Consider the following 55906-nt stretch of genomic DNA (forward strand, 5'->3'; position numbering starts at 1 on the left):
CATTTATATAAATCGATCTGGTGTCATCTTATCTAAATTTATATTTATATAAATTTTTTTCTCTATTATATATCCGTTTATTCTTCTTCTTCTGTTCATGACTATGGCTCCCAAAAGAAAGAGAACTATACGGAATGATGTAAAAGTTTTTTTTGATAAAATTGTTGTTTTTTCCTCTTAATGATATTTTGAGAGAGATCTTAATTTTATTCTCAACAACATACTACAGATCAATAATTGGAAGGAAGTTTTAAAAAAGATGAGGCATCAAAAGAGATGCGGTAAGAATTGTATTATATTATTTTCTTCTTCATTTTGTTCTGAATATATATTTGATATATTATTGATGATTCTGCTGAGTTTTGAGATATTAATTTTCTTAAGTTTTATTTGAATTCAGTTAGTTGATGTTGAATTAATTCTGCTGAAATGGAGTTATAAAATGAATTTTTTTAAGTTAATTTATTAATTATGCTGAAAATGATTTTTGTATGAGAACTTTTAGGGGAAGTTTATCAAAGGATAAGGCTTATGTTAGTTTATTATCTATTTTTTTATGTATAAATTTTAGACAAAGTTTTGTATAATTAATTTAGCTGGGAGTACTTAATAATAATATGAACCTTTAACCTCCTTTATTTTTATGTTTTGGGTTGCCTTTCATGCTGTCCTTTGTCTATGATAGGTAGGTAGGAACCAACTGAATCATAATTGTTGACTTATAATTAAAACTTATAATCTTAATGTTGGTGTTGTCATGCTACGAAGAGTTTAGGAAAGAAATGAAAAATTATTTAGAAGAGTATTATTTTTATTATTCATATTTTTTCTATGATTACAAGGTTCTTACCAATATATAGACAAGAGTACGCTAAGAGTACGCTTGTTGTAGAATAATATCCTAATAAATTACATTTATATAAATCGATCTGGTGTCATCTCATCTAAATTTACATTTATATAAATTTTTTTCTCTATTATATATCCGTTTATTCTTCTTCTTCTGTTCATGACTATGGCTCCCAAAAGAAAGAGAACTATACGGAATGATGTAAAAGTTTTTTTTGATAAAATTGTTATTTTTTCCTCTTAATGATATTTTGAGAGAGATATTAATTTTATTCTCAGCAACATACTACAGATCAGTAATTGGAAGGAAGTTTTAAAAAAGATGAGGTATCAAAAGAGATGCGGTAAGAATTGTATTATATTATTTTCTTCTTCATTTTGTTCTGAATATACATTTGATATATTATTGATGATTCTGCTGAGTTTTGAGATATTAATTTTCTTAAGTTTTATTTGAATTCATTTAGTTGATGTTGAATTAATTCTGCTGAAATGGAGTTATAAAATGAATTTTTTTAAGTTAATTTATTAATTATGCTGAAAATGATTTTTGTATGAGAACTTTTAGGGGAAGTTTATCAAAGGAAAAGGCTTATGTTAGTTTATTATCTATTTTTTTATGTATAAATTTTAGAAAAAAATTTGTATAACTAATTTAGCTGGGAGTACTTAATAATAATATGAACCTTTAACCTCCTTTATTTTTATGTTTTGGGTTGCCTTTCATGCTGTTCTTTGTCTATGATAGGTAGGTAGGAACCAACTGAATCATAATTGTTGACTTATAATTAAAACTTATAATCTTAATGTTGGTGTTGCCATGCTACGAAGAGTTTAGGAAAGAAATGAAAAATTATTTAGAAGAGTATTATTTTTATTATTCATATTTTTTCTATGATTACAAGGTTCTTACCAATATATAGACAAAAGTACGCTAAGAGTACGCTTGTTATAGAATAATATCCTAATAAATTACAATGATTTTTTTGAGAAACTGCCGTAGAAACTGATTTTTTAAATTTAAATTGCTGTTGGGCTATAACAGTGGTAACTGCCATAGAAACTAAGTATAATATAATTGACAAATTTAATGGTGGTAAAAATATTATTTCATCATAAGATTTGTTAGACAACTATTTGAGGAATGACTAAATAGAGAAATTAAAGAAGGACAAAAAATGCCTGCAAAGAATAGGAGTTGGTCGACTGGATGACCAGGATTGTTATACACCAATACCTTCTAATGTTTTAAGATGGTTGATTACAAATGGGTGTGTAGAAGAGAGCATGTGCAAGTTTATAGCACAAAAACAATGTAACACAATCAACAGAAAGGTATCAATTTAATTAAATATTGTTAGAAGTTTAATAATTTTTATTTATTACAATAAAATAAATGTTTTTTTACATATAAAATAATATGTTATAACATAAATTAACTTATATGTCCTTATATATATTAATGCAGGTTGAGTTTAAGGTGGAAAATTGTGAAGGGGTATTTGATATATGACCCGTGATTGCAAATATTTTATTAACGGGTGCATTTAAGAAGCTACAACGTGTGAGTATCATCTCAACTTATGTTTTCTAGCTTGATTCCTCCTCGAAGTAGTCTCTCCGGTGGTCGAAAGTCCCCATGGTTGGCCAACAAGTGGTATAGAGCCGATGGTTAATCGGTCTGGTGGTTTTAAGAGGAATTCAAGGTCGAAAGTTTCCCACGGGTGGCCCAACAAGTGGTATCAGAGTCGATGGTTAATCGGTTTCGCTTGATTCCTCAAGCTCCCCACGGTTGGCCCAACAAGTGGTATCAGAGCCGATGGTTAATCGGTCTGGTGGTTTTAAGCGGTATTCAATGTCGAAAGCTCCCCACGGGTGGTCCAACAAGTGGTATCAGAGTCGATAGTTGATCGGTCTGGTGTCTTCTCATCTAAATTTACATTTATATAATTTTTTTTCTCTATTTTTACAATGCTAATTTTATTCTATAAAAATTTCAGTATTTTTATAATGTCTATAGATAAGGGTTCCATTGCAGAAGAATAGATAAAAGAAGATCGTTATCACACAGTTTTAATAGTGGGACGTGTTACTAAAAAAATTGGAAGAAAAGTGAGGGAATACTGTATAATTAAAAGCTCCTGGAGAACAAAGTGGGGAAAGAATGGCTCTGTAAAAATCAATCGTAAAACATTTACATGTCAATGTTGCAAGTGTGAGGTGTATGAAAATTAGTTCCACATTGAAGAAAGCAAGGAAGAGTGAAAAGTTTATAAGATGAGAGACTCATTAACTTACTACCTTATGGTTTTGAGTTGGATGTGGTGTCATCTCATCTTATATTTGTAATTTAAGTTGGAGATGAGAAAAATTTGTGCCAATAATTTTTTAATCAATATATTCTGTGATACATTGTCAATTATTTTTATTACAATTGAGGATGTTTATTTTGTTTGTTCTTCGTGTTCTTGACAAGATTTTTTTTATTCAAAAGTCACAATTCTATTCTATAAGTGAGAGTGATTTTATTATAATTTTATCATAAATATAGTTTATTACCTCAAGAATTTTAAATGTTATAAAATCTAAATACTTATAAGAATACTTTATTTTAAATTAAAACAAAATATTTATAAAAATTACTTAGATTTTGCTGAAATTTTTAGAAGACCATTTTTAGTTTGAGGATTTAAAATAATCTTAAAAAGTAAAATTTTCTCCTTAAATATTCATCTAATAATGATTTAGTATTTGCTAATTTTGTGAAGTATTTTAAATTTAGATCAATAAATATTTTCACTCTATCACAATTTACATCCAAAAACATTAAATTGTTGTACCGGTCCTACAATAGTTTAACATGAGAAAGGATATTAATAAACGTATTTGTTATGTTTAATCAATTTTTTTGCTTGAGAGATTAGCTGTCTGGCAACAACAAATTTTTTTGGTGATGAAAGTCTGAAAAGTGACCATGTGAGAAGATATTTGATTTGTTCAATCAAAATTTTGAAGTTTCAACTAACTCAAATTGAACTAGCCAATAATATTGAGCTAATTCATACGTATTAATTTCATCCATTTTAAAGAAGTGTATATGAAAAAATAATTCATGAACATACATAATAATTGGACTCGAATATAAATATTAAATATTATAAAAAAGGTTAATGCAGTTAATTTTTTATCTAGAAAATTCAATAGATTAACTAATTTACTAATATAACTTATTGAACGCTTGAAAATAAATTATATAACTCAATGGATATTTAAATTTGGGTTGAATTAAACTGGTTAAGCAAAATTTACAAAATTATAAAATTGATAATTTGAAATAATGGATCGAACAAGTTTAGGAATCTCACAAAATATGCATTATCAATTCGTGCATATGTATACAATTTCTTCGATCTAAAAGAAAATTAATTTATGAGTAAAAAAATGAGTTTGTCTATTTTATGTTCTAACTTCTAAGAACACATATTAGAATTTATTAAAGAACGATCATAAATGTACATAACCATTAGACTCCTATATAAATATTTAATATATTCATCTTTGTAATTTTTCTTCTTTTTTTCCCTACTTTTATATTTTTTCTTCTATATTCATGTTTGTATTAGAGCCCAATTTAAAATTGAGAACGTTGTTTTTTTGAAATATAGAAAGATTAAAAAAATGCAACAGGTCCAAAATTATCACAGCAAAAACGAGTAGCAAAAAACTACGTATTTTTTATTTGATTCCCTTTATTATGGAACAAGATTCTAAAAATATAAGTTAACGATTAATAAATGCAACCCATACTGTTCAAAAGATTGTTGTAAAAAAAATTTTTGTAAAATAAATAAATATTTTTTCTGTAAAAAAAATTATATGAAGCAATTATTAAACACAACTTACACGGCTCATATGGCTCATAGGCATTAAATATGGAACAAATAATTTTAAATTGAGGTTCACAAGAATACCCATAGAAGCAAAAGATAAGAAAATATAAAAAAGATAGCACATTATACAGCAGTACAATTAACTAAGATATTAAGAAAAAGTGTAGATTGAAATTATGAATATCCCTTCTAGTTTTGCCACTTGTGTAAAATAGTGACCAAATGATATATAGCAGTTACCACACAGAACAGGTGCTAGATATACTTTCAACTTGTCCTGCAGAAATTTCAGTCAATATGGTTAACATAGCTAAATCCGATAATATTCAGTACAATAGAGAAGTGAATATAAGTGTTTTATATATGAAAACCATATACACTAGCTTATGGCAGATAATTAAATATGTACTGAGACAATGGATGAAACATGCTAAAAGAAGTTAGAATAACATGCTATAAAATATACTAGAAGATAGAACTGAGCATTTAAACACCCAGAACACATGTCTACGAAAAATCATTTAAAAATTGTCAACTACTTTCCACTTATATATCTGGTTAAGAACATCAGGGCCAAAAACAGTTTCTGCATCACGAATGTTTCACCCATTCTCTAGCATCTTTAAAGCTGTTCGAACAGCCTGAATACACACAAGACATAACATAATCTTAAAATAAGATTCACATGACACCACATTGCACAAATTATAGATAGCTATGTATTTCAACAGAGCATTCCAACTTTCCAACTGTAGTCTTTTTTAAAAAAATTTTCAATGAGTGAGAATGAGTGCAAGCAAATTTATGTTCTTTTATAACTTCCTTAAAAGTAACTGATGATGTAGCTTCATTAAACAAATCCAACAGTCTAAATCACAAGAAAAAAATTAAAAATAACATATCATAAATAACTACATAAGATCAAGACATTGTATAAGTTTTAAAAAAATTCGGCAAAGATAATTAGTTTACAAAAAAATCAAGGCACAGGGATAAAAATTTCGGTGGCTTGTGGTGGTGTACAACAATCTGCTCATAGCCCTAAGTAACGAAAAGCAAAACTGAAAGTAAACAATTAATAAAAAAAGGAGATTTAGTACTTATAATTTTTGTGGTAAGTATAATTGAGTACAGTAGAAAACAAGAGTAAATGTAGAAATTTAAAAGAAGTTATTACTGTCCCTTCACACAACACACACCTTCAAACCACCAAATGATATCCTATATTCAAGCAATCATGGTTAAAAATGGAGATTTGGTGGTCTAACAAGTGGTATCAGAGCCGATTCGGTGGTCGAGAACTCCATAAGATATCCCAACAAGTGGTATCAGAGCCGATTCGGTGGTTAAAAACTCTCCAGGGTGACCATACAAGTGGTATCAGAGCCGCACGGTGGCTCAACAAGTGGTATCAGAGGCGATTCGATGGTCAAAAAAGCTTCCTACGGTATCCGAACAAGTTGTATTAGAGCCCAACAAGTGGTATCCGATCCAATTTGGTGGTAGAAAGCTCCCTACGGTAGCCCGATATTTGAAGATTGTAACTTTTTGGTCCATGCATAAGATTGATTATTGGTCCACTCCTCTGGAGACTAACGAAAATAAACATTTTAACTGAAAATATTAAATTCAAAATACTATTCACCAGCTGCCATCTTGATAGATATTGAACAAAAATAACTTTAAAATATTTCCACAATATACAAAGTAAAAAGAATAATTAGAGAACAAGAAAAGTTTAAGCACAACAACATTATAAATAAATGAACAAAGAAAGATACATACCGTAAAAAATTAGAAAAGAGGAAGAAGAAGGCAAAGGAAGAAATGATGTGATAGTTTGAGTGAGAGGGATATAGTTGAATACCCCTATTATATAACCGTGCTACCCGGTAAAGAAAGCAAGCTCATCACGAAAGCAACAACAGTTTGTTGGTGAGACTTGAGAGAAAAGCGTTAAATGCAAATGACCAACCCCTTTTACCTAATGTTGTAATGCCTAACCCTTATTAGATTTTAACTTTTCATAGAAATAGAAAAAAAATTGTTGAAAATTTAAAAGGACGAAATGTGGGATTTGTTGGTTTAAAATAAAGATATCCTGAGTTTAACTCGCTAGTGTAGGTAGTAAGGTGGATAAAAAGTTATGGAGCATCTTTATTAGTAGAATCCAAATTAGTTTGAACGTGAAAATGAAAAAAATAATTTCAAAAGTGAGCAAGGCTTTTTAAAATGGCTAAAGTATTTTGGAATACTTAGTAAGAATGAAGAAGACAGTAGACTTGTTTGTTTAGATGAGATTTAAAAAAATATATTTTTAGTTTTTTTTTAAATGATCTTATAAAAAAATAAAAATATTTTTTTGGATATCTGATATAAAAAAATTTATTTTATTAATTATATTTAGTTACAACAATATAAAATTACTTTTTTTTTATTTATTACACATCAAAAACATTTTTTTAAGAAAAAAATTTTAAAAATATAAATTTTAGCATTTCAAAAAGATATTTTAATTTTTTAATATTTTTATTTTTATTATCAAAATTTTGTTAAACACACTAACAAATAAAAAAAATAAAAAAATCTTTTTTTTAATGAAACCCAAATAAACATAATGTAACTTTTGTATTTAAATCTTCTAAAATAAAAAAATTAATAAAGTGATAAAATAAAGAGTTAATCACTATTAATTTTATAATTTATATATATATATATATCACTATCTTAATTAATTTAAAAATATTAACTACTTACTTTATTATTTTACTAACTTTTTTATTTTAAATGATCTTGATCTACAACCGTTGATGTGAGTAATTAGTAAAGATTAATGTTACTAATATTTTAATCAAAAATTGGTTATGTTGTGAAAGCATATGTATTTTTAGAATAATTATTACAATAATAATCTATGAAAAGTTATCTAATTTAGGGTCATTTTTGACAAAAATTTAAATAAAAAACAGCCTCAAACACATACATAAATTTATTTTTCTGTATATTATTGTCTCCGTAATATTTAAAAATAAAATTTAAACTTCTTTCTAATATTTAAAATTCAAATACAAAAATTTATCAGATTGTTTAATATTAAATTCAAAAAATCAAAATTATAATCTAAACAAATCTGAAATTATGTAAACAACATCATAATCAAATTAAAAAAAATCCAAAACTCTAAACCTTAAATTATAATTCCTAAATCATAAACAATAAAATTCTAAATTCCAAATGATAAAATCCTAAATTATAAACACTAAAATTCAAAATTCTAAGTGCGTGTTTGAACGCTATTATTTTGATAAAAAATATCTTTTCAATAAAAATTATTTTTTTTATTTTTTAGCGTGTTTGGCAAATTTCTAGTAATAAAAGTAAAAGCACTAAAAAATTTTTTTTTGAGAAATTGTAATTTATATTTTTTTAAAAGATTTTTTTTCTTAAAAAAAAGATATTTTTCATATAATAAATAAACAAAAAAGTACTTTTATATTGTTATACCCAAACATAATTGATAAATAAAAAGATCTTTTTGTATAAGATACCATCCAAACATAAAATTATTTTACTTTTCCATAAAATCTTTTAAAAAAAGATGATTCAAAAAAAGATATTTTCTTAAAAATTCACCCAAACAAACCATAAATTTTAAACAACAAAATCCTAAACCGCAAATAATAAAACTAATCTTAAATTCTAAATTTCTAAATTTTAAATCCTAAAATATAAAATTCTAAATCCTAAAATACCTATTAGTTGAGATATTTCAAGATTTAAATTTGTATGTTGAATCTAAGTGCGAGTAATTTTCTTATAAAATAGATGACTAAATTTTAAAATAAGATAGTCACCTAAAAAAATTTAATTATAAAAGTTAAATTAAATTATACTTACCTAAAAAAAAGGCGACTTAATAAAAAATTCATTTAATTATATTATTAGATTAAAAACCGAGTGATGGTTGAAGATAAATTAATTATTCGTACTATATATATGTTCTACTTGTTCAACAAGTTGGATAGATGAGAATGAAAAACTTTGATAAATTAAAAAATAATTGAGAGTCAGAATTTTAACTTATATTCCTAATTATTCTCATAACTTTTATATAAAAAAACTTTGATTTTATTTTAATTTTTTGATATTTTTAGAAGATAATATATATAATTAAATTTTTATTTTTTAAATATTAAGAAAATAATTAGAGAATAAATTTTGATTTAAGATTATTAGTGTACTCATATTATATATATGGAATTAGTTTAAGAGGCGGCATAAAGTTGTTGAGATTTATTATATATTATATATTGTATAGTTATATATTTTCTTCAGATTATTCTTTTTTTTTTATTTGGTAGATATTTTCTTTACACTATTGAGAAGGCCCAAGACGGCCGAACTATACCTCATCATCTTTTAATGTTTTTTTATTTTTTTATTTTTGGTGTTGTTTTAGTATTCATTAATATATGCATTGGATTTTACACAACATTTGATTCAATATACAGTTTCATTTTTTATTTATACATCACGAAAAATTAGCTTCGTCCCAAAAAAAAATCATAATTCTCGAATCAAATGTCAAGCAAATTGTTCCCAATGTCCCTGGGCCTGGAGAATGTTTGGACACGTTTGGGTCCTTTTATGTTAAAGTTAATTTATAAGAGCCCAATATATAAGCCCAATAAACAACACTTATCTCCATCAATTGATTCAATTCAAGGTGCCGTGTCTACTGTCTAGTCCAAGGCTAATAGCCAAGTTGTTGCTGGCCTTATGTATTACATTAATTTTACTGCACAGTCTGGGGATAATGCGTCTCAAATTTTTCGTTGCAAAGTATGAATAAGGGAACAGAAGTCAAGTTTTGTGAGATGGCAGCTGATTAAGCAAGTACCATCATGATTTATCTGATTTTCATGGTGTATCTTGGCATATTGTTTGTTTTAGTTATGATTTTATTGTTTGTGTGTGGATGTATCTTTTACTTTGATAATGTTGTTTTGCTTTATGATTATTTTATCATAAGGTTTGTGTACATTGTGACTCAAATAACTATTTGTGATTGTTAAGTTATTTGCATGAGTAATCATGGTTCGTGCCTATTATAAAATTATCAATACATAAGTGATATTGCTTCTATTTTTTACCTTATCAAGATATTTCATTTAATTTTAGCGTGATCTTTTTGTATATATTGATATTTGATGACAAATAAAAATTAAAAGATGCCATAACTTCAAGTATTTTGTAGCTTTGATTAAATATTGTATTTAAACATTTTTTCTTTATTTTTCATGTGATTAGTCTATTTTTTTGCATTGATTATTTACTTTGGAAATAATGTTAACAAACTGAGATTCTATTTTAATTTATTTATACAAGAAGTTGGTATATATCAGATGGTGCATATCAGGTGTAAGTTACAGACGAGTCTAGGTCCCTGTCCTAGTTGTATTCTATGGGTTGTTCCTAAATTATTATATAATTTTAATACTTATGAAAAACAGTCTAAGTCCATATTCTAGTTGTGTTTTATGGTCTTCTCTTTAAGAAGAAAATCTCTCTATGCTATTATATAATTTTATTACTTGTGAAATACTTCAATGTGTTTACTTATGAAATACTTCAATGTGTACTAGCTCATCGATATATATAATTGACTTTGACAGCAGGGAATTAGGGATGACAAAAGCGGATTACCAGTTTTGCCTTGCTTAGCAACAAATTTTAAGAAAATCATAGTTTCTAAATCAGAATTAAAAAAAAAAATAAATCATAAAACGACTACAAATCTTAAGGAAATTTTAAATTAGCAATAAATCTTAACAGATCTTAAATTTCTAAATCAAATTTTGAACAAAAAGTCATAAATTCAGCAACAATTCAAATTTTCAACAACTTAGAAATTTAGAAATTTTCAACAATTTTATTCAATTTATAAAATAAATAAATAAAATAAGAAATTTTAACAAAGGAAAACCACGAGCAGAGGAGCCCGCTGGAAGAAGAGGAGATATTGTTGCCTCTGCTAGAAGGAGACAGACACGAGGCGAGCAGAGACGCGAGCGAAAGAGCAACGTAAAATATGAAACTGTTATAAAATTTATATCGTAAAATCGTCAAATTTAATACAAATTTTATAAAATTTATTGGCTCATTTAAAATCGTAATATTAAAAGATTTTAAGATTTAAATTGGAATTTTAACTATTATGTCAAAGATCGAATTGAATCTAACTTTTTGACTTTTAACCGATGTTTTTGGTAATTAACTGACAAATTTAGTCTATTTTATCACTTCTAATTGACAATAAACATTGTTTGTAGAATTTACAGAGATTTTCATTTATTTTGTGTTTTGAGTTCTTCTGTTAAAATATTTGCATTACTTCCGTCAAAACATACGAAAGGATACTATTAGATTTCTTAACTATAACCACTGCTAGTAATTCGCTTTGTTAACAACTTTTTATTTGTGAGTGGTGTTTTTTAATATTTATAAAAACTTTTAAAATTTTTTGTAACGTTTAATTTGATTGAAAAAAATTTTTCAAATTTTTTCTTTTCAATTATATCCTTAATTAATCACATAATCATCATGGATTTTCTTATCTTTAATCTAAGCAATCTCTCCACTCTTAACATCCATCATCAACATCATCATCTCATGGTTGCCACTACACCTTATTATCACCTCCAATGCCACCACTTACACCATGTCCACCTGTGCCTACCTCCGCCCCTCACCATATAATTGTTACTAAGTCGAGAGGAGACTAAAGAAATGAGTTTAGTATTTTGAATTGTGCGCAATTGGATACAAAATAAAACATATATACACTACTAACATAAATGCTTACTAGCTAACAACTAACCTCTAATTCCCAACTACTTCTTCTGATGCTTTCTCAATTATTTTCATTGTGAATGGGGATAAGCATTTTGTTTGTTCTCAGGCTCCTTGATTACAAGATTTTTTTAATACGGGAGTCACAATCCTATTCTATAAGTGAGAGTGGTGAATGAAGTTTATTAGTCGGAGAATTGTAGCCGGCATGAATGTTATAAAAACTAAATACTTTTAAATAGTGCATTAGTATTTGCTAATGTTGTCAACTGTTTCAAACTTTTCCTCCCCTTCCTTCTACAAAATATTGATTCACAAATGAGCCTAAATTTTTCTAAAGCCGATTTTTATTTTTCTTTATTGAAAAAAAAAAAAACTGACGATAATCATTATGAAAACAATGTATACTATTCTTTTGTCCAACTTTTCATTATTTATTTACTTATTTAATTTTTATATATAAAGGTGTCTAACAATAATTTTCGGTCCATGCCGTTACACTGACATTAAAAAAAGTGGAGAATGTCTTTAGATAACATTGTTATATAGTTTAGAAGTCACAACTATTAGAGTATAAACACAATCATAAGCAATTACAGTTCACATTTAGGAATATGTTACAAGATCACAATTCAAATTACAAAGAAAAAACTTTAACAGATCAATTTCAGATATTTTACTTTTTCCATATCTACAACTTCTTTCAAGAGATATGACTTCCGGCTTACCTTATCAAGTTTAGAATATAAATCAATATTGAGAAGAGTTTTTAAATTTTTACAATAAATAATATACGTCAATTTTTTAAATTAATAATTAAGAACATATATGTTGTTTTAATTTAACTTTTTTTTTATAGTTAGATAAAAATTTTAATATAAATAATATTTAAATTTTATTTGATACAAGATCAAAAATATAATTTATGAATATGAAATGGAGATATAAACTAAAATTTTGAATTTTTACAAATAAATGTGCACGTACACTTATAACAAGATATTGATTTATTGCATACTACGTTTTTTTTAAAATTAATCTAATTATTTTGTGAAATTTTTTGTTATGTACTTTTATTTATTATTTGTATAAATAAAAAAATATATGAGTAGTGACCGATCTAGGAATTTGATAGAAGAGGAGTCAAAAATTAAAATATTATATAATTAAATATAATATTATATATTTATTAATATATATATAATCATAATTAATATGTTTTTTATTAAAAAAATACTAATAAGTGTTTGTTATATAAAAAATTATCTTAGTTCTTATAGTTTTTTTTATTTTAAATTCGATAAAATATAAAAATTATTTATTTATTATTAGTATACTTTGTTGAATATTATTATGACAGTAAATTATATTTTTATACTTTATATCATAAAAAATATATTATAAAATAATATAAATAAATTATTCTAATAATTTTGTTATATGTATTTAAAACATATTCATGAATAAAATATATAAAATATAATTGTTTTAATAAATTTACTTAATATGTATGTTATTAATATAATATCATGAGAAAAATAAATAAATTTTAAAATAATTTATTTTTATTATGTACTATAATATATAAAAAAATTTAGTTATTATAAATATTAAAGTATTTTTATATGATAATAAGTAAAAAATTAAGAGAAAAAATATTTAAACGTTGTGTCTATATTATATAGAGGTTATATATGCTGTCCTTTATTTTAAGCACAATACAAGTTATACAGCTGTATCTTGCATTTTGTTAAACTCATAAGCAACCAAGGGGCAATGCTATGATTAATAAATCAAGAGAAGCTAATGGTATAGATGTTAACATAACTATACTAAGATCTGCATTATACGCGGAGAGCTAAATTAATTATACAATATATTAAATTTAAAAGTATTATATTTTTTAAAAATTAATTAGATAATACATAGATTAATATTAAATTTAAAGATTTATTTTATAAAAAATATTTATAATTTGTATATAATTTAATATAGTTATTTAAAAATAAAAAATTAAAAGAAATTTACAATAACGAAAATCTTGTGAAGTTGATATCTCTTATAAATATTAACTTATGTATTTTTTTTAATATTTTATATAATAAAAAACTTTCTTATACATTTTATTATAGAATATAATAAATTCTAAAAAGTTAGATTTCTTTTTATTTATTCGTATGAATATTTTTTATAAATGAGTCATTCGAATTTTGAGAAATAAACTATATTTATTTGTTGATATTTTCGAGTAGATGGTGTTATATAGTAAAACTTTTAAAGTTTTTTTTAGTGTATTTGGAGATAATATATTAACGAAAAAAGAAAAGAAAAAATAATTTAGAATGAGAATACAAAAAATATAGTACAATATTATAAATATACTTTATTAATTATGATATATTGAAATATATGTATAATAAACAAATGTTAATGTGTCATTAGACACTTTAATATTTATAACTAAAAATTCTTATATTATAGTTTTAATATAGATATTAATTATATTTAACTGTTATTTTTTAATTTAATTAAATAATAATAAGTATTAAATTTAATTATTTTTGTATCATTATCATGTAGATATTTATTATTTTTATTTTACAAAATTATAAAATTATTATCTATCCAAAAAAATTGCTAACGTGGAACAATCACATCAACTAATATATCATAAACTCATTTTATAATAGATTTGTATCAACTTTTAAGTCTATGTTACTATTAATTATGTTAGTGCATTTGGATAATGTTGTGCTAGGATCTTTATTGTTATTCGTTTTTGGGTTTATTGTCCATTTGTATCTTCAGCAAATTAGTAATTTAGCTCCTCTATTGGATGATAAATTGTTTTTAAAATTCTTATATATTGTAATTAAATTTAACTTTTATGAAATTACATATAATAATAATAATAATAATAATAATAATAATAATAATAATAATAATAATAATAATAATAATAATAATAATAATAATAATAATAATAATAATAAAGTTTGAACTTTTTATATTGTAATTTTTTTATGAAAACATTTTAACTTTCTGGAATTGTTATGGCATAAGTAGAGAATTAGGAAGAATTTATTTTAGTTATATTTTTTTATATAGAATTGGTATAAGCATAAACATGAAAAATCTATTATATATTTTTAATTTTATAATCAAAATATACTATATATCACTTTTTTTAATTGTAATTGGAATTCAATCTTTCTTTCTAAAATTAAAGAATTCTCTTTTCATTTTTACTAATTTTACAATCAAAATATACTATATGTCACTTCCTCATTATAATTGAAATTAAATCTTTCTCTCTAAAATTAAAGAATTCTTCCCTCATCCCTACTAATTTTACAATCAAAATGTGTCACATGTCACTTTCTTGTACAATTAAAATCAAATATTTCTCTCCAAAATTAAAGAGTTCTCCCCTCCTCCTTCTTTTCTTTATCTCTCTCATTACTTCAACTACTCTATCTATTTTATATACCATTATTAATATCAATGACTAATTACTAATTTGACAATAAAAATGTACAACATGACATTCTTTAATTGTATTAAAATTAAAATTAAAATATTAAAATTAAAATTAAAATATATCTATATTATGTATCATATATTACTATCTAATTTAATAATCAAATGTGTCACATGACACTCTCTTATTAAAATTGAGAGAAAATATTTTTCACCAAAATTAATAAAATTCCTTCCTAAATTCTCTCATGACTCATCTATCTCTCTCTATTTTTCTATTTCTCTCTACCATTTTCACTCTATATATAATTTATATTTTATATTAGTAATTTGACAAATCAAAATATATCATCAGATATTTTTTTATTACAATTAAAATAAAAGTTTTTCTTCCAAAATTAACAAACTCTCACTCTCATTCTTCATCTTTATCTTTATCTTTCTCTCTCTTTTCTCTTATTCTCTATTTTTTCTACCTTTTTGTTTTACGAAAAATAAAATTAACAAAATAATATAATTCAAATAAAAATTATTATTATTATTATTATTATTATTATTATTATTATTATTATATACATATTTTTTAAATTTTTACCGTTTATCTTTTTAATCTATGTTTTAATTTTTTTTTCTTTCAAATATTTATTATATATAATTTGAAAATAATACTAATGTTATAATTAAAAGTTAGCATCAAGATTCAATTGTTTAAAAAAAGTTAATTTTATAACTATCAGTATAATTTTTTTATACTAATATCTAATTATATTTTTATATACATAGAGAAAAAAATATTATTTTTAAATAGTAAATATAAACAACAAACAACAACAACAAAGCCTTGTCCCACTAAGTGGGGTCGGCTACATGAATCAAACGACGCCATTGTGCTCTATCATGTATCATGTCTACAGAGAGACTGTTTACATGTAGATCTCGTTTGACCACCTCATGGATGGTCTTATTAGGTCTTCCTCTGCCTTTCGCCCTTTGTCCATCTTCCATCTCATCCACCCTCTTGACTGGATGTTCTATCGGTCTTCTTCTCACATGTCCAAACCACCTGAGACGCGATTCAACCATCTTTTCCACAATGGGTGCTACTCCGACTCTCTCCCTTATATCTTCATTCCTTATTTTATCCAATCGCGTATGACCACTCATCCATCTCAACATCTTCATCTCTGCCACATTCAGCTTATGTTCGTGCTCCCCTTTAGCCGCCCAACACTCCGTACCATACAGCATAGCGGTCTTATAGCGGTGCGATAGAATTTACCTTTAAGTTTTAAAGGCACTTTTTTGTCGCATATAAAACCAGATGCACTCCGCCATTTTGACCAACCTACTTGGATCCTATGATTTACCTCCTGTTCAATTTCTCCATTATCCTGTATGATGCACCCAAGATACTTAAAACTTTTAACTTTTCGTAGGATGTTTTCTCCAATCTTCACCTCTATATTAGGGTTTTCCCTTCTCAGACTGAACTTACATTCCATATATTCCGTCTTGCTACGGCTTATGCGCAGACTATACACTTCTAAAGCTTCTCTCCATAACTCCAACTTCTTATTTAGGTCTTCTCTTGACTCTCCCATAAGGACTATATCATCGGCAAAAAGCATGCACCATGGCACAGGCTCTTGGATGTGCTCTGTGAGTACTTCCAAGACTAATGTGAAAAGGTATGGACTTAAGGATGATCCCTGGTGTAATCCTATACCAATAGGAAATTCCTCTGTCGCACCACCTTGAGTCTTCACACTAGTTGTGGCCCCATCATACATGTCTTTAATTGCCCGAATATATGCGATCCTTACTCTCCTCTTTTCTAAAACCTTCCATAAGACCTCCCTTGGTACCATATCATACGCTTTTTCCAAATCAATAAACACCATATGTAGATCCTTTTTATTACTACGATACCTCTCCATCATCCTTCTTAATAGGTATATCGCTTCAGTGGTAGATCTGCCTGGCATAAATCCAAATTGGTTCTCTGTTACTTGTGTCTCTTTTCTCAACCTTCGTTCTATCACCCTTTCCCATAACTTCATAGTATGACTCATAAGCTTAATCCCTCTATGGTTTTCGCAACTTTGTATATCCCCCTTATTCTTGTAGATAGGTACCAAGGTGCTCTTTCTCCACTCATCAGGCATCTTTTTTGACCCTAAAATCTCATTAAAAAGCCTGGTTAACCAGTTGATGCCTTTTTCTCCAAGACCCTTCCAAACCTCAATCGGGATATTATCAGGTCCTACTGCCCTGCCATTTTTCATCTGCTTTAGAGCTTCTTTTACCTCGAAGTCTCGAATCCTTCGATAGTAGTCAAAGTTTTGATCTTCTTCCCTTGTACATAATCGACCAAGGCTCGGAAGAGTCTTCTGTCCCTCATTAAATAACTCGTAGAAGTAGCTCTTCCACCTTTCATTAATCTTCTCCTCTTGAGCCAACAAACTTAATTATTTCTATTTGTGAAACAAACTTAATACCTAATTAAATGTAAAGTATACATGTTAAATTGTTTCAAATTTTAGATAACGAATGTTAAAATTAATTATTAATAAAAAATTAAATTTTTTTATAAAAAATAATAATTAAAAATCTTATCATTTAATTTTTTATCCACAGAAACTTTGGTCTTCTTAGCCACAGACTTTTGTCAACTTACTATTTTTTTTATAAAAGTAGTTTGATTTTATAAATATTTTGTATCATGTATAATTTATACTGTCAGAACAAAATAGACCATAATTTTAAAAAAATTTATATTCACGTAATGTTATTACGGATAAAAATATTAGTTAGAATCAATTTCAATATCAGATTCTAATTTATGCACAATTTCGAACCTCAAACAGAACGTAATAAACATTTTTTTTGTTGGTACCATTAAAAAATACAACGTGAAAAGAAATGTATCACAATATATAATTAATAACATGTTCTGTTATGAACACAAACTAGCATGAGTAAAGAGTAATACAATTACAACGGATAGTGCTTTTATTTTATTATAAGACAATTTTTACAATTCCTCCTGTGACCTTAATCCTTATTATTAACTTGGAGAATTTCAAATTATTCATAGCTTGCTGCTTACACATATATCCTCAAACTTAAAAGTTAAAAACACTAAATGATGGAAATTTCACACTTAAAACACCACTTCTTCGCATCATTGCTTCACACATTTCCTGCATACCTGGCAAAAGAAAATTAAGAATCATCAATCATATGTAAAGCAATTATACATTTTTTTTCCAATTCTCTTTTATCTCATAAGTTCAATTTATATAAATGTACTGATACATTTACCTTTATCTTAAAACATGTCAAAAGGTAAATAATGTTAAAAAAAATAGATAGAATAATAATAGTATTGTAAATTTAATTACACCATTTTTTGGATTCACGTGCAGAGTTATTTGGTGGGAATTCACTTGCAGATGTCTTCATATAAAGTTGATATTTAAGAACTGTTAGATACTTTGACAACTTTAACTAAATAATTATCTAACGATTTTTAACTATCAACTTCACGTGATGACAACTCCAGTGAGTTATAAATTATTACCAAGTTTTAGTATAAATCAAGCATCAGTCCAAAAAACTTGCATTCCACCCCAATCCTTCTTTGGAACACCCAAGGCCTTCCAAACAGCTCTGGAGGCATCAACAACATTGTTAGGGCAAGGAGGCTGGAAATCATGCTCAGAATCACACCCCATTGTAGAGTCACACTCATCAACCACCATTGCATTAACCTTTCTTCCATTCCCAAATATGCTAATCTTGTTCATGCACCTCTTCTTTTTGTTGAACCACCCCGACGACAGTGCCACGATTGGAACGTCGTCTGAGTGGTACTTGTTGTCGCACTCAGACGGCGCTCCTCCGTCCTTACCCTTCTCAAATCCGTTCAGTGTTAAGATCGCCTTCGTTCGGTTCGTGATCTTGGGCGAACACTCATACGTTGTATAAACCTTGCCATGTTTGCAACACTCGGATAAATTGTCTTTCTTGCATTTCCCTTTTGGTGGTTTTTTGCCCCTTAACTTGCCACTAGGCTTACATGTGTGATCATCATAATCATGTTTATGAGCTAAGGCTAGTGCACTTAAAAAGCTTATTATGAGAAGAACCAAGATTACACAAGATTTTGAGATCTTCATGTTTTCTTTCTTCCCCTCAATACTACTTTCCAATCATATATAGATAGATGCTTTCTAATCCAAGTATGATGGGAGGTATTTATACTTTATATTCGGGTTATACATGCAATGCATATTTCCTTGATTACATAAAACAAGGAATCTTTTTATTTTTAATATTTATAGCCAATTCTAGTCTCAAATAACATTTACCTTCCATAGATATATAAAGAAAAATAAGTACAAGTAAATATTTTTGGAATATCAATTTAATTATTTTAACGTTTTAAGATTGTTAAGAGAGAGAGAGTTTGAGTAGCATTTATTGTGGAAAAGATGGTAGAATCGCGTCTCAAGTGGTTCAGACATATGAGAAGAAGACCGTCAGAACACCCAGTCAAGAGGGTGGATGAGATGGAAGATGGATAAAGGGTGAAAGACAGAGGAAGACCTAAAAAGACCATTCATGAGGTGGTCAAACGAGATCTACATGTAAATGATTTTTCTATAGACATGTACATGATAGAGTTCAATGGTGTCGTTTGATTCATGTAACTGGCTCCACCTAATGGCACAAGACTTTGTTGTTATTATAAACGTTTTAAGATTGTACAAACATTTCTTTCTTTATTATTTTTTTAAATCATTGTTCTGGAAGAGTATGATTAAGAAATCAAGAAGAAAAAATTCACATTTAAAAAAGGGGGGGTTCAACTTTTTAATAGAATGAATGTCATAAAAATTAACCACTTTTCTTGTTTTAGCTCCTTAGTTAGAGTGAAACTAATGCTTGCTTATTATAGACTACTAATAATAATATACTGATGATTAACAAAACCTTTTGTTTATTTAGTTTTCATGGTGTGGAATGTGGACGAAAGGAACCAAATATGAATTAATTAAACTCCCCAAGCATAAATAGGAATGTTGATTGTATCACCACGGATGAGTAATGCAACAAGTTAAAAAACCGCTTAGTAATTTGAATAATAACTTGCTCATTAAACATCTCAACCGGCCAATGAGACTATCCCAAAGTTGATGATTCTGTGGGCAAGTTGTTGTCCTTGGAATCTTATTCTGCTTTGTTGGCAGAATTTGTCCATATAGTAGAATCTTACCCACATTTGATGTATATTGAGATTCAAAAGTTGCTAGAATAAGATCAATTAGAGTTTAATAACCTCCATATATAAATGGTATAGACAAAGAAAGAAGGAGAAATTCCATTAGGCACAACATTAGCAACCAAATCTTCATACTAACATTCGCCCTCGCTTAAATCTATGCCTAAACCAACAAATAAACAAGTACAAGTATTCAATCAAGGTACATGAAATCTTCCAAATTAAATACTCCTCACAGCTAAAGCCAAAGTCAATCATGGGTTCCGGTTCCAAATTAAAAAGTCACCTAAATTCTCTACTCTCATCTCTTCTTGCTACAAGAAAATTAGATTTGTGACCAATAATCTGAATATATATACCAAGTACTAGTTTATATCTGCTAAACAAGGTGTCACCCACGCATTAAATCGATGTCAATATGCGAATGGCGCATATCCATTGGTCGCGAACTAGGCCACGGACTTAGAGACGAGGTTGGAGTAAGAGTTTGATTCGGAGAAATGTTATGAACCGTCTGATGATCCGGCTCCATAGCAACTTCTGCTCCTTCGGAGGAACCTTCTTTTTTCTGTTTCTTCGCCTTCAATCCGCCCCAAATAAAGCTCCCAACTACAACCTGCAACCATAAACTTCATCAAATCTAGCAACTACAGGTTTAAGGATGGATGCACAAGAATATAACTCTTTCAAGTTCCATAAGTTGCACATTTTGATGTGAGAACTAAGATTTTCGCGATATATAATGAAGCGACGACCAAAAAGGTGTAGTTACCTGAACTGTAGATGCTGCAACAAGTACTCCGCCAACTCCTCCACCGATAACACGGCCATCAGGACTAGCAAGGGAAACACTTAGTCCCCCAGATCTATTGCGAGATCCACCACTATCGGTAAGTAAGTAAGAGCCTGATAGGCACAATATCTCAAAACGGCCCTATTGATTAACCAATAATCATGGGTGAGTTTAACCATAGATAATATTGCCATAATAGACCATGATTAGGTAGGGTGGCAACTAGAGCTATTTATAATTCAATATTCTAGAACTTGCATTCAGCATCGGTTTGAATATTCGGAGCATCTAAGAGTGTATGAGAATATGGAAGTGTATAATTAATTATGAACATGAACGTGTCACTAAGAAAGTTCCAAACCTCATATGTTACAGTGCCGCCGGAAGTTGAAGGTTGTCGAAGTGTCACGGTAGAGACAGCACCAGTGGCTGCCATAATACAAATTGCTCTAGGCCCTTGCTGAGAAAACGCCATAACTTTGGTTGCGATGTCCTAAAAGAAGAAATAACAAAATGTTCTAAAGAGTACTTGTAAAATATTTGTCAGAAATGGCCTAACATATAGCACAAAATTGAGAGAATCATCTCTTGTAATCATCAACAGAGATGTACAAGATTTGTGGCAACATTATATATCTGATATGAAATCTACATCAAAGTAACTTACCATATGCTTTTATCTTTCCATGATAAATAATCAAGTTTGACACATTTAGTTTGATGCATTCACACACCATTATCTTCTTTATTATCATTTCATAATGCTTGCCTTTGGCTTTACTGAGTCAATAAAATAGTAAATCCAAGCATCTATCTTGAATTCAAGAAACCATTTCAACACAGATGATATAAAAACTGAAAAATATAAATAACAACTTCATCTAGAGATTATAAATACTGAAAAATATTATATAAGTTGAAATATTTAACAAAACTAAGAGAACATAAAGGTTGATACAAATTCCAAAAGAAATGTAACATACTTCTCCAACCGCAACGGTGATGATATGAGGAGTGAAACCCATCCCAGCTGTACCAGACATCAATTCACCTGGCAATAAGAACAGAGGATGGCATACAAATCAATAAAAATATTTAAACAAAATTTAATATGAAACCAAGCTGATCTTTTTGTAACAAGTTTACAAAATATTTATCCATCTTTTTCACAATTTTACCAGTCTAAATTGTTTTTTATATTTTTTCAGTGCATAGGATCAACTTAAGACTAAGAGCATAACCCCATTCGGGCTATACAGATACCCGATCATTTTATATGAAGAAAAACAACACTAAAGAAAAATACATATTGCTATGTCTACAACTTTAAGGTCTATTTGATCTCTGTTTTCATTTTCCTATTTTCACTTTTCCTTTCATTTTCTGATAGTGAAATTAATGTATGATAGAACTACTCAACCAAAATCTCAGATCAAGAATGAATCATTTCAACCTGTAAACAATTTTCATAATAAAAAGTTTGCAATAAATATTTTCACTCTCAATAGTTGTAACTTTTAACACTCAGAAAGCAAAACTTCAAACATAATATCAAATCTAGCGTTTTCACAGTAAAAATACCATTAACTTTATAGTATTGCATATGAACACTAGATTGTTTTCTAGTAAGCCTCACTATTAATTACAGGTTACATGATAAATGACAATTCACACCCCTGCTGTGAACTTGGCAGATAATTTCTTTTTACCAATATGTCTGTTTTAATAAGATTTTGCTTTTTTAAGATTCGCGTATTAAGACAAAACTGTATCTTTGGTTCAGTCTAAAGTTTATATTCATGAGATCCGTTTATAGGTATAAATTGGAATTTATTATCTAATGCACAAAATAATGGACAATGACTGAATGAGAAATTGAGGATTACTCAACACTCAAGTGCAAACACCTTATTTTTATATTTAATTACGAAAGGTAGGTTAATCAGAAGAAAAAAGCTAAATACATATATATTTGGATAAGACAAGCATTTCTATAGTTGATAGTTAAGCTGCAAAAGCTATGAACAATTTGGATTTTTACATAAATCTCAATAAGTATTTTCAAACAAGAACAATAACAATTCAACGTCAAATTATAATAACTTCAATTCATCACAAGACATAATAAAAGTTGAAACAGTTATTTACCAAGAGAAGCCAGCTGCTGTTTCTTCCCAGACCCTGGGGGGCGGCCTCTACCCCGTTTCTGGCCTTGTTGTGTCATGGTTCCCGGATGAGTAGCCGGCGCTGGAGTCAATGCCAGTGAAACGGTTCCATCCGGCCCATACTTCCTAGGCCTACCCCTCTTCCTTTTGACCGGTTCTCCGGAAGGAGCTCCAGCAGGGGCACCAACATTGACACATTGAGACGAAATCCCCGAAGATTCCAATGGCATGGTGGATCCAATGGTACTACCTCCAATGCTTGGTTGAAATGGGAGGTTAGGATTCGACAATGGACGCATACTAGGCGAATTGTGCAAGTCAGGTTGCTGTGTTCCAGAACCAGGCATTCCTCTCTGCATATAATAAGATGCAGAACCAGACAACGCCATTTGGTCCCCACGATCCATGCATTTACTCTTCAAGCTCCTCTAATCTCAAGAATATTTCACAACAAGATTCGAACCCCACAATGTTCAATACATCAATCTTTAACACCTAACTCTGTTCTCATAAGCAGTCAACAACAAATTTTAACAGGGGGGAATGCACAAAATCAGAATACTGCATACAAAAATCAATAAAATTCAATGTCCAAAGTGCTTAAATTATAAGATTAGTAACTGCAGTTTGAGAAGAACAACAGAAGTCCTTCAAATCAGAAATTAAAGCCTATAGATATATACATGTTTGAAGGCCTAAATAACTATATGTTCAAAAGGAAGAGAAAAGGACTTGAAGATTTAAAGGCACACACACACATGCAAAAGACAACCATAAAGTAGAAGATAAAAATTGAAAGCATAACTAACCCTATGAAATAAAGGCAGAAAAATTCCAATCAACCAAAACAGCAAAGACAAAAAGAGAAGCTGGTTTCACACAGCTTACCAAACTTTATAGAAAACAACTAAAAGGCTTCACATTAAAGATAAAAGACCAGCATGAACTGCAACATGTCCACTCACACACCAACCCATTATAAAACCTTAAACACCAAGCAAAATTCCAAGCCAAACACCCCAAACAACATAAATCAAGCTCACCCAAATAAAAAAGAATATTTTTTTTCAAAATAATAATTTAAAGGGCCAGTTAATTACTTCAAGTCAGTGTCATGGAATAATTGACAAACCCCAGTTCCAAAATTAAAGCAAACAGCAGAAAATGCCACTCAGAGAAAACATAACAGCTCAGGTAATCACAGAAAAAAGTTACAAACTTTGGTGAATTAACACACACCCGAGATACTGAAAACAAAATAAAACAAAGAAGCAATGCTATGAATGCATCAGGAATTACACTTGAAAAAGGAATTGAAGTGGGGAAATAAAAGAATAGGAAACATTACTGACATTTATGTAGAGATTGAGGATCAAAACTGAAAAGGGTCACACTGTATGAAGAAGAGCAAGCTTAGTGTTGCAACGGTTTCATGGAGCAAAATTAAAGAGCGGTGACAGAAGCAGCAGAGAGGAGAGAGTGTGTGAAAGTGAAGTGAGTGAGTGGAAACAGAGAAACAGAGAAACAAAGACATTAACTACATAAGAAGATGAGTGAGAGGAAATGCAAAATTCAGAAATATATTATTATTTATTATGAAGTCATGAAAGTGTTGGATGAATAGTGAGTGTGTGAGGCGCATAAGTGAAGTCCTTATCTGAATGCATATATTTCTAGGTCAGAGTGCTGAGGATCCAGATTTGATTAATGAGTATTGAGTACTCATCAACCATTAACGACCAACCTATGACTTGGATTTACCTTATGCTACTATTTACCATCATCATCATCATCATGAGATCTTCTATAACCATATAATCCTAGCTTGTAAGGTAAATAATTAAGTTAATCAAATAAACATATTAATGCTTTTTTTTTCTATTTTAATTATATCTTTATCTTGAATATTGTTTTAAAACTAACCAATTACAATCTTAGATCATATCTGATACCACCTATTAGTCTATTAACAACATAGGACAACATAAACTTATTTTAAAATAAGACAAAAATATTTTGTCAACTGGTCATTCTTTTTTCTTTATAAAATATGTTCAGAATCTTTATATAATTCATATCCATTCTAACTGACTACTTATGAAACCATTTTTTGTTACAAATTGATTTATATAAAAGTCCTATAAAACTCTTTTTATAATAATATTTCCTAATTTATGGTACATATTTAGTATTATATATGTTGATTAAGTATGAATTTAAGAAAGCGTTACAACTGTGATTATCTAAAAATTACTCTCTACTCAAACTTCGGAATTCACAAACAAAAAGGATAAACATGAAAGCACTTCTTGTTTTCGTTTTTCTTTTATTATTATTTTACTTTACTTTAATTTTCTTGTGTCTTTGCTGTTGTACAATTAGTTGGACTAACTTTTGCATATTATTATTTTTTAATAAACTTTTGTAAATTATTAATATAAAATATTTTATACTGTCACATATAAATAACTATAGTTAACATTTAGATAATTATTAAAAACTTAAGCATTTTTAAAATATGAAATAATTTAAAAGTAAATTGAAGAATTGCTTTTTACTCTTAACTTTTTCAACAAACGATTTTTTCAGTAGAAATTTAGCATCTATTGAATCCTAATTTATCTAACTGTAATGAGTGATGAGACACCTTGATGTATTGTCTTCCAAAATATTGTTATGAAATTAAAAAATTTAAATCCCAGAAAATGAAATAATTTAGAATTTAAAGATGTTTATTGCATCTCCAATGGTGGCAAACTTTTTTTTATTGAAATTCATATTATTCAAATATTGAATAATTTACATAGAAGGTATAATACAATTTCACAAATTTTCTACTTAGTAATACAAATTTTGGAAAGATAATATAATAAGAATTTAATTTAATATATTGTTACTATTAAAATTAGATGAATATCTAATTATACATTAATACATTTACACATAGAGTTTACTTAATTATTTAGTATTGAAAAATATTTAAATTAAAAATCCTATATTGTTTTATGGAAATGTAATTATATAATAAAAATAATACAAAATTACAAAAAATATAATACACTAAAATAATAATCAGAGTTGCCAAGTTTGATGAAGCGCCAGTTTGACAAAATTTTGGTCTAAATCCAGATGCAGGATTGTCTTTTACCTCAATATTATCGAAATATCTCTTGAAGAACTAAAAAGTAATTTTAAAATATTCAATTAGTTTAATAAAATAAACGTGATTTATATATCAGTATTTAAGTATTCATTTTGATCTATATTATTGCTCACTTTCTAAGAGAGTAAGAGATCCTTTATCCTGTTAATTATGTGTGATTATTAAACTTGTGATGTGATAACAATTATTTGCTGCTTCTTTTTTAATAGCTTCTCACTTTTTATAAATTGTCAAAACTTATAAATCAAAATTACTTTTGAAAACGGAATTAATAGGACAAACATATGATACAAATATTAATGCTATTGAGATTTATTCTTTTACCTTTAAATAATGGAATATAGTAAGATAAGGGAGTGAAAGTCAAAGACCATATTTTAAACTGAAATAGAGAATTAAAATACAAGACTAAAAATAATAATTTTACTAACAAGAAAGAACAAACACAAACAAAATAAATAAATAAATAAAAATGTTGAGAATGAAGCAGGTTGATAGGTATGAATGATGAAAGTTAATTTGATCGAATAGTCAGCTCACTTATTTGTTTAAATAAAAATATTTGAGATTTAAATTCTACCTTATACAGTATACACACAATAATTTATTAACTAACAATAAATTCTTAAATAAAATTAAGATTTGTGACGGATTAATTCTTAAATTTATAGAAAGATATCTGATATCGGGGACAACAAAAAAAAATGAATGATGGAAGGCATAAGCACTTACGGGGATTGCTGCAGAGAACAGTGAGACATGAACGCGCCACGTGAGCGCGTGCGTTATAAACGAGAAGGCTCGTGAGTGTGACTGAGAAACGGGTTTGCCACTTGGAACCTCACTTTCTTTGCACGTGACTTCACTTCACTTTTCTCGATTCTTTTCTCTGCTTTTTACTTTACTTTTTACTTTTTACACACCACTACAATAATTGACCCCTTCTCTTATTTATACGTGTTAACAAAAACAAAAATCTAAAGGGGTTAAGATAGCTCAGTTAAATTTATTAGTCATCTTTTATCTATAATTACTTAAATACAGTGTTCAAATGTACTAGTATATTAATATTTTAATAATTTTTAACTGGTAATTTTAATTATAAAAAAATATATTGAAATATCGATGTATTAGTATGCTTAAAACTTTCTTATATTATGTTATGGCAATGGCAGTGGCCCCATCGCCCATACTCAACAAAATATCTTTGGAAAGTTTGCATTTGGATAGCTTCAATTGGATCCTTCACTCCCTTTCCCTCTTTCTTTCTCTCTTTAAACTCTCCATTCCACAATGAAAGGGGTTTGTATAATGACGCAATAGTATTGATAAAAGTTGTAAGAGTTCAATAAATTTATAATTAATGTTAAAACTCTGTTTTCATTAATAATCTTAACATACAAGTGTGTCATTAACAAAATCAAATTTTAAGTTAGTTGTATTCTACTTGCATTTATATCCAGTGAAAAAATCCAAATCAATTTTAGTTTGTCAATGTGTTAAAAACAAATGATGATAATCTTAATTGTTAAATAATAGAGTGAAATTATGGATCAAGTTGCAAGTATTTACTATTTAGCTACAAGTATCATATTGTAATATAGTTGAAAATTTCATTAATTCTTATATTATGACAAATAATATACAACTTGTTTACAAGTTATATGATTAAATTTTTTTTTGCCTTTACAAAATTAATATAAAGAGTTTAATTTTGATGTATTGATCGTATGAAACGATTATACAGTTCATGCAATCATATCTATTTTTTTGGATAACTATTCATGCGATTAATGTGAAAGATTGTTATTTTTACTTATATGATATTATATAATTGGATGCACGTGTAAGACTACTTTACAGTCTATATCAACAATAGTGCATCAAAATTAAATTCTAATATAAATAGATAGTTTGATCTTCAAGTTTATGTATAGTATTTTTCTTAAGAATTATAAGTCATAGTTAGTGAGTACTAAAGAGAAAATTATTAACAATCTAATCCTCTCTCTTTCTCTTTCAAAATAAAGATGGGATGATTGTTTAATTTACTTGCAATAATGAACTGTTTTATTGTTGTTAGAAAAGAAATGAAGATGTGAATGGAATTCCTAACAAATAACAAGTAGGGTTTCTTAGTCAATGAAACACTCATAATTCCATAGAAGACTTTATATGTACCAAAAGACACCACTTATGTTGACTCTAATGAAATAGAGAGGTTGAGGTCTGCTTCATCCCACACATATAAATCTCTTTGCTTTTTTGAATTCCTACCTCATATTTTGCTTTCTTCATAAGTGTTGTTTCCCACTACCAAAATTGATGGAGAAGTAGGCTACTTATATATATGTAATTATTGAATTGAAATTTTTTCTTAGGGTTATAGTAATTGTATGTTAGTGTGATTAATTAGATTGTTGTTTTATTATTTCCAATACATGGTTCATATGATTTATTATTTTTACTATTTTTATAAAATTCTAAAAATAAAAATATTAAAAATAAAAATTGAAAATACTCTTTTAAACCAAACAAATCATTAATTTCTCTTAATTATACTACTTTATATAAAATATGGAGACCATTTTGATAAAGACACTAAAAATGTATTTTTTTTAAAGACATTTACATGTGTCATGATATTATTGGATATCTTTATTAAACCAGTTAATAATTTATTTTTTAATAAATCAGAATAAAATCGGTTTATTACTGCAACAATAATAAACTCAATTATTCACGCTATAATTATTAGACTCGATTTCATCCGACCGATTTACATAATCTAAATTGAATTATATTTAAATTTTTTGATAAAAAGACAAATATATCCCTGATTTTTATTTTAAAACAAAAAAAACATGATCCAGTGGATTATGTTAGTCAGTTCGACCGAATCTAATAAAAAATACATTTATTATTATTGTTATAAAAAAATCAGTTTTATTCTATTTTATTAAAAAATTAAAAAGTGACTGATTTATTAATACGTCTTATAATAATATGACACATAAGTATCTTTACAAAAAGATGATTTACGTGTCTTTATGGAACATCCTCGTATTACTACCACTCATCATTGTAAATGATTAAAACCATATGGATCGGAGTAACTACACTTCTGTTTTTAATATAAAATAAGATTTCATGATTGTCCTTCATGAATTCGGACAGAATTAGTTAGCTAACCAAACCATTATTAAACTTTAAATTTTAAATTAGGGCAATAATTAAGGAGAAAAGCTTAGTATACAAGTGATTAGGGCTTGTAACTATTACAAGTTCATTAACGCCTAATCCACTAAAACGCGCTGCAACTCCTACGTCACTTACACGCGCTATACAAAGATCTCGCGTTTGTATAACTACCAAATTTAAAAGATTTGTTTCCTTCTTTGTTTTCTTTCTTTTCAAATTTCATCGTTCTTCTTCTCGCGCGTCTTCCCCTGGTTTTTCGATCGTTCTTTTCCTCTCCTTTCTCATTGGTTTGTTCTTCGTTATTGACGTTAGTTTTTCTCTCTGTAACTCCAGCTTCGTTTTGACATGGTGTATTTATAGTTTTTGACATGGTGTATTCTGCAACCTCTCTGTTGTTGATGATCAGTTTGTTCCGAAGGTTAGAATGACCTTTACCACCCTTGAAGATGCTGAAAAATTTTACAGGAACTATACCAAGGTTGCAGATTTTTCTACAAGAGTTCGGAGCACAAATAGAAAGGAAAACGAGATTAAGAATCAATTGATTACATGTAGCAGAGAGGGAAAATGAAACTCTCATAGCAAAGACTCATTTGATAGGAATTGGAATGATTTTCTGCTAAACTTTGGTCTTGTGGACAACAAGTGGCTTTCATGTAGTGTTGGGTTAAAATCTGCAGCAGAGGTGTAAATTTAATTTTTTATCAGGTGTATTTATAGTCTGTGTTTGGGTGTATTATGCAGATCTCTATGCAGACCGTCCTATATCGGTTTCAATCTATCTGATCACCACTTCATATTATAGTACCTGTAAATCAGACATTTTGAATACACCAGAGAGAGTTTAATTAATTTTGGTCTTGTGGACAACAAGTGGCTTTCAGGTAGTGTTGGGTTAAAATCTGCAGCAGAGGTGTAAATTTAATTTTTTATCGGGTGTATTTATAGTCTGTGTTTGGGTGTATTATGCAGATCTCTATGCAGACCGTCATATATGGGTTCCAATCTATCTGGATCACCACTTCATATTATAGTACCTGTAAATCAGACATTTTGAATACACCAGAGAGAGTTTAATTAATTTTGGTCTTGTGGACAACAAGTGGCTTTCAGGTAGTGTTGGGTTAAAATCTGCAGCAGAGGTGTAAATTTAATTTTTTATCGGGTGTATTTATAGTCTGTGTTTGGGTGTATTATGCAGATCTCTATGCAGACCGTCATATATGGGTTCCAATCTATCTGGATCACCACTTCATATTATAGTACCTGTAAATCAGAAATTTTGAATACACTAGAGAGAGTTTAATTAATTTTGGTCTTGTGGACAACAAGTGGCTTTCAGGTAGTGTTGGGTTAAAATCTGCAGCAGAGGTGTAAATTTAATTTTTTATCGGGTGTATTTATAGTCTGTGTTTGGGTGTATTATGCAGATCTCTATGCAGACCGTCATATATGGGTTCCAATCTATCTGGATCACCACTTCATATTATAGTACCTGTAAATCAGACATTTTGAATACACTAGAAAGAGTTTAATTAATTTTGGACTTGTGGACAACAAGTAGCTTTCAGGTAGTGTTGGGTTAAAATCTGCAGCAGAGGTGTAAATTTAATATTTTATCGGGTGTATTTATAGTCTGTGTTTGGGTGTATTATGCAGATCTCTATGCAGACCGTCATATATAGGTTCCAATCTATCTGGATCACCACTTCATATTATAGTACCTGTAAATCAGACATTTTGAATACACTAGAAAGAGTTTAATTAATTTTAGACTTGTGGACAACAAGTAGCTTTCAGGTAGTGTTGGGTTAAAATCTGCAGCAGAGGTGTAAATTTAATTTTTTATCGGGTGTATTTATAGTCTGTGTTTGGGTGTATTATGCAGATCTCTATGCAGACCGTCATATATGGGTTCCAATCTATCTGGATCACCACTTCATATTATAGTACCTGTAAATCAGAAATTTTGAATACACCAGAGAGAGTTTAATTATGGAAAAAAAATTACTTATAATTGGATCAAATATATTTACACCATGTGTTCAATTTCTTAGAACAAGAAGATCAATAAAACCTAGAAGAACATAGAAGAACAGTAAAACATAGTTCTTCGATTTCGAAATCAGAAACAGAAATGTGGAAAATGTACAAGATGAGTAAAACAATAACGTACCTTGAATAATATTTTGTTGATGGTTTCTGCTATTATTCGCGACGAGTTCAAATGTCTCTTCAGTTTGGAATGTTACTCGAAACTTGAGGATTTGTGTTATCTTTGAAGGAGAAGAGGAAGAGTGAGTCATAACGAGCGGTTTTTTCGAAGCATAATCGTTCGAGTGACGCGCGTGAAATTGACGCTCCATTTAAAGGGAGGGAGTGCGCGTGGATTAAACCTGAGTTGGGCCAACTTATAAGGATTGTATGCGTTATTTGCTTGTATGTGTAGCGGGCCCATAATTAAGTGTGATCATTGTCATATTAAGTATGCAAAATTGTTAACTCTTTAAAATAAATTGATGTATATTTCTTCATTAAAAAAAAATGGTCGCTAAATACTAATGACCAAAAAGAGTGTTATTATATGTTTCCAAGCAATCATTAGATCCTTGCTTATTTTGATAACTTGTTACATGTATAAGATCTCATCTCACTATGGGTCACTTTCAATCTTTAGACTATTTTTTAACAGACATATGATAGGGTAAAAAACCATATTAAGCCAAATGAGTGAAAAAATAACGTAAATACGCCAAAGCAAAAATCGTTTCAGCAATAAGCCAGACGGCATTTTTATATAATTCGAACCAGCTTGGTTCGAACTCAAAATGGTAGTAATTCGAACCTGGTTAGTTCGAATTAGGTTATTTTATTTGTTAATAAATCGAACCAACCTGGTTCGAATTATGAATGAACGTAATTCGAACCAAGGTGGTTCGAATTATAGAGAGAGAGGGTTTCCGTGTAATTCGAACCGGGCTGGTTCGAATTACACCAATCATAGGTCGAACCAGACCGGTTTGAATTAGTGTGAGACTGACTGACCTGTTTATCTATGGACGAGGCAGATCCGAATCGGCCAAAGAGGTGCGGCCTATGTCGCCAACCCGGCCTATGTCACCAATCATAGCTCGAACCAGACCGGTTTGATTGTTTATGAATAATGCAACACTTTCCGTGGATGCACAATTTAATAAGAAAAAAATAATCACTAAACTGTTTCAAGATTCGTTGATCCTACGAAGTGAATGTCCCACAAGAGAAATAAAAAAAAAACATAGGTGAACAAACTATAACATAATAAAGTAAATGAACAAAATTGGTGGAGTGAAAAAATGGGTGACAAGACATAACACTGTCACCGAGTTTCAAATATGATGACGGAAAAGACTCTAACATGCCTCTTTGTTTGAAATGCTCTTCTTTGGGGTTAACTTAGCGGAGAAGTATTATTTAAAGACAATAATTAAAATAAAATATTATTCAATAATAAAAATAAAATATTACAAACTGTCCAAACTATCGAAAAAAAAGTACAAACCACTATCATACATGATTGAACTTTAAAGAAAAAAATACATGAAACATGAATCATCTAAACAGATGCGACCCAGTGCCACAGCGACGGGGTACCCGTGCCCTCTGACCTCGGCGGATAAACGGCTCCTCATCCTCGATGTCATCCCCGTCATCCGGTGGGGCAGGCTGTGCTGGTGGCGCAACATGCAGGGGTGCCGCCGAAATCCCTGCGACAGACTCTGATGCAGCGGTGAAGGCGGATGGAGGAGTACCTCCGAGACAGAACTGGTGACCAGCGGATGAGGATGGAGGCTCATTCAGATCAACATCTAACGGGGCCTGTGTGCCTGAGGTCTGACCACCACTGCGCGGAGTGGCGTCCCCCTGCATGATGGCACTGATCTCGTCAAGGAAGCGTGGACTCCCAAAGTCCCCAACAAGCGTGTCTGACCCAATGAAGTCTGACCACTGTGATCCGGAGATGCGCCAAGGTGTCCCCCCCTGCTCAGGCTGGTCATCGGCTGGCACACCAACGAAGTAATCTCCAAGAGGGCCTGATCCAAGTACAGCGTCACCTGTGTCAGGCCCGGCACCCATCCCTGTACCATACCACTCACCTGCATGACCATGATCGTGTGCGGTAGTACCAGCAGATGCAGCAGCCCCTGAACCACCCCCACCAAGGTGCCGATGCTGATCGTCGGTGTCGTCCCCATGGTCAGCACGACCCCTCGCCCTACCTCGCTGGCCTCGTCCTCCGCCTCTAGCGGGACCGGCGTCGTAATCATCGTGCAAAGCATGGTCAGGCCACCTCCACTCACGCTGGCTCCTCCGTGTTCCCACACCCATCCTCCTCTCAACCCTACGCCTGTCCGGCACGTCCTCAGGACGATCCATGTCTGGAACTCGCCCCGGACCCCGCTGTGAGGCCTCTAATGGAATAGGAACTGCTCTAGGATCCCCCAACTGCGACTCCGGAGACAAGAACCTCCTCCCATGCTGACGCCACCAGTCAAGGAACGCATGCGAAGGTCCGGGGTCGCCTACAACGTCGAACCTCAGCACAGAGTCATGACGAGAGTCCCAAAGGAGATGCCACCTCTGTAGAGTAGCCGGGAACCATCGATCGCCGCCTCTACCATCCTTGGACATCAAAAAGTCAATGTTCAGGGCGGGATGCGGAATGGGCTGAACCCCACCAAACTGCGGAAGAACACGATCTATCTGATGCCACTCTATCACAGCAAAGTAGATCAGCGCCGTCACAGAGCACCACAACGCCATATGCCGAGGCTCCAAAACCTCTGGATGCACAACCTGAAGTACGTCCGGAGTAGTATACGACATCCATAGAAACTGCAAAAGGAAGTAACCCTTGTCAGGGCAACTTTAGCACAGAACTAGAAATGCTAGATTCTAAAAGGACACTTGTTAAGTAGCATACTCACCTCCCCATCCTGTAACCGGTCTATCCTGAGCCTCCACATCTGCACTCTAGGACCCTTCTCGCTCCCGGAAGGGTTGTAACCTGACCATCTGCACCATACACATTTGTTACATCAACAAAAATATTAATGACTACGCAGTTATGTAGGACATATTTGAAATAGAGAAGGCCTACTATAGTACCTGGATGCCAATGGCCAGCTCGACTCGTCATATCCTCCAGGCCTAAACCGAGGAAAGCGCCAAAAGATCCAAGACTGGAGTAGCTGAAGCGGGCCCGCTAACTTGACAACATGTCTGTTCGCTACTCGGCACATGCACCGGTACAACCAAGCCAGTGCGGCAGAACCCCAGCTGTAGGTACCCAGCTCCTCCAGCCTAGCAACGTACGGAAGCCATCTGATATGAATCCGGTTTCCTGACTTGTCCGTAAACAGCTGCGTGCCCAACAACATCATGATGTACGCACGGGCATAACGCCGCACAGTCTCATCATCTGCATCCTCAGGGCACTCCCCAAAGGTCTCCTGAAACCAGCTGCAGTTCACTGCGTACTTCTGAACCTGGCTGGGAGGAGGTATAACTCCGAGCAACTCCTGGAACCAGTCCCAGGCTGGACGGCCACCCTCGATGTATATATGGAACTCGGACAAGCACCCGCTCACGTAACGGCCGTCCACTGGCAAACCCAGCTGGTATGCCACGTCCTGGAGTGTGATGGTGCACTCTCCGAACGGCATATGGAACGTGTGCGTCTCTGGACGCCATCGCTCTACGAAAGCACTGACAAGGGCCTCGTCTAGCCGGAACCATCGGTCGTTCAGCCTTGCAAGATGGTATAGACCTGCCATCTGCAAGTACGGAACGTATCTGTCATCAAGTCGCATGCCCTGCTGCCGCCGCATGCTCCTAATGCATCGCTGGGGCTGCTCACAAAATTAAACGCTCAGTTAGAACCGGCTAAAAATCCAACCGCAACCATAACCAGCACAATAAATCATCAACATACCGTTCTGCTAAATAATACCGCATAACATTACATGAAAGATAAGCAACTGGAAAACAAATCACCAACATAAAACCACTAACGGAAATCACCTACCATAAACCACTAACATAAACCGTTTGCATAAACCACTCGCAAAAACCGCTAACTTAAACCACTAACTTAAACCACTAACAAAAACCACTAACATAAACCGTTTGCATAAACCACTTGCAAAAACCGCTAACTTAAACCACTAACAAAAACCACTAACATAAACCATCTACATAAACCACCAACAAAAACCACTAGCATAAACCGCTAACTTAAACCACTAACAAAAACCACTAACATAAACCATCTACATAAACCACCAACAAAAACCACTAGCATAAACCGCTAACTTAAACCACTAACAAAAACCACTAACATAAACCACTAACATAAACATAAACCACCTACATAAACCACTAACATAAACCACTAACATAAACATAAACCACCTACATAAACCACTAACAGAAACAACTAACAGAAACCACTAACATAAACCACCATCTAACCCACATGCAAAACCTCTAAGCCACAAATACCGCTAGAATAAAAATTATTTCCATACTAACCTCCTCGTTGATGACCCCGGCTATATGAGCAACTCCGTCCAAGCGATATAACCGTGCCGGATCGTCCCCCATGACCAGAGTATTCCGTTCAGCTATTATTAGGAGAGAATCTCGGTCGTTTTCTCTGAGATTTTGTGGGGTAGGGGGGAGGAATAAGAGTTCGAATGTGGGTGATTCGAACTCCTTATATAGCCGAATCAATAGTAATTCGAACCACCTTGGTTCGATTTATCAAGGATCTCTCCAAGGCAATTCGAACCAACTTGGTTCGAATTATATGCAACGCACAATTGGCCGTAGTTCGAACTAGGCTAGTTCGAATTACGTGGAAGTTGAAGTTCGAACCACCTTGGTTCGAATTACATTGAAATCTGCACTCCTAAATCGAACCACCCTGGTTCGATTTACTCTAATACCTAATTCGAACCATGCTGGTTCGAATTACATAAAAATCCACTTTGGCTTATTGCTGAAACGATTTTCAGTTTGGCGTAATTGGGTTACACCATTCTTGTTGTGGCTTAATTAAGTTTTTTACCCCATATAATATGTTCTTCGCGCGCATCGATATAAAAATAAATCAATATTAGTATGTCAGCTCAAAATAATATTATTAACCCTACTAAACTCCAGAAAAGAGAGAGAAAAAAATGTAGTTGCCTTGACATGTAATATATATATATATTGACGATTAGTGCCATGTATTATCGAGTAATGTCTAAAGTACAGAAGTCGTAATTAAAAACAAAATTCCTTGATTTGGCCCACAGGGGAATCATGAATAAATAATGAATTAGATTCCTCTATTCCTACAAAATTTAATATATATTAATGTTGCATTTGACTGATTGATGTCAACATATATGCTAATACCACTATGTCCAATATATATATAATAATTTACCGGTAATATCAGAGAAAAAAAAATCAAAATTTATTTTATTTAATATTTATTAATTTTAATTTTAGTTAATTTTTTTGTTATTAAATATTTCCGTAATTTAATTTGATTGCTTAGGTGGAAAAATGGCTAAACAGAGTGGTGAGCCAACTAATATCGTGTCGCGTTGTTTTTAACATCTAATCAAAATAGATGTGACATTGTTTTTATAGTTATAAACATCATGCAGGGAGAGAATTAGATGAAATATTAGAGAAAAATAAAAAATATTTATATAATAAAATAAAATTAAAATAACATTTTAAAGAGATTAAACTAAAATTTACATGTAAAAAATTAAAATTAGAAAAGATTATTGACTCCTTTTCTACTATGTCAGTGATCAATCTTAATGTAGACACTCTAGAGTCTAGATGTTTTCTATGCGAGGAACTACAATTTGGCTATAATGAGATACAAAATTATTGGTGGCTTGAGGAATATAAATAGTGACAAGGAGATAAGAGAGATAAGTTTTTTTTTTTTTAAATAATTATTACGGGCATAATGTGTCGGGTGATAGAAGGGAATGAAGGAAATTGTGGTATACATAGATGAAGAAGGAAAATGTTTTGAGCAGATGGAGAACATGACCAAACACACCACTCAAAATCATGATCCAAAGATTATATCTTTCAAAAAACCAAATTAAAAATTGAGACAACTAAATTTTTAAACATTATATTAATATATTAAGAAATCTTTTAAGATCTTATCTTATTAACAAAATTATTTTAAATTTAACTCGTTGAAAAATGAATAAAACAATCAACACATTACTCATATTTGATTACAAGAAAGTAATGAATGTTTTGTGAAGTACTAGTAAAATAGGTAGATTACTATGATATATGATTATATGCAGTTCACAAAACTGTAAACCAAACTATTTTTTATAGTTTTTAGGACCTGAAAGTCCGAAAGACTGACACTGAAATGGACAAATGAGTTAAATTCGTAATAATAATAATAATAATAATAAACTCGGATGCAATAGTTTCAAGTCACGATAAAATAATAATAAAAAAAAAAGTCCAATCTAGACATGACAACCCTATTAGCTAGCATTTAGCAGTACAATAGAAATGCATGCACACACGACACACCGAAATTCCAAAAACAAAACTTGGTACGAATGCATGCATCATTGAGGTTGTGGCCGAGGTTTTGTTCAACGAAAGGTTGGGCCCTACTATTAACGTATGCAATCATTGGATTAACATTATGATACTACTTTTCCTTTTTCTTTTTTTAAAAAAACTCAGTGATTTTATATTTAAGCTCTATGTTTTGTTTTCAGGTTTTCTTAGGACACTTATTTATTTCTTTGTCCATTTTAAATTTAAGATGTTAACTACCAAAACGAATTTGGACTTTTGCTGACAAACGTTACAAGAATATTCTTTAAAGGATCCAAAAAAGAGTATTATTGACATGTTAAAAATTAAAATTTCAATAGCATTAGCCATTAGATACATAACTAAACTTAAAATAGTTCCAATTTTAAATTCTTAAAAATCATCTTTTTTGCCACTAGTTATAGAACTCTTGAAGCTTTTAATATAAAGATTAGGTTGAAGAAACAATTTTCAAACTAAATGTACCACTATATTTTATTTTAGACATTAAATGACAATTACTATAATCTCCTTTTCATGTTAACTAAAAGAGTGACCAAATGTTAAAAAAAGGGTTCATAGATAAATTATGGTCCCACACTATTTTCGTACTAGAGGGATTTAAAGTAATCTCGAATACTATTTCGAATATAAATATAATTTCCCATCTACTAAAGTCAAATGAATCTTTATAAAGCAAGGTACCAAAAGAAAAATTTCCACAAGAAAGGGTAATACTCTTTTTTCCTTTTCGTTTTTTGAGATCAGCAGGTAAAAAGTAAAATCCTTTCTAATTTCTTTTTTTTTTTTGTGGGCCGGGGTGGGGGGGGGGGGGGTGTTTCAGATTTCAGAAACATTCTTTCTAAGTTCTTTTTGTTTTGGTATTGAATTCTTTCTAATTTCTATTATGTTACCTTACCCCGTTTTTTTTTTAATTTGGTGAAAGCTTTGCTGGTTGGGCCACCTATACTATACAATTTTGGGCTTATTTCTTCCAATCACAATTAAAAACAAAGGATGTGAAGAAATACTTTTACACAAAAGAGTAAAGTATTGTTTTTGTCCCAAACGTTTGGAGTAAATCTCAAAATTGTCCCTAACGTTTCAATCGTCCTATTTAAGTCCCTAACGTTTTAAAATTGACTCAATGTTGTCCTGGTTAGGGATCCGTTAATAAAATTAACGGCGGGACAAAATTGAGACGATTTTGAAACGTTAGAGACGTAAATAGGACTAAAACGTTGGGGACAAAAACGATACATAGAAATAAATTTTAATTTTATTCTTCAATAATATCAATTTGTTACTGTACATAGTATTCAATTATTTTTAATCATATTTACACTTAATCACCTTATTTTCATTTTAAATAAATTTATTTTTTTAATTTTACACTTAAAGTAATGTATTTTTTATAAATAAATAAACTTTACACTTTTATTCTAAATAAATAATGTAATGTGATTAGAATGAAAGTGTAAAACTATAAAAAAATATAAGTAATGTGATTAAGTAATTAAAGTAAAATTACATTATTTATTTAGAATGAAAGTATAAAATTTATTTATTTATAAAAAAATATATTACTTTAAGCGTAAAATTATAAAAAAAATAATTTATTTAGAATGAAAATAAGGTGATTAAGTGTAAATGATTAAAAATAATTGAATACTATGTATAATAAAAAATTGATATTATTGAAGAATAAAATTGAAATTTATTTCTATGTATCGTTTTTGTCCCTAACATTTTAGTCCTATTTACGTCCCTAACGTTTCAAAATCGTCTCAATTTTGTCCAGCCGTTAATTTTATTAATGGACCCCTAACGGCAGGACAATATTGAGTCAATTTTAAAACGTTAGGGACGTAAATAGGACGATTGAAACGTTAGGGACAATTTTGATATTTACCCCAAACGTTGGGGACAAAAACAATACTTTACTCTACACAAAAACAGGATGTGAAAAAACACTGCAATTTTCGGTTTTCTATCATTCTTAAGTACTCACAAGCATTAGTCTCCCAAAATCTTTCTCAGATTCAGCATTACTCACGACCAATCATTTTTGACAGCACTTACATCAACAAACTCATTACCATTCTTAAGACATCGGAATCAAGGACAATATGCAAATATTTGATGCTCAAGATGCACATATGCAGACTTAGATGGCATAGAAGGACATTAATAAATCAATTACACCTCACAAGATCCTATAATAATGAACTTCACTCGGTGCTAGTACTAAGTATATACCGCATCAAGTAAACAAAAAGCTAAGCTTTCTTCCTATCAACAACTAATTTATCCAACAAACACTATATAGGCAGCGTGTGACGACACGAGTGTAAATTGTCTTTTATCAATAATAAGATGAAAAGATAGATCTGTAAATTGTATAAAGTTCATAGATGATTAGAGGCAAAGTTACAGAGGAGAGACAACTACCACAACAAAGTTGAATATACGAGCATAATTTGTTATCAATGAATATTAATATGTAAATGGAAATTCTTAGATTGTATTATAAAGTTCATAGATGGTGATTAGAGACAAAATTGTAGAAGAGAGACAACTATTACAATGAAATCAGTCTGCCTAATATACAGAGCTTGCAAGTCACAACCTTATGTGGAAAGCAGAAAAAAAGAAAGGATTATCGAACGTCAACAACTCTGTGATCCATCAAGGTTAAATACATCACCTAAAATCACAAAAATGAAGTCAAACCTCATTTATCAAGCTCCATTGCCTGTGCAGCTTTAGCTTTAGCTACTGCTGTCAACTTGGTCTTCAGCTTTCTCTTCCCCACTTGAAATCCACTTCCACCCTTCTTCTTGCCACCATCAACCTGTAAATATTTCCCAACAGAGAGTTAACACACACCCCACAATAAACAGCTACACACGAGTTTAATTGCTATGCAATGACAATGTAAGAGAGTTTTATAAGCCAATTAGATGTTTGTGTTTGCATTAGTTATGAGATAATGGTAGTTGAGTCAAACACCTTTGCTAATGCAACAGTGGAATCACACAGAGAAAGCAAATTTGATGCAGTATCCTCACTTAACAAAACTTCATATCATAGTGGTAAGTAGGATAATCACTTTTCCACACTCACCAAAAAGAGAAAGAACCTTTTACATCAAATTATCAAAGTTGGAATCTATAAAGGTACAGTAAGCTCAAAACATACATTCCTAACTTTCTTACACAAAAAATAGAAAATAAAAAAGGAATTGAGAAATTGAAAGGGGAAACTTACTTTCATCTTGTTTTTCTTTGCGTTGAGCTTCTGTTCTTTCTTCAGCTTCTCCTGCTTCTCTCCTGAAAGTGAATTTACCGCAACAACAGAACAATTAGAACACGAAAGCTTGAACTTTCAAAATTGGCAAAAAAGAATTGGGAAATTTTTGCAGAGGAGAGAGTGGCAGACAGTACTTTGGAGATCGAATTCGTACTGCTTCTTTCTCTTAGCGAGGTTGTTCTTCTTCGACATTTTCAATTGCTGATTGATGAACTCACAAATACAGAAGATTTGGGGAAAATTTTCGAGCCTCTAGGGTTAGGTATTTGATTACAGTGTGCGCTGAATCAGTTCGAGTTAAACCCTAATCCCACAGAAATCCGCAACTATATTATTAGAAGCCTTTTATTTTTCAGTTAATTACTTAATTTACATTTGGTCCTCTCAGTTTGCTCATTTCACATTTTCCTCCCCAAATTTGTTAATTATCATTTTCAGAGGCGCCGCAAAAAAGTATTTATCTGTTTATTAATTATTCTATTTTAATTTTGTAAGTTTGTAAAATTATAACATTCTTTAATTTTAAACTAAAATATAAAAATTAGATTTATATTTTTATTAATTTTAGATATTTATATTTTAAATTTATTAATTTACAATCATGAAAATGAAATGTCAATGTAATAAGTTATTCATATTTCACTAATTAAATATTTGTATGTATTTTACTGAATTAATAATGTACAAGATCATGAAATATTTCGTATTTTTGAATAAAAAATAAAATAATAATTTTTTATTTAAATAAAAAACCCAAAACGGCTGATATATTTTAAAGATAAACACAATGAAAATAAATTATATTCTTAAACAATTTTTTAATTCCAATTTTCATTATTATATATCTTTTGAAGTTGACTGTTATGCAACAAAATTAAAATTTTTTTGGGTGACTTAAAAGAAAATAAACAAAAATTAAAAGAGAACAAAAAAAGAAACTGCTTAATAAAGACAGTCCCGCTGAATATTATTTTCAAACTCCTTTGGGGAGAAAGGGTCCTCATTACGATCTTTGCCATGATGTCTACTACTGTATTTGCATCTCTCAAGGTCAACCGAAGATCAGCACGCCATTTCCAAGACATGATATCTCGGATTTTTAACACTAAATGATCAATAAACCCAGAGCAATTTTGTAAATTATTCACAATAGTAAAAGCCTCCACACAATCTGTCTCATATATAATGTCTCTTTATCCCTAGTCCCATGCTAAAAAAATGCCTCTCCAAATAGCAAACAACCCTCCTTGCAAAATGCTACGACTCTCAATTGTTCCCAGACAACCTCGTTGCCACCTTTCCTTCCAATCTCTGCTAACACAAGCAAAACCAACTCGAGCACCACTGTCAGGATAGCTAACATCACAATTAATCTTAAAGGTACCCAATGAGGGGGAATCCAAGAGCCACTAATGGTTGAGGGAATAGACAGTTGTTGCAACTCAAAAATATTTCGGAGCTCCTTTTCCAAGGACAAAGCCATACCAATCACCTTGTCTGTGGTCCAATGCTCATGAGGATGAAAGATCTCGTTATTCCTCGAACGCCAAATCCACCAGAGACCAGAAAAGAATCTAAAGGGGCGCTATTTGCTATTATGTAAGAATCAACTCATCAAATCCACTGGTTGACCGGAGATCTCTAAAGCTTGCCAAACTAGTTGGGCTTTTGGACAATCCCAAATACAAGGTAAAATCGATTCCTGATCTGAGAAATATCGTGGACAGCTATCCGTGTGCGAAATGCCCTTCCTAAAACGAAATGCAGTAGTAGAAAGAGCCTCCCGAAGACATAGCCAGGCCACAAATTTATGCTTTTCCAAAACATGTTGACGCAAAAACCAAAGCCAATTACCCCTATCCTCCCAACTAAACATCACAACAAAATTAAAATAATAATATGAGTTGTAGCCTGTAGGGTGTACATTATTCAGTCTGGTCTAATGATTCAGTTTGAATCTGAATATTTTAGAGATTAATTTAGTATAATTTTATCGAATTTTCGGTTGAATAAAAGTCTTAAAAATAGGCTTAGTCATTATTTAGGGTCGGGTCCAGGTTAAAATGAATCTGACCCTAAAAAAAAACTAAAAATATATATGTTTTAAATTAATTTTAATATTATGTTATATTAATTATAAATTTATTGTTTTATTTTAAATCACAATAGTTGAATTAAAAAATAGATAAAAAACATCAAATAAGAATTTATGGACAAATTCAAATTCAAATATGGATATCAACTTTTTGATAACATTTTTTTTTTTTACAAATAAGAACATCATAAATAAATTTCTTTATAAATAATTATTTTTATAAATTATTATTAAAATTTTAAAAGTTCAATTTTCATCCAATTTAAATTTGGTATAATTGTGATCTAAAAATATTTAAATTTTATTAAATTTAAGAATTAAATTAGAGTCTAAAAAATAAAACTAATGTATATTTAAAATTAAGTCTAAGTTAAGACAAATCCAATTTTATTCCTACATTCCTAATAAGTTGATTAGTTGCTCAAGCAAGATGAGATTCCCGTCGTCACTACCCACTAATTAAGATATATGAATTTTATTTATTTGATCAAAAGCCAAGGATATACTGGTCCTTGAGCAGTCCAAACAATAAATATACAAACTAGACATGATTAAATAATTAATCGCCAGCTAATCCCTTCAGATTTCATACAACAATTCGGCAAAGAAAAATGAAATAAAAAAGGAGGAATAAAAAAAATACTTCCGAATATTTTTAATGAGCTTATTAATTATTATTATTTTTTTAAATAATAGAGTTCAATACAATAAGTGAAGCAAGAGTAATAATAAACAAAAAAAAAAATAAAAAAAAATTACAAAAAGACTCATTAATTATTTTTTGTGCTCTTCCTTTTTATAGTGTATTCCTAATTTTATACTCATAAAAACATTTTCAATCACTTCACTCTTACTAAAACTCTGTCAAATCTATTGTAAGATCGCTAAGTATAAGTCCTCCAATAGGAGTGCACATAGCCCGACTCGACTCGAAGACCCGACCCGGACCCGAACATTTTAGAAGCTAATTTGGTGTGATTTCATTGGGTTTAGGGTCGGATAAGGGTCTCAAAAATAGACCCGATTATTATTTCGGGTCGGGTCCGGGTCATAGTTCAGGTCACCCAAAGTAGGCCCAGTGGCCCGGTCATCATACACAATTAATATTTTGTATTATTAGTAATAGATCATGGCTATTCTTATGTGAAATTTAAGTATTATAAATCTTAATATTTTGTGTTATTAGTCATTATAAGACTATAAGTTAATGTTTTATGTTTAGAATGCATAAGACTTTAGACTAATGTATAATATTGTGTTATTTGTATTAATTTAAATATTTGGTGTTATTAGACAATATTAGTATTGATTGTGGTTATGCTTTAATTTTGAAGAAGGGTTGGTTCTTGTTATATTTTTCTAAGTGAATTTTACCATGTCAAATAATGGTTGGAGTCTTGAAAATTTGGATATTTTTACATGCTAGTTTATAAGAATGTATCAACTTAATGTAATGTTAACGACCCGGTTTTCACCTGGTATAATTGTGACCCGAAAGTATATTGGTTTCATCGGGTCTAGGGTCGGGTTCGGGTCCAATAAATAGACCCGGTGTATATTCCGGGTCGGATCTGGATCACATCAAATCCGGCTTCACCCGATACATGTGCACCCCTATCCTCCAGTTGTATATCTTGTTGTATCAAATTCTTACTAAAACTCTGTTAATCTGACAATATCTTTTCTCCCCTTCACCTGCACAATCTCGTTGAAGTCTCCCGTAGAGACTGATATAATCCTGCAATATAACTCAATTTGTCCCACACAGCAAATTTCTCTTCTCTTGTATAAGCCACATACACCAAAAAAATCATTATTAAAAAATTATTTTTAATAAGACCCTTTCAACACATAACCAAAACTCTCCTAAATATTATTTCATCCCAAATTAACACTAAACCACTTGAGGCACCCTCCGATTTAACATATTTTCATCCCGCAGCATTGTTTCCCAAATTCTTATTACATCAAATTTCGTTACTTCTTGCCACTTAGTACTAAATAAGTCTAACATATTCAATATAATTTTTTTTTTTAGATTTATTATTATTATTAAGATTTAACTCATACATATCTTTAGAATATATATTAAGATAATTAATTAAAATACATTTTATAAAAAGTAAATATTTTTTATTTGTTTAATATGTTTGTTGTATATTTTGTTGAGTCAAGATTTAAATATTAATTCTTGTGATGATAAATATAATTAATGTTTCTTATTATGTGCATAACAATTACCAGATTGCTTTATGATAGAAAAATTGCTACACATTGTAATCAAGTCAAAAAAGAAAGTTATTTTCAATTAAAGTTAATGGCTATCTCCTTAGTGAGTGCAACGAACGACTACTACAACAATTAGGGAAATGATTTATACATTAAAGGAAATTATCAACAAGCTCTATATATGATGATTTGTTCAAAGAAAAAGGCAATCAATTTGAACTGAACTAGATTCAATTCACAACCTTTGCTGATATAGTTTTCTTCTTTGATATTTAGTGTGTTTCAATTTTTATGTTGTCTAGATTAAATTCTGATTGGGAGATATAGAAGATAAAAAAATATTCACTTAAGAGTTATTTCTATTTTTGTTTAAATGTTTGTCACGAGAGTTGTTTTTTTTTAGGTGGCACTTAGAGATTACTAAGTTTGAAATAATTTAGATGAGCGATAAAAATGTGAATAAAGTCGAACCAAGATATATTGTAAAAAAAATATTAAAATTTTAGATATAAATATAGAAAATCTAATGATATAATATAATCGTAGCATCTTTTAAATTCGATTAAATCAATTAGAATCTTACTAAATCAATTATATACATAAAAAATTGATTATTTTAAGTTAGAAATGAATGGATAGAGTTAATTTGTTGAATGGATAAGTAATAAAATTAATTGATTAATTCACTAGAAGAAAACCAAACTTTTGTCTCTCCATAAAATAACCAATTGTTTTAAAAGAAAAACTGTTTTCATTCACAAACTAATTGATTATTTGTAGGGTCGTTAAACGGGCTAACTTGACTTATTTAGATTCGACTGTTTAAGCTTGCTTTAATTATGGCCATAAATTTTCAGTTTGAATTGTTTATAGCCAGTTCAATGGGTTTAACGGATTGACCTATTTATTTTTTTATTTTATTTTTTAAAAAATATTTGTGACACAAAATATTATTTTTATGTCAAAAACTTTAATCAAACAGTATTTTTTTTGTTGATGGGGCGTATTTTCGAATCGAATCAGGAGAAATATTGTCTAAAAATGCTAATTGATTAAACTGTACCTGATCATTTCTATTTATCAAAAACTTCTCTATACTTAATATTAATCGTACAATTCTCAGAGATCCCTCATAATTCTGAATTAAAACCTTTATTTTTTGCTTGCTCTTAACTTTTAAAAGTGTCACATATAACTGTCCGTGTATAAAAATCAATCTCGATAAGTATAGATCCACGATTTTCAGCATATATCCTTGAATCTTGTTGATTATCATACCAAAGGACACTATCAATGGAAATTATTTTCTCTAAAACTTGATTGGAATGTTATCATTATTTGGAACCATAATAATCCTTGGGATTAATGCAATTCCTCTTATTTTGATCTCTGTCAGTATTTTCATTCAACTAAGTAATTTTTAAGTCTCCTAACCTATAGTCATGTACCATTATATAAGTCTGGTCTATGTTCCTAAGTAACGTCACCAAAACACCAATATAAATTATAAAATAATATATTATTTAAAATTTATAGTTATGTATGTATGGCTAAAAATATTATAGAAAAGAAATAAATACTTATAGTCAAAACTCTTAAGCTCTCTAAATTTTAATATACTTATAGTCAAAACTCTTAAGCTTTCTAAATTTTAATATAATAATGGACTGAGTGATTTTGCATGTACTCAATGAATTATTTTGTAAATTTTTCTCCCAATGTGTATTTTAATTTAGGTCCACTCTTATATCACATGAAGACAAAATAGTTAAAAACATAATAATGGCTAGAAATCTAAAAAACAAACTTAATAAAACTATCACAGTTGTTTTAGTTTATCCCATCTCATCAAGTTCTAACACAATAAAAAAAAAACTTATAAATTTATTAAAAATCTCTAAATTTTAGTATAAATTAATGAAATCTCTATAAAATTCAATTATTAGATCACACATTCACACATCATACACAAATCACAAAATACTAAAACATAAATTATACCCTAATCTAACCTTATTATTTATTCTAGTGGTAACTAACTCTATCCACTAAATTCCATTTTTTTCAAATCAACCTAATTGTTGTATGATTTAGTTACCACTAGACATACGTCATGTTTTATCATTTTTGTGATTTATGTATGATATGTGAACTAATCGAATTTAGTAGAGATTACATTAGTTTATGCAATAAAAAAAATTATACTTAGTAAAAAAAAATGTAGGTGAAATATTGTGTATTTATAAATAAGTTTTTGTTGTTGTTTTAGTCTCTTAAGCAAAAAATTTGATTAAACATAATAAATACGTTTAATAATATCATGTCTCATGTTAAACTATTATAGGACCGGTACAACAATTTAATGTAAATTGTGATAGGATGAAAAGATTTACTGATTTAAATTTAAAATACTTCACAAAATTAACAAATAATAAATAAATAATTTTTATAAATATTTTATTTTAATTCAAAATAATGCATTCTTATAAGTAATTAATTTTTATACCATTTAAAATTTTTGAGAAAATAAACTCTATTCGATAAAATTATAATAAAATTACTCTCATTTATAGAATAGAATGGTGACTTTTGTATAAAAAAAAATCTTGTCCAAACAAAATAATCATCTTCAATTGCAATGAAAATAATTAACAATGCATCACAGGACATATTGATTACCAATTTTTTCCATCTCCAACTTGAATTACAAATAGCAGAAGTAGAACAAATAATTAAAAATTCACAATTTAAATAAGAATCATTTATATATTGACCGAATGATCAAATATAATATTTATAGACTATGAAGAAGCTCAAATTTTTCAAAGTTGACAATTCGCGGCTAGTAAAACTTCTCGATGTTCAATGTCGATGTTCAATTTTAGGGTCATTTATTTTATTGAAACAACACAGAACATTGTCAATTGAAAGAAAATTTTGAAGCACTTCCAGTCTAAAACCACCACTCACAAATCGAAAATTATATTAATGGAGCTAAGTTAACGATAGAAGCTAGAACACTAACAAATTCCATAATATCTGTAAACAGTGCTCATCAGATGGCAGCTATGTCTATCATTGTGCTAATACACACTGCACTATTTCATGAGTATTGAAATTATATAACATCAGAGTTTTCCTTCGTGAAGAAACCATAAACACACAAATAGAACATGAACCTAAACACAAATTCCACAACTTAGGCCTGAGTTATACCAGATTCCTGAGATGTACCAGCATCCTGAGATGTACCAACTTCCTGAATAAATACATTAAAAGAGAATCTACATTAACTCCAATGCAAATAATCAATGAAAAAAATAGACTACCGCAACCACATGAAATATAAGGAGAAATGTTTAAATACAATACTCAATCAAAACTATGAAATACTTGAAGCCAATTATCAATATATATACAAGGAACATGAAGCTAAAATCAAATGAAATATCTTCATCTTGACAAGAAAAAAATAGATACAATATCATTAATAGTTTTGATGATTTATGACAGGCAGTAGCTATGATGACTCATGCAAGGAACTTAACAATCATAAATAATTATGAGTCACAATATAAGCAAACCTTATGATAAAGTAATCACAAAGCAAAACCATACTATCAAAGTAAAAATGTATCCACACACACAAACAACAAAGTCATAATTAGAATAAACAAATTAAAATGCCAAGATACACCCAAAATATGGATAAATGATGATGGTACCTGCGCATTACCAATCACACAGAACTGGACTTTGATATAACCATTGAATGATTTCCATACTTTGCTGTAAAAGGTTTGAGGTGCATCATCACCAGAGCGTGCATTGAAAGTAATGTAAAACATAAGGCCAGCAACAGCACCAGCATTAACGCGGACAAGCTTATCAAACTCAAAATTCACCTTCTACATAGTAATAACAACAATAAAAATAATCATTAGTGAATGAGATTATAGACATAAATAAAACACAATAAAGCAAAAACCATCATAGACACAACATTTTTGCGATTGTAGATTCGCAAGCTTTTCTGAATCATATCCTTCACAAGTTTCTGCCTATACTTATCAGTCATCGAATAGGGTCCAACTCCGCCACACAATCTACCTCCATAGTCAGGAACAATGAATCCCTGTAAACAACATAAAGATAAAAAAAACCCTAAAGAGTTAAATTATGAGATTATCAAAACAAAAAGCGTGTGGTGAATTTAAAAGAACCTGACTGCCGAAGAACTGTCTATAATATTCATTAATTTGTTCAGTAGTGAGTTCCTCATCAGGCGGAAGGTGTACAATAGAAGTTTCTTTCACCGTTTTCTTCTGTTTACCATCCCCATCATCCCTACCACTTTTAGCTCCGAGAGAAGCCTTACTAGTCGGACGGTGTACAGTAGAAGTTTCTTTCACCGTTTTCTTCGGTTTACCATCCCCATCATCCCTACCTCTTTTAGCTCCGACAGAAGCCTTACTAGTCGGACGGTGTACAGTAGAAGTTTCTTTCACCGTTTTCTTCGGTTTACCGACAGGAGCCATATCTCTCTCTAACTGTCAATTTCAGAATCAATCAATAAATAACAACGAAACAGGATAGAAGCACACGGAGTTTCAATTCAATGATGCACAAAATCAAACGTGTGAATCGGAGAAGAGAAGGCGGAGTACTTACGACAATCACTGGAGCTTATGATATGAACAAAGAGGTCGACGATTCTGATTCTGGTGAATTGGGGTTAGGGTGGTGCCTTCAACGTTGAATTCACGGAAGTATGTGTTGTTTATTGGGCATATACGTAGGCCTTTTTATTGGGCTGCTTGTTGGGTTTATTTTCATGATTTTTACTACTAGGTAAATGTTCTTGTAGGTTTATAATTGGTTTCCGTTTCATTTTATTTAATATTTTATAGCATCAACAAAAATAATGTATCTTTGATATATATAGTATTTAATTTTAACTGCAATAGTTAAAAGAAAAATAGTAATAGTAATATACATATAAATTTAGTTAACATGTCTTCAGATTACGTACCCAAAAAATTGTATAAAAATATAAATTTCTAAAAGATGATTAAAAGATGTTGAGCCTTCTTAATAATGTGAATAAAATATACATAAGTATATATTATATAACAAATCATTACTACTTTGTGCTTGCTCTTAAAATAATTGCATATATACGCAATATAAATAATAATTGTGAATTTTAGTTCATTTCCAATTTTTTTCTTAATATTTAAAAGAAGAAAAATTTAAATACATATATTATTTTTTTAATATAATATATACTAGTCTAACAAAAATAAGACGACGTAATAATAAGAAAGGAAAAAAAAGAGACAAAGATAAATTTAAATACATATATTAAAAAAAGGTTGAGATTATATATATTTATTAGAATAACAGACAATAAAAAATAAATTTATAAATTATTATATAGACTTGTTTGTTCTATAATAAGTGCCAAGTCTTGCATTACCTTTCCTTCAAGTTATCCCCAGCTTCCTATATAAATAAATTAGCAAAAAAGCTCGCGCATAAGCGCGAATAAGAGACAATTGTTGTGATAAAAGTGGATGACCATGGACCACGCAAGACTTAGGTGGATTTCATTCTCAAGACTAAATGAATCCATTTACAAGACAAATGGAAATAAATGAAAGTTGAAAGTGGTATCATTCTTCATGTATAAATAGCAAACATCTTCGTATGCTTTTTCACACAACAATAATAACAGAACAAAAATATTATTCTTCCTCCTTTTTCATACAAATAAATCAATCCTCTTTTATGTTGCAATCAAATACTCTTCTCCTTCTATTACTATTACAATTTTTTCTCTTCTTTTATTTTATAAGTATTTTAAATTCTATTTTCTATTACTCTTTACATATAATATTAATAGCAATATTAACCATCTTTATTATATTGAGATAGTATCAAATGCAAATCTCTCCCTCTTTATTTTTAATACTTTTTCTTATCTTTGTATATATATACACAATACAACATATAATAATTATTGAGCTAATCATATTAATAATAGAGTCTTCTATTTATACATCTTTATTTTATATATCCTTTATTTTACAACAACAATTTTTTTTATGTTGTCTAGATTAAATTCTGATTGGGAGATATAGAAGATAAAAAAATATTCACTTAAGAGTTATTTCTATTTTTGTTTAAATGTTTGTCACGAGAGTTGTTTTTTTTTAGGTGGCACTTAGAGATTACTAAGTTTGAGATAATTTAGATGAGCGATAAAAATGTGAATAAAGTCGAACCAAAATATATTGCAAAAAAAATATTAAAATTTTAGATATAAATATAGAAAATCTAATGATATAATATAATCGTAGCATCTTTTAAATTCGATTAAGTCAATTAGAATCTTACTAAATCAATTATATACATAAAAAATTGATTATTTTAAGTTAAAAATGAATGGATAGAGTTAATTTGTTGAATGGATAAGTAATAAAATTAATTGATTAATTCACTAGAAGAAAACCAAACTTTTGTCTCTCCATAAAATAACCGATTGTTTTAAAAGAAAAATTGTTTTCATTCACAAACTAATTGATTATTTGTAGGGTCGTTAAACGGGCTAACTTGACTTATTTAGATTCGATTGTTTAAGCTTTGCTTTAATTATGGCCATAAATTTTCAGTTTGAATTGTTTATGGCCAGTTCAATGGGTTTAACGGATTGACCTATTTATTTTTTTATTTTATTTTTTAAAAAATATTTGTGACACAAAATATTATTTTTATGTCAAAAACTTTAATCAAACAGTATTTTTTTTGTTGATGGGGCGTATTTTCGGATCGAATTAGGAGAAATATTGTCTAAAAATGCTATTTAAAAAATATATAAAAAAATTAAATGAGCCACCTATTAAACCTGTAATTTTTTTTGCGTTAATCGGATTCAACTCGTTTATTCAGAAATTTAAATGGACTTAATTTTAAGGATAAAATCTACCCATTAATCGAATAAATATACTGACATGATGAATTTAGTCTATTTCAACAGGCCTAATTATTTGAATAATAAAATTTTTTTGTGTAAATTGTGATTTCTCCAACTTCAAAAAACTCACACTTAACAATTGATATAACATAATTAGAGTCATTGCAAAAAATTAATAAACACAGTAAAAAGAGATTTATAAACTATTACAATTATAAAAATTAAATAACTAAAAAAAGTTAATGATAAATTATAAAATTATTAATATTAGGATTGAAAAGAAAAAGTTAAGATCCGAAACTAAAAATATTAATGTTAAAATTATAAAATAAAATAAATAATATTTAATAATAAAATAATAATTCAAATAAATTAAAGATAAATTTTAAAATAAAATTGAAAAACATGGTTTGTTACTTAAAAATAAAAGAGTTGTGCTAGTAACTAGGAAGCAGGTATACAAGGGATCGAGATTGGAGATTGGAGATTGGAGATTGGAGAGATCGATGGAATCATCGTCACCAGCAGAGAGGCCTAAGACCTATATGGAACTGTTGCGGAAACTCGAAGCTGAACCATCTGAGTATTCCATGATTTTGGATGAGTTGAGGAGAATAGATCGATACATGGAGGGGCAATTCAGATCCATTCTCCGGGAACAAGCTCGCCAAAGGGATGCCATAGTTCGTGAGAAACCCCAATTTGAGCCATCTGATGAGTATGTTCCTAAGAGGCCCAAGTATGCTCCTCCGGAGCCATCTGAGTGAGTTTCATGCATTCATGCATGCCCTAATTTACCTCTCAATTGAATTCAATTTTCATAAAAGAAGCAGCTCAAGAGGATTCCATCATTCTACGTTGATATAATTGTTGATCATATCTCTTGTTTAATTAAAGTCTTCTTTTGATTTACGTTGTTGCTTCCTTGTTTTTATGGATTTTGTCATGAAAATTGCTATATGTATAAGCACATTGTCACAATAAAATTCCTTAGGGTTTTGTAAATCTGACTTCTTTAGGTCACCCTGTTTTGTATTGCAAAACACCCTTGTGCCAGCAAATTGAAAGCATGTTAAACATTTCTGTTCACTGTTCTTGACAAAACGGAAACTAAGTTTGAAAATGGATCTTCATCCTCAACTTGGAACTTCTTGGGATTCCAACTGGGATGATGGTGGTGTTGTGGACAAAGAGACACACAAGAGGAAAGACTGATGTGTGTAACAAATAATCTTAAAGGTGGAATTGTTCCCATGGCATATCCTATATCTAAGAAGATATATTTCAAACATTCAAGGGCAATCTTGCGAATTTCATTGCAGCTACTATTACACAGGAGATGATCATAAATAGATAATGTCTATGGTGTGTGTTCACTGCCAAAGGGATTTGCCCAGCAATTTTGCTACATGTTTTAATCAAATGTTTTGAAAATGACATGAATAACATTTAGTTTGAAAAGGAACAATAACATTAAGTTTGAAAATTTTAGAGAATAAACATAAACATGGATATAAACATAATATGTTTTTTTAGATAAAGGAGGAACTAAGTATTAATTATCCTGTTATCATGTTAAGTTGCTTTTGCATTTGATATTGATTTTGTGATTGAAAAATCTGTTTTTCATATGCACTTTTTCATTTAACAACACAAGTGTAAATTGTCTTTTATCAATAATAAGATGAAAAAATAGATTTATAAATTGTATAAAGTTCATAGATGATTAGAGACAAAGTTACAGAGGAGAAACAATTACCACAACAAATTATACTTGGCATAGTAACAATTTACAAGGAACAGTAGCAAAGACACAAATTATGCTAACAATTTATATAAATTTAAAAAGGACAAAAATGTAATCAAATTTCTCATTTAGAATAATTAAGGTAATACTAGAGTTAGATTAACTTTTATATATTGTAACATGTATGATGAAGATGATAAACTAATAAATCATAAATCATAAATGAATTATCATGGTTTATCATATATAAGTGAAAAATGAAAAGTGAAAACGGGGTGATCAATATTTGATTCAATTATACTAGTAGTACATTACAGTGTTAAAAACTATAATGTTAACTTAGATTTTGGTACTTTATCTTTCCAGTAAAATTGATTCTTAATGTCAAGCGATACTCTTATATGAGTGGTTTTGTTTTTGTGAATATCGCATTAAAAAAAGTATCAAAAGAATTTAATCTCATAATCAGCTAATTTTATTTCAGTTGGATAAATTAGAATATAAAAGAATTTAAAAATTAATAGTTTAAACTTAAAAAATTCCATTTAGTTTATATAAATATATATAATAACTTATTTTTGTTCCATCAATAATTTAGCATCATAAGAAACTCGTTAAAAGATGTATGTAGTAATTTGTTTATGTATATATACACCACTAATAAACTTTTTTTTTTCTTTTGAAAGAAATATTAGGAAGACAGCTGTAACAGGAGAAAACAGAAGCAAGTGATGAACAATAGAAGCATGAATTGAGGAATGAGAATGCATGTTGGAATTTTGAAGTGCATAATCATTTTTTTATGATCTTTTAGTCTAAAGTAAGACATCTATTACTATTAATACCAAAAGAGAATATAATGATAATTATGTGCTAAGGATGCCCTTTTAAAACAAAGAATACATCCTTATTCTATGAAATTATCAATAAAAAATAACATATTAAAAAATTAAATAAAATATTTTGTCTCTAAAACTTAGACTCATGAACCTTATACTATTGTACTCGTGCGATGTACAAAAAATATTTAATATTTTATTTATATTTGAAGTATTTAAAAAAAATATATTTTTTAATATATTTAATTTTAAATTAATCTCCATTTATTTTTTTTTATTCATGTAATACCAAACAATAATATATATCAAGGAAATTCACAAAATAATTGGATTAATTAAAAAAAGGCATAATATGCAATAAATTAATATCTTAATTTCCATGAAAAATGTTCATACA

The 55906-nt window shown here is 29.7% G+C and overlaps 4 protein-coding genes across 8 annotated transcripts; all 4 read right to left on the bottom strand.

Moving 5' to 3' along the window:
• Positions 1–18657: 18657 nt before the first annotated feature.
• LOC112761613 (kiwellin-1-like) lies at positions 18658–19272 on the bottom strand. Its single transcript, XM_025808198.2, has one exon. It carries the CDS (start codon positions 19250–19252, stop codon positions 18671–18673), a length of 582 nt encoding a protein of 193 aa, XP_025663983.1. The 5' UTR covers positions 19253–19272; the 3' UTR covers positions 18658–18670.
• A 1128-nt stretch (positions 19273–20400) lies between these two features.
• On the bottom strand, positions 20401–25025 carry LOC112730207 (AT-hook motif nuclear-localized protein 11). 3 transcript variants are annotated; one of them, XM_025780305.2, is made up of 6 exons: positions 24669–25025; positions 23300–23817; positions 22135–22202; positions 21513–21644; positions 21131–21292; positions 20401–20974 (listed from the first exon to the last, which is right to left on the bottom strand). In XM_025780305.2, the coding sequence occupies exons 2-6, from the start codon at positions 23721–23723 to the stop codon at positions 20750–20752; spliced, it is 1011 nt and encodes a 336-aa protein (XP_025636090.1). In that variant the 5' UTR covers positions 23724–23817; positions 24669–25025; the 3' UTR covers positions 20401–20749. The 3 variants fall into 3 exon arrangements, with proteins under 3 accessions (XP_025636090.1, XP_025636096.1, XP_072068181.1); XM_025780311.3 differs by having other exon boundaries at positions 23300–23877; positions 24669–24874; XM_072212080.1 differs by lacking the exon at positions 24669–25025 and adding an exon at positions 24126–24169.
• A 15754-nt stretch (positions 25026–40779) lies between these two features.
• LOC112730221 (uncharacterized) lies at positions 40780–41955 on the bottom strand. The gene is made up of 3 exons (XM_025780320.2): positions 41758–41955; positions 41582–41643; positions 40780–41165 (listed from the first exon to the last, which is right to left on the bottom strand). The coding sequence occupies exons 1-3, from the start codon at positions 41813–41815 to the stop codon at positions 41046–41048; spliced, it is 240 nt and encodes a 79-aa protein (XP_025636105.1). The 5' UTR covers positions 41816–41955; the 3' UTR covers positions 40780–41045.
• Positions 41956–48901: 6946 nt separating this feature from the next.
• On the bottom strand, positions 48902–50769 carry LOC112730242 (uncharacterized). Of its 3 annotated transcripts, none has more exons than XM_072212266.1 (5): positions 50619–50769; positions 50171–50497; positions 49951–50082; positions 49673–49855; positions 48902–49206 (listed from the first exon to the last, which is right to left on the bottom strand). In XM_072212266.1, the coding sequence occupies exons 2-5, from the start codon at positions 50483–50485 to the stop codon at positions 49147–49149; spliced, it is 690 nt and encodes a 229-aa protein (XP_072068367.1). In that variant the 5' UTR covers positions 50486–50497; positions 50619–50769; the 3' UTR covers positions 48902–49146. The 3 variants fall into 3 exon arrangements, with proteins under 3 accessions (XP_072068367.1, XP_072068369.1, XP_072068373.1); XM_072212268.1 differs by having other exon boundaries at positions 50171–50493; positions 50619–50758; XM_072212272.1 differs by having other exon boundaries at positions 49673–49852; positions 50619–50757.
• Between the last annotated feature and the right edge of the window lie 5137 nt (positions 50770–55906).

This window comes from Arachis hypogaea, chromosome 2 (assembly GCF_003086295.3).
Source record: "Arachis hypogaea cultivar Tifrunner chromosome 2, arahy.Tifrunner.gnm2.J5K5, whole genome shotgun sequence".
In the NCBI taxonomy this organism is placed as follows: Eukaryota; Viridiplantae; Streptophyta; class Magnoliopsida; order Fabales; family Fabaceae; genus Arachis; species Arachis hypogaea.

What these genes read in the sequence shown, in the direction of transcription:
- LOC112761613 (XM_025808198.2), bottom strand. Translation starts at nt 19,252, where the DNA reads ATGAAGATCTCAAAATCTTGTGTAATCTTGGTTCTTCTCATAATAAGC.
- LOC112730207 (XM_025780305.2), bottom strand. Translation starts at nt 23,723, where the DNA reads ATGGATCGTGGGGACCAAATGGCGTTGTCTGGTTCTGCATCTTATTAT. An exon ending in ACAGCAGCTGGCTTCTCTTG is followed by an intron (nt 22,203 to 23,299) that starts GTAAATAACTGT and finishes TCTTATTGCCAG; the next exon opens with GTGAATTGATGTCTGGTACA. An exon ending in GCGGCACTGTAACATATGAG is followed by an intron (nt 21,293 to 21,512) that starts GTTTGGAACTTT and finishes GTTAATCAATAG; the next exon opens with GGCCGTTTTGAGATATTGTG.
- LOC112730221 (XM_025780320.2), bottom strand. Translation starts at nt 41,815, where the DNA reads ATGTCGAAGAAGAACAACCTCGCTAAGAGAAAGAAGCAGTACGAATTC. An exon ending in GTACGAATTCGATCTCCAAA is followed by an intron (nt 41,644 to 41,757) that starts GTACTGTCTGCC and finishes ATTCACTTTCAG; the next exon opens with GAGAGAAGCAGGAGAAGCTG. An exon ending in CAAAGAAAAACAAGATGAAA is followed by an intron (nt 41,166 to 41,581) that starts GTAAGTTTCCCC and finishes AAATATTTACAG; the next exon opens with GTTGATGGTGGCAAGAAGAA.
- LOC112730242 (XM_072212266.1), bottom strand. Translation starts at nt 50,485, where the DNA reads ATGGCTCCTGTCGGTAAACCGAAGAAAACGGTGAAAGAAACTTCTACT. An exon ending in GACAGTTCTTCGGCAGTCAG is followed by an intron (nt 50,083 to 50,170) that starts GTTCTTTTAAAT and finishes TGTTGTTTACAG; the next exon opens with GGATTCATTGTTCCTGACTA. An exon ending in GTGTGATTGGTAATGCGCAG is followed by an intron (nt 49,207 to 49,672) that starts GTACCATCATCA and finishes GTATTTATTCAG; the next exon opens with GAAGTTGGTACATCTCAGGA.